Source organism: Ruditapes philippinarum, unplaced genomic scaffold, assembly GCF_026571515.1.
Source record: "Ruditapes philippinarum isolate M1 unplaced genomic scaffold, ASM2657151v2 ctg6260_1_1_1_1, whole genome shotgun sequence".
Classification (NCBI taxonomy): domain Eukaryota; kingdom Metazoa; phylum Mollusca; class Bivalvia; order Venerida; family Veneridae; genus Ruditapes; species Ruditapes philippinarum.
In genome coordinates, this window is record NW_026851531.1 from 1 (window position 1) to 56,163 (window position 56,163).

The following is a 56,163-nucleotide window of genomic DNA, read 5'->3' on the forward strand; positions in this document are numbered from 1 at the left end:
CCCCAAAATAAAAAGCATTCCATAAGAGACGACGCCAATAAGCGCAATTTATATCATACTTTATATCACTTAAGTTTTCCTTCTGTAATTATTTATAAGTAATCGGAAATTACTTATGAATTAAGAATAGAGACACGTTTTGACGTCAGTCTAATTAAAACTAGTACAAAAATCTTCCTGATTGTTCATTTGGGTATTCAGGTCGTTTTTTTTTAATATGTACAGAATCTTTTTGTGCAGATATCTAAGTCGGCACAATACATTTCTTGACATTGCATATGCCTTTGATAGAGCTAACGGGAAAGGTTGCAGGTAGTATCATCCTTGAATTCCTTGACTCAAGTGAAAAAAAAACAGGCTATAATATAGCAATAGCGTAGAAGAGCAGTTTAAAATTTTCTTGATTCCAATTTTGGTACATAAGTTCAGTAGTTATGTAAAATATCTAATACATGTAGCTCCAGTGACTGTAATTCATTTATACATGTAATAGTTAATAAAAAGCCACGAATTTTACCATTTACGCTCTGGGATATCCGGCTTTTACATATTTTAAGATTGTATAAACCTGATGTGCTCAGTTAGCATATCATGGCTTAAAACTTAAATAATACATGGATAAAGAAAGGAAATTGACAGAAAAACCATTAAAAACATATCTTACTTGCAAGACGTCTGCATCTGGTACTAAAGTAAACTTAGTAACACTTCCTTCAGAAAATGGAATTGCCATGATTAATATGTTGGTCCAGCCACCTACCCATGTTTTGAAAACGAGCTCGTTATGCTGTCTCACAACCATCATATGTAACATAACGGTCTCAGAGGCTCCCCCATACACGTTGAAATTAACATCTGTAGTATCCAATAAGTTGATAGCGAACCTGTATAAATAAATACAAAATGAGTGATTTGGTTATTATAAATGCGATTACGGCTTTCCCAAACCAATTAAATATTTTAATACCCAAAATCCCGCGAGATCCAATCCGGGTAAACCCAATATCATGATCCATCAACGTGTTTGCTAGAAACGTGATAATGGTATATCAAAACTATATGTTGGAGAGGACGATTATTTACAGCATAGAAACGGATGTTTTAATACCGTTTAGCACCGTTACGTGTACAGCACGTGCATATTGTAAAAGAAAATTCAATATTACCCAACCCAAGCGCCACCTTCTGGTGTCGTGATGTAAAATTCTAAACCTCCACCAACACCAAATATTCCAGGAATCAGCCAATCAAAGTCATCTGAAAGATCTTTCTACAAAATACGAACATTTTATATCAGTGTTATTGTAACTAAAAATAGACATGTGTATATTATCTTTCTAAGATGAATTCGTATTATTACTTATTTATAATATTCGTTCAAAACTGCGAATCTGTAATAGTATTCAATGCATTATTAATTTACTTGATAATGTTGCCGGCGGTATATATGGTATTGTAGTATATATTCGAATGAGATCTGATTGTCCTAGGCTAATGCATCTGGTTTATCAGAACTAATACATTTACTGAAAATTATCAATATTCTCCCTCTCTTATAATGTAAGGTAAAAAATCCCCCGTGAATCAATTTCGCTTGAATTAACGCCACTGATAAAACTATTATGTAATCTTGCTGTTCATTCGATGAATTATATTCCGACTGTAAACTGAAACAAATTTTCATAACGTTTTGCGATTTCTGTAGGGTAGCTATTAAAATGACACGAGGTAAAATGGCCCCAGCAAGCATAACGATGATGATGCTTTAGTACTAGTAAACAATTCAAATGAGATATAAACTTACCGCCGGTTGGTAAATTTCTATTGTTTTTCACTTCATGAGATAGGAAAATCCAGGGTCATATTGTTGGTTACTCCCCCAGATCCATGATAAACCAGTACAAACGCCAGTTACATCATTGATTTTGGCGGCAAATTGTTTATTGTCGGCATACTTTTCTGCACACGCCCGTCTTCCCGAATGGGCGGAGGTGCCTGTTGTAACTATCGTGTAGTTGACAAACCTTCTATCCGACAAAACCAAACAAAAGTAAAATATAATATACACTGACAAGATATTACGGTAGCGCATTTTGAAATGGATAAATGGATGAGCATGTATATTGTACATTAATGCATAATGCTTAATTGCTTTTTTGTTTGTTTTATTGTTCGGGTTCAGTACGCAGTCGATCTCATTTTTGTACATATTTGACATGAAACAGTTTTAAGTCACTGACATCCGCTTTCATTGTGAACATTAAATACTGATAATTGCAGATACATCACCTACTTACCTTATGACTTACACACTTTTAAATCATCTAAATTACAATGGTTATTGGTAAATACTTTGCCATGCTGGTACATTAATTACAACAGGAAATGTCTGTATAGCAATTTTAGCAAATAATAGACAAAGGAAACTTCATAAAGTGAAGTTCAGTTGGTTTATGTCCACAACGACAAATAAAAGATCATAGACTATTTAGTCATTGATCATTTCACGAAAGTAATAATTTATACGAAGTTTGAATAATTTCTCTGACATTTTGTCTAAATGATGTGGTTTACAGTCCAGATCATCCTTAAATTCATTCTGATTGTTATTTAAATTATTTTGCATATTCTTTCCTTTTTCAGTCTTATCAAGTTTACTTTTCTTTTTTCATGTTACATGCAGAGTAAAATAATTTCAAACAAATGAAATAAAAAGGAAAGATAGAAATACATATAGATAGTTTATTTATCATGGGGACCAGACCGGTATATTGATGGTTTTATAAAAGCATGCACATTTAGATATCAGTGTATGACCTAAAAAAATAACAAATTCAAACTGAAAAATAAACAACAACACCAAAATAATTGCTTTATTCAAATCAAAAGACGATTTTACTGTCAGAAAAGTAAGCGTTTCATAAGAAAAATAAATTGAATGTTCACCGAAAAATATAGATTTAGAAATAAATAAAATAAGATGAATAATGATGTTATGCTGTATTTTTTTTATTTAATTCTTTCAAAATACTTTTCGTAAAATTATTATACTTTCTTGTTTATGTTATAAAAAGTTTTTAAATTATTGAAATTCAGAAATATGTAAATTATCAATTAGCCAGACCCCTGACATGTTTATTACAATTTACGTGTCTGACACATTTATGTTTATTTACGTCACATGTATGACAACGTGATTATTATCATTAATTTTATCTACGACATTTATTTAAAGTTTTCTTATCTGATTATCTGTTTGACTTAAAGAAAGGAATTAACAGGCCGCTGACTTTTGACATCTGGCGTGTTAATCAGTCTTAATCGAACCATTTTTATTGGTCAAATCTATAATTCCATATTTAATAAAATGTATTTTCATTGGTTAATATTTTCCTGTTTAAGGGTCATTTTTTTCATTGGTTAATTATTAAAACCTTTGTTACAATTATTTTTGTATTAATAAATAAAAACTTTTTAATATAGAGGGATTCAGACAGTTATACAGTAAACATGTAATGGTTTAAGTTTAAAGTGTTGGTGCCGCAGTTTTCTGCGGTGGAATTTAATGTACATATATATTTGTTATTTTGACCGGTCAAAACTGTTAACCCACGAAACAAATTAAAAGAAAGTAATAGACAAAATAATCGGCATTCAAGGACATTCAGGAACCAGGAACATTTGACTTTAACAGGTACGTATGTTAATATACGTACCAGACTTTAAGGAATAATGAATGCAAACAAGTAAACGAAACTTTGGTAAAAAAATTATAACAAATTAATAATTAAAAAAAAAAAATAAAATATAGGAACTAAAAATTCAATAAACGAACGCGGAAATAAATACGTTAAAGTTAAAGAATATGCCGGATATTATCAGATGAAATTTATGGAGATATAAAGCGGTGAAAGAAAAACATATAAATTACAAAACATTTTGTTTTATCAATTCACATGTTTTTTATTCTCAGATACTTAATGTCAGTATTGTCTAAAAGGTATGTTAACCTAAAATTGGGCTTTATTTTATTGATCATGTGGACATATAATTTATTTTCTTATGAAAAATATGGTTGTAGTGTCATTTCTGAGTTTGTGACTTTAACTTTGCATCTGATTATTTTAGACATCATCACTATATATAAGATTTTGTATGTAAATTTCTGTTAGTGAATTGAGTGTGTGTGAATTCTTTTTTTAAGTCTTATCTATGGTTACTGAATGGGTGTATGTGTCAACAATACATGTATTTGGTTTGGTTGGTGTCTAAGGTAGTGGCTTGCTTGTGTTTAAGTGTCATTGGTCGAAATAATTTTCTTCATCATAATTTTATATGCCACTTCGGTATCTGGTAAAAAGTTTCACGTGTTAATAATTGCATTATGTTTAATGATGGGTAATGCTACTTATAATTGTTAAGTAGAAAAAAAAAAGATAAAAGTATTATAAAGTATCGTCTATGTAACGCATTCGTTTGCAAATTGATGTTGAACTATTGTATAATTCTACAAAGATGGAATATATATTTTTTTAAAAGCGGGACACATATTTCTAATCTTTAGATGTTGATAAAACTTGTAAACTTTCTATACATTAGCATGTACTTTGTTAATATAATTTGCTTTTTAATATTAATACTTATAGACTATAATGTCTGGTTTTTATACTGGTATTTTAAAATTTCAAAATAGCTTATATATTATGTCTTATTACATGCTGAGGTATAGCTATGTTAAATTGATTCTATAATGTATTAGGGAAATAAAATTTTTGTAAGTTCACAAAAAGAAAATTGCAAAATAAATTTAACAAATGCTGTATTAAATTAAAAGTTAGATTTTGAATTTCCAAGAGATAACATTGTGGCTTTCCACTAAATTTAATTCAGGATAACCTGTGCATATTAAACATCTTGTTTGTGGTATTCCACTTAGAAAGTAACTTTAATTAATAAAAACGGAACAATGTGTTGAAAATTAGCAATCTACGTAAGCGCATAATACAATCACTTTTATTGTTTAAATTTAATATATATAAGGAACGTCTCACTTTATGGAATAAAGTAAAATAGAGGAGGAGGTGATGTTATGCTGTATTTTTTTCATTTAATTCTTTCAAAATACTTTTCGTAAAATTATTATACTTTCTTGTTTATGTTATAAAAAGTTTTTAAATCATTGAAATTCAGAAATATGTAAATTATCAATTAGCCAGACCCCTGACATGTTTATTACAATTTACGTTTCTGACACATTTATGTTTATTTACGTCACATGTATGACAACGTGATTATTATCATTAATTTTATCTACGACATTTATTTAAAGTTTTCTTATCTGATTATCTGTTTGACTTAAAGAAAGGAATTAACAGGCCGCTGACTTTTGACATCTGGCGTGTTAATCAGTCTTAATCGAACCATTTTTATTGGTCAAATCTATAATTCCATATTTAATAAAATGTATTTTCATTGGTTAATATTTTCCTGTTTAAGGGTCATTTTTTTCATTGGTTAATTATTAAAACCTTTGTTACAATTATTTTTGTATTAATAAATAAAAACTTTTTAATATAGAGGGATTCAGACAGTTATACAGTAAACATGTAATGGTTTAAGTTTAAAGTGTTGGTGCCGCAGTTTTCTGCGGTGCAATTTAATGTACATATATATTTGTTATTTTGACCGGTCAAAACTGTTAATGTAAATATGAAGAAAAAAAAGAAAACTATATTAAAAACAAAAAAACGGACTTACTGAGTTTGTACTTAATTACCATCAAAAGAATAAAAATGTGGACATTTATAACTATTACACTTTAACGGAATATTATACCACGGAGAAAATACGACAAACAATTATTTGTTAAAAAATATTATGAATACGGAAACCAAACGTACCTCCAACCTCCTACCTACCCCATCCCGATTAAAACCCCGCACCACAATAGTAATACAGTGAATACAGACACATACCTTCAGATTATTGTCATTGTAATTTATATTTGCTCGAAGTTTTATTTCCGGTTCCAATTTTAGAAAGTTATCAGACATCATTTTCTTTTTTCGTATCCGTTTGAACTAAGTAATCTTACTGCCGCTAAATTAAGATTAACAACAAAATAAAAGTTCTTATAACCACCACCAACGACCACCAACAACAACCACAACAACAACAAAATACTGAGATCTGTATTACTGCTATATGACTTTCTAGCGTAAGCCAATTATCAAAGAAAAAAACAATAACAAAAGAATAAAAGATAAGAAACATGAAATTGAATTTTTAATCTATTTGTTGCAAGTTATGAAAGTAATTTTTAGTAGGAAAAGACTAACTGAAAAGAGAATCTGTAAATTGAAGAGGTCATGTAATGAAAAAAAAACGTTTTAAGTGTTTGTGACGAAACAGTTTCAACATACTTTTTACAATACTTGGTAATGTCCAAAAAGTTCACTAAGCATAGCTTAATATACTATACAAATATCTTGCGTATAATATACATGCTGTAAAATTAATTGGTTATGTAAGTTATATTATAAATGTCAATGATTGTATTTCCATATGACCAGAACACAAGTTGTTTTGCAGTAATTGGGTTAGCAAGATGTTCATACTGAATAGCCAATTCATCATCAAACAGTACCTGAAATATATCAATCATTATTAGAATAAAAACAGAAAAAGATAGACAAACGTTGTTGTTGTTGTTACTTAGCGATGAATATATGTATGCTTTGTCAAAAGAGTGTTTGACTCTGAATTACTTGTTTTCCATAAGTATCTATAATACATGAACACATCATAAATGTTTCTGAGTTACTAGTATGAAGAAAATATTTCCACCTACATGATTGAGTTTATAGACATATTGATAGTTATAATTAAGCGTGTGTAACCTTCTACATGTCAAGGTCTTCTTTTATGGTGTTGTTTTCTCAAAAAAGAAGCTAACGAATATATATAAATGGCTTTAAAGAACATGACGAATTTCGAATTTGAAAACTAACCTATAAAGCAGAAGGTTTCTTTATGAAGGTTTCCTACCATTACGCTTATTATTTGAACTTTAATGATAACGTTTATAGAAACCTTACAGTTTATTAATCTGATGATTTCATAATGTTGATATTAAAATTTTTTTATATGTGTATGTTTATGTGTGTATTTAGAATATTCTATGACTATAAGGAATGATTATTATTCCTCACCTCCATTGCGGTCTCTCTTGGAACAATTGAAATTTGATGAGCTATTCCTCCCACAACCGGATTTGGCATGGAACTTATGTTGTTCCAGGTATAATCTCTATATGTTTTGACTGTCAGTGACTTATAATTTGCTATAATGTGAAGCATGATTGTCTCGGGCTGGTTATCATTAACATCGAACCCGTACTCCGTTGTATTCGCGACGTTAACTTCAAAACTGTGAAGAAATGTTATAGTTATGATTGTATCAAGGTATAACAAACTAATATAGATTTTGTCGGAAAAGAGTTTATTTAAACATGTATATTAATTAGACCTAGTTTAATTTTGTTTTATTTCATTCAAGAAAACCAAGGTTTTGAATAGTGTGTACCATATGCCATGGAAAGGAAATGCTGGACATTTTCATATTTACATATTCAGGCGTTAAAGTGCTAGCATAATGAAATGAAATATGATGTTTAGCGCAGCAATTTCAAAATTGTTATACCGTTTAGTTTTCCATATGCGTTTAAAAGGAATCAATTGGGATAGTATTTGTTTTTAATACATAGGTCGCTTGTTAGATTCTTTGATAAGGCGTAATTTTTCTGACAAATGATCTTGGACACTGCGTCTTGTGGTCATTATGCTAATTCGTAAGGTAAGGAATCGTTCACTTGCGGACAAAATGTTGATTGTTGGTTAGTTATCTAGGAACTCTGGAATAAAGGGTGACCAACCACAGATACATGACAAAAAGATATCGTTTGTTTAACTTCAAACATACAAAACAAATTCATGGGCGTTTCATAGGCTTGGTACTAGTTACACTGGACACACATCTATTTGCACTCTTTCTTTGATTTACCTATCTCTTCTCAGAATGGCTACTGCAAAAAGTAGATTCGTACCCTTGTAATTTCTTTTCAACGTATATAATCTTATTTGTTATATACCTTAATCATCTATTTTCGTGTGTTTTTTTATTCTGAAAGAAACGTTATGTGTGCCTAGAATCATACTGTTGTTACATACCATATTAATATTTTACTAAATATATCCTATGTTATCATGCACCTGTGACAAATTACAATACCAAACAAGAGGTATAAGCATATGTAAGTCCTAAAATTGAATACACAAGTTAGTTTTCATGTCGAATGTCTGATGTGAAGCTGTGCAAAAAGTGCAAGTCCTCGAATTGACTTTAATGTCAATTCGAGGACTTGCACTCATTCTCACTTAAGTAAGGCATTCCATGTCTTCAATGTTCCATGAAATTTGGTGGAAGGGAAGTATATAAGCCCGAACATTCCTGTAAAAGGTTTTAACAATTGCTACTGCATCAATGATTGAATTTGAGCTCAAGTTAATTAGCTTATTTGTTTGATTTTGCTACTGACAATCGTTTATGCAAGGAAGGGGTAGTAAAAACAGCATATCTTCAACAAATTCGAAGTATGTTTCATTTCTTCGTACAAGTAATCGTGGTTAACAGTAAACACAGCTTATTTTCGTCTTTCTATTTCAGATTTTGACACACAAAACTGTTTTTGATATTACGATTTTTTTTTCAAAATCATTTGTATTGCTTGTCTTAAAATTCGGAATCATTTATAAGTCTTATTGCCAAACAATGATAATCATACATGGTAACGTATTAATGGTTAATTCAAAAGCCATATTAAGTCTACAGTAATATAGTTTACATAAAACATGAAAATTAAGAGTATCTGTGCAACCATTTTGTTAAGGATTTCACGTTAATTTAGATTTTTACAAGCGTAATTTTTACAATATCATTTACGAGGCTCTTAAAAACCATGCGTTTTACAATACAAACAAATGTATTTTTTTTATAAATATCAATGTTATAATACTTCAGATATAGAGCTATATCTTGCTTATATTCTGTCATTTATGTAAACAATTCAACAATTTCTCATAATTTTCCCTTGTCAAACAGACATTTTCAACATTTACGAGTCTATCATTTACGGGACTCACTCGCTTTCACATTCTCTTGCGATTTATTCTGCTTGATTTGTCTAATTATTTCAACTTATAAATGGACGTTGGTATTATTGGAATGGTATTCTTCCACGAAAACAAAGATGTATCCATGGTTTTAAAAATACGCATCTGAAATTGTTTTTCGCTTGCAGATAGCTTCTAAAAATCATAATTTTGATATTGTAATTGATATTTAGACGTTTTGACTATTATCATCGTCGGATACCCACGGCCGAACCATTAACATTTGATTGCATGTTATGTAACATGTTTATCAATCGTGGGTATCCGACGATGGACTATTATAGAGTTCGATGGATTCTTCCTTTCACTAACGAATACATTTAAACTTATATTGCAATCACAAAAATGAAGTAAACATGAAAACAGGCGTGTCCCGTATCTGGCTGAACAGTCCCGTAAATGGTAAAATTAATTGTGGAATATTCATTCGAGTAATAGGAAATTTTGATTCCGCGCCTATCGGTGTAAACGCAAATATATTGGAGTATATTGTATTAATTGTAAGATATAAGGTTCTTTGGAGCACATATGGTGAGAACTGCCTAGTATTTGTCCTTAAATTTTCATAGATGTTTTAGTTAAATAGGATATGACAATTCATGCATCATGTTACAAAATATTTTACTTTATCTAGATACTTAATATATTTTTAAACAAACATACTGTACAGTGTTTTGCAGTTCAATAATAAGATAAAAGTAATAAGATTGATGTGTCACGTAAGTACGTAAGAGCCAGGTGTGTGCTTTTTATTAACTCGAAATTTCGAGTTACTCACTCGAAATTTCGAGTTACTTATCTCGAAATTTCGAGTAACTAACTCGAAATTTCGACTTTACAACTCGAAATTTCATTTGAATTCAAGATACTTTCTTCCATATGTAGCTGTTTCACATTGACAGAGCACCTTTGTATTTAACAGAACACATCAATTGGATCAAATTGTCCACACAGACAGAACATATTCTTACGGTGGCACAAAGGTGACATATGTGTGTTTTTATTTATCTTGTGCGCACAAGATACTATGTCGTGGCCACGAGTTACTAAGTCGTGGCCAAGACATAGTTAAGTCGTTGCCACGAGCTACTATGTCGTGTCTCTCCCCCAACTGAAGAATAGGAAGAATATACGGTGGCATAAAGGTGACATGTGTGTGTGTTTTTATTTATCTGCGCACGAGCTACTATGTCGTAGTCACGAGTTACTAATTCCTATTCTTTAGTGGGGGGAGAGATAAAATCACTCTTTCCACATTTCCGTGTTAACCGAATGTTTGTTGTGTCTTTAGCACACATACAACCATCATGTAGAGATACGTACAAGTCCAAAACCCACCCTATTGTCAACTGTGCAATATTCATGGGTAAACTAAGTTTTAAGTGGTGTGTATACGCCAGTTAGTCTGTCACGTTTCTTTATACTAATAATATTTTTGTAACATTATTAGAAGATGTTTGTCAATATTCTATATTCTTTTATTTACTCAGAGTTTGATTCATATTGTGTTTATAAAAGTTAATAAAAATGGAACTTGTTGTTATATACATGTTGGTAATAATATCAAAGCATTCGATTTGACAAGAAATATAGTCAGTCCAACAAAGTTGACATAGGCCTCAGCACGCCCTATTTTGGTCACCCTCAGATGTCCCACACGTGAATTATAGGATCTTTTTATTTTCACGGATGTGAAAAATATGATCAGTGAAAAGATATATTCAAACAGGTAGGATACAATACAACGCCTGAAGAACGCCCGAATGTACAAATTAAAGGAATACTTGTGTTATTGAGGTCGGGCGTGTACATGTCATTGTCAAAGTTGAGCACACTAATAAGTTTAAGGTTAACTTTAATAGTTTGTCCAGGCACACATTTCTCCATCTCCATCCCTACTATATCTGATCTTATTTAAACTCTTGGTAACTCATAACTTTCTGGCCATTCTAGTAACGTTCGAGTTAATATGTCGAAATTTCCTGTTTCTAAGTCGAAATTTTGAGTTACTAAGTCAAAATTTCGAATTAATAAGTCGAAATTTCCAGATAAGTAATTAAAAATTTCGAGTTAGCTTGTCGCAATTACGAGTTACTAAGTCGAAATTTCGAGTTGATAAGTCAAAATTTCGAGATAAGTAACTCGAAATTACGAATTAATAAAAAGCTCAAACCTGGCACTAATGATCTTTCGTATGCTTATGGCCAGAGCAAAAGAAAATTATAAAACAGTGATTTTCTCAATAAAAGTGATATTTCTATGTTTTGATTCGTACTATTGTTATCGTTTACACTAACTTTGATTAGTTTATATGCAAATCAAGCAATTTTGTTGAAGTTCTAAAACCATTTTTACGATAGTTTACTAATTGTTTGAATATTTTTCAGTTCAATTGTTTAAATATTGTTAGAAGCCAAAAGAATTTCTGCTCCATTTCATAAATAAATATAAGTTAATCTTAAATCTTTATAAATATATAATTCAAAGTATTAACATTTCTTTCTGTCAATCCATAGCATCTTGAGACTGGGTCACCTACGGGACACTTGAAAAATCATTTACGAGTCTTTAATAAATTGTCAAATATATGAGATGACGTAAATTATTTCACATTTGACAATTGAATAACAAATAAGTAGACACTATGAAGAATTCTTCAGTAATTTTCATATTTTCTTACTCGTCCAATGTATAGATCTGTGAATTCTGTAAGGTTATTCATTTTAAAAATAAGATTTAAGCATATTCGGTATAAAATGCATTTCCATGAGTTGTTTTAAAAAGATGTATTTTTTGTCAGTTAAATTATTGATCCCCATTCCCAGATGTTCATATAAATAGATGATAGAAAGTTTAGAGACAAAATAAAATCGCCATACCATACACAAAACTTTAAGTTTAAGTGTAAGTCCTCGAACTGACTTTCAGTAACAGTCCTAATAACGATATTTGATTTGGAATTGTGTAAAATATGCAAATAAAGGTCCTCATATGGTGGTTCTCAGAAGTGTATCAAAACATGACAGGTCCTCATTTAGTTTTTCTACTAACCTATGAAGTGTATGTAGAATTTCTATAGCATAGCCTGTTCATATCTGAAATAAATTCCACTCTATGCCAATTCAATCTTCTCAGACCACATTTAGATAGGGCCCTCGAAAAGCGGGTATAAATCATAGTCCTCTAATAGATACATGTACAAGTATCTGTGTAATACTATTTGTGTGTGTGCACAACTGCTTACATGGAACATGCTGACTTCTTTAAAAAATGTTTAACCAGTCAACCAAAAGGACTTTTAAAACCATTTGGATGGTCAAACACTGACAAGTGGTAAATTCTATAGAGTCAATACAAATGTAAAAAAGAAATGTTAAAATATTGTATCACCTATGATATAGTTATTTACGTCTGTACCAATTAACAGTGTAATTGATGCTTTTCTATAGAAAATCCAAGACTGTCCAGAATCTATATCAATTACCTGTATAAACGATTGGTTTAGAGTAACCTGTATTTCTTGATTTAATGTCCTTTAAATGTATACATCCATCTTGAAGGCACTACACCTATCTCGTCACAATATTATGATCTTTCAATTAAATGAATGAGTGGCTGCGTGGCCGTGTAATTAACACGTCGAGCAAGTAATTTAAGGATTGCTGACCGCGTGGGTTCAAACCCTGTTACGGACAAGTCGTTGTATCCTTGAGCAAGAAACTTTACATCCATTGATTAGTACTGAACGGATATGAGAGTGTTACAATAAGCTTGTAGTTTCCAATACAATCGAACTAAAATAAATTTGTGTAAACTGAACGCATGTATGTCTTATATCCTTGTCTATTTACAGTATAAACTATTTGAATAATCTGAAAATCTTATAGCCTGAGTTTTGAAAACTAAAATGAATACGTAGCAGTGGGCAGATGGGCGAAAGGTATAATCCCCTACTTTTGATTTCTGGGGGTAAATCTCCAAATAACAAACAGGTGTCTTATTTTTTATTGTCTAAAGTTGATCTGAGTAGTACATTATTCATGTGTAATTGTTTGCAATAAATTGATTGGCTAGATCAATTCCACTTGATCAGTAAATGTTCATACTGTTTTATTATATTATTTGCACAATGTCTTGTTAGTATAGTTTTATTATATTGATCTGCCAATTATGAATACATTTGAGCACTCATATAAATATCCGACGCCACTTCGGTTCTGCATGTTAACGAGAATTAATATTGAATATATAGCTAATAATATGATGTTACAAAAAAGTCACACAAAATTAAAGGGATTCCATTGAGGTATTGTGACACGATGGGGGATAAATTTTCCCGAGATTTGTGGACCGTTTAATGTAGGTCTGGAGCAAATTTTCATATTATTCCCTCACCCAGATATCATTCCCTAAACCCGATTTTCGAGAATAATCATATTTATTGTCAAAAATGCCTAGTTTTCACTCAAAATAGTCTTGGAATCGCACAGAAACGGATATTCAATTTAGTTCTGAGCATTGTAAAATGTTTCAGGTAATAAAATTTGAAATTGGAATTGAAATTTCTTAATTTTCCTTTGGAGATTTTTCTATTTTAAGTGCTTGACTTGGTCTTTGTTAGAATTTAGCATTTTATGTTTTTAGAGTTTTTCACCTCATTGGATCTCCTTTAATGTAAACCCTCATCATATCCTCCATGACACACTTTGTTCAGTGATTGTCTAAAATGAATGAGGGCATGTTGTAGAAAGTACAAAATCGCAGTTTTTATTGTTATTTCATACTGCATACATCTTGCGAACCACACGAAAAATTTATCGAAGAGTAACATATCGTTTGCACTGACCGTATATGTATATCAGTATGTCAATTAAATAATATAAAACATAGTTATCTTTATTCTATTTTTACTTTTCATTTCTTGAAAAGCTCAAACAGTTTAGTTTAGTTTAATTAAGTTTATGCCCAGCAATTTTCACAGTTGTTACACTATATTTTCTATTTTGATATCATGATATAAGTTTTTTGTTTTAAATTGTTGTACGACCTTTTTTAATTCTCTTTACAATAACACATTTTATTATATTCTTTACAAACATATAAAAAATAACAAAAGTTAAGGTTATTTTAAACAAATTGACAACGATTTGATATAAACGTCTGTATCTTATTTTAAGGATAGTTATTAAGGTATTAGGACCCTAATGGGCACTATAAGGAACTGAAAAATTGACATCATAGGTCAGATGTATACCTTAAAGTACACCTGTATGCAAAATTTAAACAAAGTTTACCGTACGGAAATCAAGTTATGGCCACTTTTCTGAACTCAAGCTAGGATGTTATGAGGGCCCTTTTTTAGAAATGAGGAACCTTTAAATAATCTAAAATAACTTTCTAATGAAAAATGTTTTCCCATTAATTTTTGGTAAGAAACAAATAGTACCATTCAGCTAACAATCCACATAAGCAAAATTATGGTTTCTACATAAAATTTATGAAATCTGTATAAAAATGTTACCCTACCCCACCATTTTTACCACGTGTCTGACCATTTTTCTACTTAGGGAGCCTAATTTAAATTTTTTTTAAAATTTACCCAAATGAGTGCCTGTTTTCAAAGTTTCCCTAATTTTTTAAAAAAATTTATTGGTTGATCTTGTAAAATATGAAATACTTTTACCGTCTAGTTTTGAGTTTATTACACTTTGAAAATATCAGGTATCATATTTATTACTAGATTTAGCATAATTTAGCCAATAATTACCTATATAAATTAAAAAATCAAAATTAAACACTTTTTTCTTTCCAAATGGGACATGAGAGATACAAAAATGATATCAAAAGAAAAAAAGAAAGAAAAAAAAAGTTGACCCTTCTGGGGATTGAACCCATGGCCCTCATTTTCAATGTAGTTAACAGTAGTTCTAGCCTATTTGAATACTCTTCAACGCGGAGGTAATGCATTAGGGTGCTAATACCTTAAATGTAAGAATTTGAAATAGAGATAGCTTTGCCTCAGAGTTGTTGTGTTCTATATACCGATAAACGTAATGTTGTGAAGCTTCATTACGGTGTTTGAAAAAGGATCGATGTTGATCAATTTTGCAGTGGTAGGGTCGACAGTATGTGGATACTGAATTAAGTTTTTATCGTCCATCAATACCTGAAAGAAAAAACAACAACACAGACGTTAACCATTGCATTCTTGTGACACTTTTATAAATGGATAACTTAATTTATTGCTGCGTTTAAAGTCACTGTGACTCTGTCTAGGTCATAAGCCTACTTTCCAGACGTTAGTCTTTGCAGTCTTATTAGAGACAACCATCATCTTTTTATGAAAGAAAATTACGAATACAAGTGATTGTCAAAGAAATGCAGTCCCTTTAACAAAGTAAACATTTAAATTCATTTTTGTACTCACGGCTTTGGTAACAAGAAAAGATTGAAATGTTGAGAAAAAATAAGTATACCCTATATATGTAAACTATATTTTTGTTTATTTCCGAAATTAATGATTTGTCAAGTAACAAGTAATAAATCAGTAGTAATTTATCGCTTCGGACTCATTAATCTAATTAGTGTAATATAGGTCCGAGTAGGTTGAAACGAAAACATATGTTTAAAAACGACGATGTAGACAAACCAGAATTTGTATTGTTGCACACTACATGAGATTCAATTGCCAAAAAAATTACGCAATTTAAGAACGGAAATGTTAGGCATTTATATACGCCATCATACTACGTCATTATCAAAAGTATATCATAAACGCGACAATATACTAAATCTTACCTTTTGTAACTATCTAGAAGTAACCATAAATTACGTTATAATTTAGTATGGAGACAAGTTTTCACGTCAATCTATTTATCACTATTACAATAATATTCTTGGCTGTTCATTTGGGCATTCGATTCGTTTATTCGATACGTTCAGAATCTATCATCTGCTTTCTGCAGCAGAAAGCTAGGGATCAGCACCATATATCTAGACAATGCGTATCGCTATGACGAAGCTAACAATAAGGGTAACAGGCCGGTATCATACTATATAATATTCAACACTTCTAGGTAATTTAGCAATAAAGAAGAGCAGATCAATTTCTTGTAGAAGTTAAAACATTCATTCCAATTTTGGTATATAGACTTATATAGTAGTTTTGTAAAACAGCTGTAATACTAGTACTTAGTGATGGCAATTCTTTTATATTTGTTAACTAGTAGCCACGAATTTCATCAATTATGCTTTTGGATATATGCTTACACCTATTTTGAAACTGAATAAATTTAATAAGCTTAGTTAGAATATCATGGCTTCAAACTAAAAAAAATGCATGGATAAAGTAAAGAAATTGACATAAATTACATCATTAAAACATATCTTACTTGCAAGACGTCTGCATGCGGTACTATATTGACCTTTGTAACACTTCCTTCAGGAAATGGAATTGCCATGCTTAATATGTTCGTCCAGCCAAATACCCATGTTTTGAAGATAAGCTCGTTATTTTGTCTTAAAACAAATATATGTAACATAATGGTCTCAGAGGCTCCCCCGTACACGTTGTAATTAACATCTGTAGTATCCAGTAAGTTGATAGCGAACCTGTATTAATATATACAAAATGACTGACTTGGTTTTTGAAACGGCGATAATGGCTTTCCCAAACCAACAAAATATTTTAATACCCAAATTCCCGCCAGACTGAATCCGGGTACACCCCATATCATGATCCATCCACGTGTTTTCTATGAATATGGAATAGAATATCAAAACTGTGTAATAACCAAAATTTACTGTGTAGAAACGGATGTATAAGTACCATTCCGTGTACAGCACGTGCATTAAAGAAAATTCAATATTACCCAACCCAAGCGCCACCTTCTGGCGTCGTGATGTAAAATTCTAAACTTCCACCAACACCAAATGTCCCAGGAATCAACCAATCAAAGACATCTGAAACATCTTTCTACAAAATATAACATTATATATCAGTGTTATTGTAACTAACATTATGCATGTAGATCTTACTATTAAAAGATTAATTTATATAGTAAATTAGTAACTTATTATATTCGTTTACAGCTGCTAATTTGTAATGGTATTCATTGCATTATCAATTTCCTTGTAATGTTGCCGTCCGTTTATATGGGATGGAAGTATATATTCGAAATGATAAATACTTTTCGAGACGAATTGAAAATAAAGCTGAAAATTATCAATATTCTCCCTTTTAAAACGTAAGATGAAAAAAAATCCCCCGTGAATAATTTTTTCGCGAGTTTACCCCACTGATAAAAATATTATACACTTGCTGTTCATCCAATGAAATTTATTCCGTGCACTGAAATAAATTTTCTTTTGTGATTTCTATGGGATAGCAGCTAAAATATCCAATGTTTGTAATAATCTAAACTGGTATCTGGTATGAGATAAAAGAACCAGTAAACATTACGATAAAGATGATTTTGTTAAGGTAAACATTTCAAATGAGCTAAAAAGAACTTACCGCCGGTTGGTAGATTTCTATTGTTTTTCTCTTCATGAGATAGGAAAATCCGGGATCATATTGTTGGTTACTACCCCAGATCCATGTTAAACCAGTACAAACGCCAGTTACATCATTGATTTTGGCGGCAAAATGTTCATTGTCAGCAAACTTTTCTGCACACGCCCGTCTCCCCGAATAAGCGGAGGTGCCTGTTGTAACTATCGTGTAGTTAACAAACCTTCTATCCGACAAAACCACACGAAAGTAAAATATAACATATACTGACACGGTATAGGGAAGCGCATTTTGAAATGGGTAAATGAAACGAAGGGAATAAATTTTGTACATATAATACACAATGTTGAGCTGCTTTTTTATTTGTTTTATATTGTTTTATCGGATGTCGTTGAAATATTTAGTACATTTGCAGTCGATACTCTTTTTTGAACCTATTTAATTTGAAACATTTAAAGTCACTGGCATCCGCTTTTATTGTGAACATATAATACTGATGATTAAATATGCATTATCTACTTAACTGTTTTATAATCATCTAAATGACAATGATTATTGGTAAATAGTTTGACATGCTGTATCAGTACAACCGGAAATTTCAGTAAAGCTTTTAGACAAAGGAAAATTCATGAAGAAAATCTAAGCTGATTTATATTCTCAATGCAGTGGTCATTTCACGAAAGTAATAATACGAGGGTTGTTCGAGAAATTCTGAGAATTGTTTTATAGCGGTTAGCGTAAATATAAATATATACGCATTTATTTCAAGATATACTTGACAGTCAGTATCTGAAAATATCATCATCATACACACAGAAACTAAATCATAATAAAAATAGGAAATAACCATATAACAAACACCCGGAGCACGCAGACGTCATTTACAACGTTATGCGACGTTAAAGTCCATCGATCGTCGCACCTTTTCAACGTAGTCACCTGCAATTTCGATGCATTTCCTGTGTCGGCTGATCCACTTATTGTATGTTTCCACGTACCAGCTATCGGTAAAGGACGAGACTATAGCTTGCGTATGCTTAACAAGATCGTCAGCTGAGCCAAGCGTTTTCCACGCAGCTGTGATTTGAGCTCCGGGAACACACGGAAGTCCATCGGAGCGAGGTCCGGGCTGTATGGAGGGTGCTCTAAGATCTCAAACCCCAAGAGGCTGATCTCTAACTGGGTAGATTCCGCTCTGTGGGCCGGCGCATTGTCTTGATGAAGTATGATGCGGTCATGGTCCATGTGGGGGCGCTTCTTCCGTATCGCGTTAACGAGATCCCGACTCAGAACCTGTAAAAAACGCATGCAGTTAAAAATTTGATTTGCACTTATCTTACTCAAAACTTTTATATTTTAAATGTTTAATTTTTATAAATATTATGTTTATGATATTATATGTTTATCAAAAAAATATGTTTTAAAATATATTATAATTAGAAATGTATACTTTTAGTTACCAACCGAGCCTGCAACATTTTCAATTTTGCCGTGTTGGGCTTTCTTTAGGGATTCTGTATTTATCTATTTTATGATCACATCCGTGTTATTTGTGCCGTGTGGCGGCTGTAAAAAGTCTCCCCGTACATTTAATCAATGATGTTATATTTTCGATCCTTGAGGATCGTTCAGCACGACATTATTGTTGTGCTTGTGGTATTTTTAGTTTCAACTTTTGGCACTTTCTAGTTGGGTGGTTCCAATATTCCTACTTGAATAATGTTGAATCACCCTTAGGATATGTTGCCTGCTTTTTAAATTTGTCTTTTGACGTCCTATCTGTGATACGCAGGCTTCATAACCTCAGATCCCCTTTCAAAATTCCATTTTATTTAGTTCCGCCCATTGTTTTCTCGTTTAGGGCACACGCATTTTTTTACTTGGGGACCATATGCCGCTTTTCATGGAATGGCACTACCGTGTCACATTGAAGGTTCCATGATAACCGCCATATGAACACATCTGCGGATGTTTCAATATTCTAAATTTTACCAGTACATGTTAAATGTTGAATTCTGCTTAAGCCGGTGCTAGGGGGCGTGGACGGTAACTTGCACTTTCCAGTACCGTCCATGAACAGACTCAATCAAACCGAGCCTGCAACATTTTCAATTTTGCCGTGTTGGGCTTTCTTTAGGGATTCTGTATTTATCTATTTTATGATCACATCCGTGTTATTTGTGCCGTGTGGCGGCTGTAAAAAGTCTCCCCGTACATTTAATCAATGATGTTATATTTTCGATCCTTGAAGATCGTTCAGCACGACATTATTGTTGTGCTTGTGGTATTTTTTAGTTTCAACTTTTTGGCACTTTCTAGTTGGGTGGTTCCAATATTCCTACTTGAATAATGTTGAATCACCCTTAGGATATGTTGCCTGCTTTTTAAATTTGTCTTTTGACGTCCTATCTGTGATACGCAGGCTTCATAACCTCAGATCCCCTTTCAAAATTCCATTTTACTTAGTTCCGCCCATTGTTTTCTCGTTTAGGGCACACGCATTTTTTACTTGGGGACCATATGCCGCTTTTCATGGAATGGCACTACCGTGTCACATTGAAGGTTCCATGATAACCGCCATATGAACACATCTGCGGATGTTTCAATATTCTAAATTTTACCAGTACATGTTAAATGTTGAATTCTGCTTAAGCCGGTGCTAGGGGGCGTGGACGGTAACTTGCACTTTCCAGTACCGTCCATGAACAGACTCAATCAAACCGAGCCTGCAACATTTTCAATTTTGCCGTGTTGGGCTTTCTTAAGGGATTCTGTTTTTATCTATTTTTTGAATAGTAAGCCGCCGTGACAGTTTGACCATCCGGAACTCTGTGTTGCAGAATCATCCCGTGGCGTTCCATGAAGAAAATAGACATGTGTTTTCCCGCACTTTTCTGCACCCGGGCTTTCTTTGGGGGAGGTGAACGCGGGGTTTTCAATACCGATGACATAGCCTTAGTCTCTGGATCAAAGTGGTGGAGCCAAGTTTTGTCATTTGTTATTATTCTGTCTAAGAACTCATCACCTTCGGCGTCATGTAGCGTGATAGAAATGCCTGAGAGCATCGCACCCGACAATCCTTTTCATTGTCCTTAAGCAACCGTGGTACCCAACGTGCACTCACTTTAGACATACCGAGCTCTTTTGTAAGTATTCCGTGTACAGTAGAAACTGATACGCAAAGTTCATCTGCAATAGCTCTAACTGTCGTTCTTCTGTCGCAATTTATCATGTCTTTTACCGAGTCCTTAATTGAACATGCAACAACAGACTGCCGATCGCATCTAGGATGGTCTTTGATCGAGTTTCTTCCTTCTTTTAAACGAGCATACCATCTATACATTGTAGCCGGACTGCATTTCTTGTATTTTCTTGTAGAATTGATCATTTTCATTGTTTCTTGGAAGACTTTTCCAGCGCAACACAAAATTTCACGATGCTTCGCAATTCAACGTCACCTATCGACGTCATGTTGTTTACTCAGTTGCTCTGGGCAACAACTTTAAAACAATGTTGATCCGTTGAGAATTTAAATAACGTTATGATATTTTCAGGAAATGACGTCATGACGTTCCGCTGCTGACCAGCGTTTTCGCGCATTTTTTACGGTATCAAAATTACGAAATATTATTAGTGTAGCGCGTTATACCTTTCTTTAGAGTCGGACTGATCCGGTGCGGCGTTATAGTGTTGCTATGGTTACTGCTAATTTTGGCTATTGTTGTCTGATTATATTCAATTTTTAGGAATAGTTCCATGATATGCTATTCTTAGTATGTGCAAAATATTACGTCTTAGAAACAAAAAAAATAGGAGATATGACAAAATTCCCAGAACTTCCCGAACAACCCTCGTATATACCATGTTTAAAAGATATAGTTTACAGTTCAATCATCCTCAAAAAAATTCTGTCAATTAATATTATTTTTAATTATATGTCCTTTTCTGTCAATCGATTGGCTTGACTTACTGAATACTGAACTTTTTACGGTACATTACCAGGTATTCTGAAAAGCAGATTTTCTTCACAAACACGTTAACAGCTACGTCATTACATGACGACTTTTTCAGTTAGTCTTTTTTCCACTCAAAAATCACTTTTATCAACTTGTAACATATATATTTAAAGTTTAATGTCATGTCTCTTACCTTTTATTATTTTATTTTTACTTTGATAATGGACTAACGCTAGAAAGCCATATAGAAGTAGTACAGATCGTTCAGTACAGTCCGCAGGATATAGTTTCTATTGTAAAGTTTAACACAATAACTATTCAATAACGGTCTTTTCATAATTGATGCAATTTTAACTGTGTTTCAGTTCGAGTTTTGATACTTTAAGTACACACGCATAGAGACTTTGTGCTCTATTGTGTGCATATTATACATGTAATACATCCCTGATGAAGGCATAATACGCCGAAGGTACATGGGTATTTATACTTTAGATCTTTTCTCTCAATTTATTGGTTTTATGCAGGGTAAGCATACTTAAACTTCACACAGTGGTAGAGGACATTAAGACAGAGTGCAGTGTCAAATAACCATCACTCTGTTTTGCCCCGTGTTTTCATTATCTCCCCTTTTAGAAAAATCATGTCTGGGACATAACTCTAAAATTATAAAAGATATCAACATGAAAGTTTGTAGGTAGATAGATCTCAATAAGAAGATGTGCAATTCAAAAGAACCGTAACTCTGCCCTGCCTAATTTTGGAGTTATTGCCAATTATTCTTTTTTACACTTTGAACTTTGTCCGGAACATAAGTCTAAAATTTTATATCAAAATGAAACTTTGTAGGTAGATAGATCTCATAGGGTAGAAGTGCTGGGCAAAAGAATCATAACTCTATTTTGCCCCGTTTATGAATTATTTTCCCTTTTATAAAATTTTTATCCGGGACATAACTATAAAACTATGAGAGATATAAACTTTAAACTTTGTAGATTGATAGATCTTAATAGGTAGATGTGCAGTGCATAAGAATTGTCACTCTGCCTAGTCTAATTTTGCAGTTATTGCCCTTTGTTCATTTTTACACTTCGAACTTTGTCCGGAAGATAACTCTAAAATAATATGAGATATCAACACGGAACTTTGTAGGTAAATAGATCTTAAGGGGTAGAGCTGCAGTGCACAAGAACCGTTAATCTGTCTTCCCTAATGTCGGAGTTATTGCCCTTTGTTCATTTTTAGAGAAAACATGTCCGTGACATAACTCTAAAATTAAAAGAGATATCAACATGAAACTTTGTAGGTAAATAGATCCCAATAAGTAGATATGCAGTGCAAAGAACAGTAACTCTGCCTTGCCTAATTTTAGAGTTATTGCCAATTATTCATTTTTACACTTTGAACTTTGTCCGAAACATAAAATTATAAGAGATATCAACATGAAACTTTGTAGGTAGATAGATCTCATTGGGTAGAAGTGCAGTGCAAAAGAACCATAACTCTGTTTTCCCCATTTTTGAATTTCTCCCCTCTTAGAAAAATCTTGTCTGGAACATAAATCTAAAATTATAAGAGATATAAACATGAAACTTTGTTGGTAGATAGATCTCAATAGGTAGATATGCTGTGCACAAGAACTGTTACTCTGCCTTGCCTTGCAAAGTTAAAAGCAAGCAACATATCCTAAGGGTGATTCAACATTATTCAAGTAGGAATATTGGAACCATCCACATTGAAAAAGCCAAATAGTAGAACAATAATGGCGTGTCGAACGATCTTTAAGGATCGGAAATATAACATCTCTGATTGAATGTACGGGGCGACATTTAACAGCCTCCACACGGCACAAACAATGCTGATGTGGCGATAAAATAGAGAAAATAAGAATCCCTAAACACGGGGGAGGAAGTGTTACACGAAGGATGGAGTTCTTATGATAACTTGTTCAGGAATTCTTGTGATAACTGTCACGGAGTTCGTCGGAAAACATCTGTATATATTACAAAAACACTCGTCAAAAATGGTTATTATCATCGTTCAAAAATGAGTTTAGGTGCTAAATCAAACTTTAATGATTAAGCTTGTCTTACATCTTGTATTATGTGTCAAAAACTAATTCAAAGCCTATTTTTCGTCGCCTCTTGCTTCAAATCTGGTAGTTTTGGGTAGCTCCTGAACAAGTTATCATAAGAACTCCATCCTTCGTGTAACACTTCCTCCCCCGTGCTAAAGAAAGTCCAAAACGGCAAAATTGAAAATGTTGCAGGCTCGGTTTGTTTGTGCCTGTTCATGGACGGTACCTTTAACTAAAAAAATCTAATTGTTTAAAAAAAGATTGTTTAATTCTCCAACCATCACTGACTTGTTGTCCTTAAATAAACAATGTCAACTTATGGAAGGGTATTTAAGCAAAAATTCCATTCATGTAAATAACTTTTTCTTGCATGTAAAATACATTGATATTTTTGTCCCTATTTCTAATTTCTGTGTCCTATTTTCTAATTTGTCTGTATGTAAATGTAAATCATGCTGTGAATTCCCGGCATAAATTATTCTATGTGCCAATTTTTTTACTAATTGTTCACGTTTGTAAATTGTTCAAATAAAATCACTCTTGTTGATTAAAACGTAAATATTGTCAAAATGTTTTTTAAACTTGAAAAAGTAATTGTTTAAAATTCCAAAAGTCCGTGAAAAAACTTCTTATTCCTTTTATGGAAAATGTAAGACTTTGTAATATGAGTTATTTTCACCTTTTTATTTATATTACTGTTGCAAGTCGTAGATACATTTTCATGAAATTCATTGATTAAAATTCAATATTTTTGTCAATTTTTCAAAACTTCACAGTAAAGATTTCGAACTTAAAAGTATAAATTACAGTTTAAAATTTGAAAATTAGAATTATGCATGCTTTGGGACCTTCCGTCAATGTGATATAAATAGATCACGAGGCTCCCCTTACAGTACGCATCGTCCGGAATTTGCAACAAGGTTAGCGTAGCACACCACATAGGGTCAGTCTAAATCTTAACGGTTTAGATGTGCGTAACTTTCTTATAGTTGAGAGAGGACCGCCTCTCTGATAGTGGGCGCGGTTTAGACTTTTTAATTTAACGATCCGTCCTAATATTGTATTGTAAGTCTGCTGAGGAGTAGGCTGTTATCTTAGGGCTCGAATTTGAAGATAAGTGATGTTTGAATAACAGAGGAGATTGTGTGAGTGTAAGTTCAGTACTGAATATATTGAATGAGTTGACTAGAATTATAATGTGCGAACCACTGGCAAGCAAAGTATTTATTCATTCAAAAAATTCAAGAAATTCAATAGTGAACCCACACGGATATGATATTCGTTTTATCATATACCCAAGATAAAGACTGTTTGAAGTAAAAAAGTAACATTAGTCATTGACGCGCCTATAGTGTTTCGTCTTTACGCTATGGTTGACGTCACGTCAAAATAAATGCATGGTTGTGCAGCTCTTGTTATTATGTAATTGGTTGAGGGAGATTCCATTAATGGTCCTAATGGGTTGGTCTGCTAGCACTACTACTATAACAGTCATAATAGGTGAGAGAACTACTATATATATTATTCTAAAGGTTAAGAGAGAAATTTTGCATATTTTGCATAATGGGTGAGAGCAAAGCACTATAAAACACACAATGAGCGAGAGATTTGTTATATAGTATCCTAATAATTGAGAGAGAGATGTCATTATTTAACGTAATGGGTGAGAGGAATGAATCATACAACACTCAATGAACGAGGAAAGGTTGAAAGAGGTCATTATTTGTCCTAATGGGTGAGAGCAAAGCACTGTAAAACACATTGTGGGTGAGAGAACTATAATACATTATCCAAAGGGTTAAGAGAGATGTCATAATTTACCCTAATGGGTGAGAGCAATGAATCATATTACACTTAATGAGTGCGAACATTTTCAGATAATTATACTAAGGGTTGAGAGAAGTCATTATTTTTCCTAATGGGTCATTTACATGAATGAATTTCACTTAACAATGTAAGAATAAGTGATTTACATGAACAAGAAAGGATAAGCAATTAACATGAATGGAATTTTTACTGAATACCCTTCTATATTGACTTTTCTTTCAGAAGAACTATCTGCGTATGTTATTTGAATCTGTGATAAACACTCATCATTTATATATCAAGACGCTTCAATTCGCAGCCAAATATAGATATCATTGTCTGTGAATCATATGCATATTGTTTAAAACAAAAAGAGGAAAACATTTGGAAACCAAATATACAAGTTAAGTTTTGCATATAGAGATTATGTTATACTAAAATAAGCACAGGCATTGTTTTTACATAAATTTAATTATTCTGATGTCTACATGTGTATATCGGTTAAATCAGTATCAGAAGCAAGAAATTGTCTGTAAAATGATAAATAAATATTTAAGGATACAGGCGCAATCGACTGTTTCAGCGGTTTCCGGGCTTGTAATGTGTCTGGTGTTTGTTAAAGCATTGACGTTCCCTAAAATACACCGTGTAATAAAGGAAATAATGTAAGTAAATGATAACTATGTTTTTACTATAGAAAATGGCTTTATTTAAATAAATTCTATGTTCATATTGGAGTAAGATACTTTAATTGTATAAATTTATTGAAATCTAGTAAATCTTTCCTGGATTTTATTTAGTGAATATATAAAATATATTTGGGAAGCTGCATTTCCTATTACTGGTCTATTCTTATAAAAACTGCAAGTTTCTTTTTAATGACACTAGGTTTTCATACTGAGATTACCTGTCGTGTGTACAATTTAAAACTTAACATATTTTCTCTATATGTATTCAAAAAATATTTATTTTACAGATAACGAATCATCAGTTCTTCCAAATGTCAAATTTGAGCATTATATATCTTTAATTCTAACCCACAAACTAGGTCTAAATATAGAAAATGATATGCATTAAACAAAGTTCTAATGAGTTAAATCTATTGAAGCGAATTAAGTTATTGATATTTGACCTAGGCTTTATGAAATTTTTAACTGAGATCATGTCAAAATTTGCATTCATAAGTAACAGGGTAGACTTATTGGGATAAAACTGGTAAACTCGACATATTGTTGCAAAACGCATAAAAGTAGCTTATCAATTCTTAAGTTACGGATCTCTATTTATTTTGATTCATTTCATATGTAAAGTACTAGTAAATTATAAGCTGATATCTTCGAGATGTTCTGGGATACTGACTGAAAACAATTCTGTAGAAGATAAGCAAGCCTATGTCAATAACTTTCATTCTTGTTGTTGTAACATTTAGCTAAGATAAGATTTGTGGTAATTTTTTTGTTTCAGTATGTATGTGAGTATGGATTTTGTGTGAGCAACTCGAGCCAAAGCTTTAGCTCCAGCACATCAACAAGTTTGCAGACGACAACAGTTACACCTTCTACAACAACTGGATCCACCAAGAAGCCAGACGATTGTGTTGTACAGACTGGTTATGTTGAGTTTAATCTTCCAGGTTAAAAGATAATTTTGTCTTTAAGTAAGCACTGATCTGCGTAAATTTTAAAGAAGGCAGTGAAAATTTGAATGACGCAAGTAGCAAAGCTTTAAGGTTTCGTGTGATTTTTAAGCAGTTTTAAGTATCCTAGGTGGGGTAAAATACCGTACCATGCATTGGCAAAATGATATTTGTTGGATTTGAAAGTCGTGGATTGACCTTCCCACGAAAACGACGAAAACAAATGCCCCGCGTATAATAATGATTTTAAGTATCAATGAATAGAATAGAATAATACAATCACTTAATCACTTGTCCTTCATTGACCTTAATTAAAATCCCGTGAGTTACGTTGCATTTTTCCATGACAGGAAGCTGACCAGTCAACGTACTGAATTTTGTGTTCATTGTAAAATCTGAGGTCTCCTTTTACCAAAGCTGTAAAGTTACTTTACCGTGTCAGTGTGCTTTAAATAAAATCTAACAAAACAAACAAACTGTATCAGTAGGAATTTTTTATTGCTGCTACTTAGCATTGAGAGTTTACATGAAACTTGTTCCTACTGACTTCATAATGGCTGAATGTTTACTATTGAATGGTGTGGTTGTTGTGGAGGGTGTGGCTGTGAAAATGTGAACCTGGACTTCCGGCATATAACCAAAGTGAAAGCTGCACCAAAGAAGCTAACTGCTGTGGATCTCAATGTTAGAATGACAACATTGTAACGTATCTTCTTCAAAATTGTCGAATTGCAAGTTTTCAGGTTATCAGATAAACATTTCTACTGGTCCCTTTTTTGATGAAAAATTTTAACATCTTTATCAAAATTATAAACCTCGTTTTATTTTTTGTTAAGCAAATCTGTACTCAAAATTAATTTTTCTTTTTTATGCAACCAAGTAAACATTATAAGTATTGCATTAAATGCAGAATATTTAAATACTTATATAACGTTTATCATTTTAAAATACTTGCATATGATTTTCATAATTTTAAAAAAAAACATTTTATGAAAAAAAAAAAAAAACCCAAAAGCTTCAGTTAGATTTTTGTTCTTTTAATTGCCATGGTCGGCTGCTTTGATTCGTTTTCCAAAGAATGTCCAGTATACAAAGGTACAAAATAACTTGACAAGAACTATTTTTTTCTACTAAGAATGGTTCGAAAAGTAAGAGTGTGTTCCGTAAAGAGACTGGTCATACTACACGCATGTATGTGTTTGTCTTGGCGTATGCACTATGAAGTCAGCAAGTCGCACGTGCGTATTTGTCTTGGTCTATGCCCTATGACGTCAGCAAGTCATATCAGGATAGTCATTATATCACTGAACTTGTTGTATTAAACATATACCTGTATGTCCAAAAAGGTCCATTAGATACCAACAATATTCATGATTCATATTTGGACATTGCTTTAAAACTTATAAAATGCTATTTTGAGGTTCGAACCTGACGATTGTGAACTGACATATGTTGAAGGACCGCGGACATAAGTAATGGAAAAGAGAGGATGGGAAAACGCAGACACAGAGGTAACATCGGAAGTCTATCAAGACGCTTACAAACGCTGGCAGTTGAACCTGTTGCCAAAATCGTAACTTCTGGAGAAAAAACAAACGGCTTTATTTATGTTATTTCTGTCATCTAAAGCAATCAATATGTTTATATAATGAGACATTTTATAAACTATTATTTAAAAATGTTTCTTCTAGTGTCATCCTGTATTCAAAGCAGACAATTGTTTAATAAACAACAACAAAAGCCTTTTGTGTTTGTATTTCTGTGAAATAAAAAAGTATCTATCAAAACATAATTACTTTTTATTGATAATCAACACTGCAAACTATTACAATAAACTGAAAAAATTATACCCTGAGTTTTAAAAATTAAAATAAATATATAGCAAGAAATAGTCTGTATTTTTTTCCATATCTTGAAAAACTCAAACGTGTATAAAATTAAACTGTATTTAGCATTTTATAATCAGTTTTAACATTAATACTATTTGAATTCATCGTTTTAAATTGCTGTAATATCTAAAATCATCAAAAACTTTATAGATATATATTTTGTCATGTTTGAGACAACAAAAAGGAAGAAAGGCTTATTTAAAAGATATAGAAGACGATTTTATCTAAGTTTTTGTAACTGTTTTTATAGAAATTTATAATATGTAAGAATTTGAAAAAGATAGCTTTGATGAATTTTAATAAGTCGATCTTGGTCTATATACCTATTAAGGTTATATTGTGAAGCTTAATTAAGGTGTTAGAAAAAGGATTGATGTTGATCAATTTTGCAGTGGTAGGATCGACAGTATGTGGGTACTGGACTAAGTGTTCATCGTCCATCAATACCTGAAAAAGAAACAATATAAACGTTAACTATTGCACATTTTTATACTTCCATCAATTATTTTGATTATGATTTACTGCTGCGTTTCAAGCCACTGTCGTCCTGTTTTGTCAAGCCTATTCTATTTTGGTCATAAGCCTTTTCTGTTTTGGTCATGAGCCTACTCTGTTTTGGTCATAAGCCTATTCTACTTTGGTCATAAACCTATTTTGGTTTGGTCATAAACCTATTTTCCGGCCGTTCGAAATTGCGGTATCAGCTTTTACCATCTTACTAGTGAAATGAAAAAAAGTACGAATACAAATGATGTCAAAGAAATGCATCGTCTTTAGTAAAGTAAACCTGCACAATGATCTTTTTTCTTTGGACCCATGACTTTGCGAGCAAGAAAAGATTGAAATGTTTTAAAAAAATGGGTACTTCTTACATATGTAAACTCTATTTGTGGTTATGTTAAACCGAATAAATGATTTTTTCAGTAGCAAGTATTAATTAGTGTAATATAGGTCCAAGTAGATTGAAATGAAAACATGTGTTCAACTAGGCAACCCAAACTTTGCACTGTTGCACGCTGGAAGATATTCAATTGCCAAACACATTATGCGACACATCAAAGTAATTGTTAAGCCTTTTATACCGTCAGACGAATATGTCATCAACGCGGATATATCATACTTGATATAACTTAATTTTACCTTCTGTAATTATCTATAAGTAATTTGAAACTATATAACCACCTCAGTGGTTAGAGTCGATGACTTCTAATCCAGTTACCTCTCTGGCGTGGGTTCGATCCCCGGGAGATGCGTTGGTAGTTTAGCGCGGAGGGAGGTAGTCTAGTACTGGTGTAACTCTCCAGGAACGATGGTTAGGAAATTAGCCGCCTATATGACTAAAATACTGTTAGGAAAAGGCGTAAAAAGAAACAAACAAACAAACAAACAAAAATTTGAAATTACGTCAGAATTAAGTATAGAGACAAGTTTTCACTTCAATCTATATTTTTAAACTTTTTTTATAACTACATGTATTACAATAATCTTCTTAAATGCTCATTTGAGTATTAAGTACGTTTATTTAATATGCACAGAATCTTCTTTCTGCAGAAATCTAAGGGTCAGCACAATAAATTTCTGGACAATGCTTATGACAATGAAAGGACTAAAAGTAAAGGTTGCTGGTAGTATCATCCTCGAATTCCTTGACTCAAGTGAAAACACATGCTATAATATAGCAATAAAGAGCAACAGTTAGAACTTCTTGATTGAAATTTTGGTATAAAGACTAATTTAGTGGTTATGTAAAATAGCTGTAGATCCAGTACTTAGCGATTGTAATTTATACATGTTTTAGTTTATTAAAAGCCACAAATTTCACCATCTACGCTCTTGGATATCCGGCTTATACATATTTTAAGATTGGATAAATCTGATAAGCTCCGTTAGCTTATCATGGCTTACAACTTAAACAATACATGGATAAAGTAAAGAAATTGACATAAATACCGATAAAACCATATCTTACTTGCAAGACGTCTGCATGTGGTACTATAGTAAACTTAGTAACACTTCCTTCAGGAAATGGAATTGACATGCTTAATATGTTTGTCCAGCCACCTACCCATGTTTTGAAGATGAGCTCGTTATGCTGTCTCACAACCATCATATGTAGCATAACTGTCTCAGAGGCTCCCCCATACACGTTGTAATTAACATCTGTAGTATCCAGTAAGTTGACATCGAACCTGTATTAATAAATACAAAATGAGTGATTTAGAACGGCGACAATGGCTTTCCAAAACCAACTGAATAATTTAATACCAAAAATCCCACCAGACTGAACCTGGGTAAATCCCATATCATGATCAATCCACTTGTATGCTAGGAACGTGATACTAGTATATCAAAACCATATGTTAGAGAAGACTAAAATTCACAGTGTTGAAACGGATGTATAAGTACCGTTACGTGTGCACAGCACGTGCATTATGTAAAAGAAAATTCCTCATTACCTATCCCAAGCGCCACCATCTGGCGTTGTGATGTAAAATTCTAAGCTTCCACCTGCACCAAATGATCCAGGAATCAACCAATCAAAGACATCTGAAACATCTTTCTACAAAATATAACATTATATATTGATCAGTGTTATTGCAACTAAAATTATACATTTACATTTGTATATATTATTATTCTTAGATGACTTCGTATTATTACTTATTTATAATATTCGCTTAAAACTGCTTATTTGTAATGGTATTCGATGCATTATTAATTTACTTGATAATGTTGCCGATGGTATATATGGGACGGGAGTGTGTATTCAAAATGAGATGTGTTTGTCCGAGGCTAATACATCTGGTATATTCCGAACAAATTAACATAATGAAAATTATCAATATTCTCCTTCTCTTATAATGTAAGGTAGAAATCCCACGTGAAACAATTTCACCTTAGTTTACGCCACTGATTAAAATATTATGTAAACTTGCTGTTCATCCGTTGAAATATATTCGATTGTGAACTGAAACAAATTTTCTCAACTTTTGCGATTTCTGTAGGGTAGCTATTAAAATGTACCGTGTTTGTAATAATCTAAACTTGTAATTGACACGAGGTAAAAGGGCCCAGCAAACATTACGATGAAGATGCTGTAGACAAAAATTGTAAACATTTCAAATGAGATATAGACTTACCGCCGGTTGGTAGATTTCTATTGTTTTTATCTTCATGAGATAGGAAAATCCAGGGTCATATTGTTGGTTACTACCCCAGCTCCATGTTAAACCACTACAAACGCCAGTTACGTCATTGATTTTGGCGGCAAAGTATTCATTGTCGGCATACTTTTCTGCACACGCCCGTCTTCCTGAATGGGCGGTTGTGTCTGTTGTACGTATCGTGTAGTTAACAAACCTTCTATCCGACAAAACTACACGAAAATAAAATATAATATACACTGACAAGATATTACGGTAGCGCATTTTGAAATAGATATGTGGAACGAAGGGAATGGATAGTGTATATTAAGGCATAATGCTCAATTGCTTTTTGTTTGTTTCATTGTTCGGGTTCAGTACGCAGGTACATTTTGCAGTCAATCTCATTTTTTACATATTTGACATGAAACATTTTAAGTAACTGGCATCCGCTTTCATTGTGAACATAAAATACTGATAATTGCAGATACATCACCTACTTTACCTTATGACTTACACACTTTTAAATCATCTAAATTACAATGGTTATTGGTAAATAGTTTGTCATGCTGGTCCATTACAACAGGAAATGTCTGTATAGCAAATAATAGAGAAAGGAAATTCATAAAGTGAAGTTCAGTTGGTTAAAGTACAAATTGCAGTGACAAATAAAAGATCCTAGACTATTTAGTCAGTGGTCATTTCACGAGAGTTATAATTTATACCAAGTTTTAATAATTAGAAATTGTGTCTAAATGATGTGGTTTACAGTCCAGATCATCCTAAAATTCATTATGATTACTTTTAAATTATTTTGCATATTCTTTCCTTTTTCAGTCTTATCAAGTTTACTTTATCTCTTACATGTGCAGAGTAAAATAATTTCAAACAAATGAAATAAAAAAGGGAAGATGGAAATACATGTAGATATTTATGTTATCATGGGGACCAGACCGGTTTATCGATGGTTTTATAAAAACATGCACATTTAGATATCAGTGTATGACCTAAAAAATGACAAATTTTAACTAAAAAATAGCAACAACACCAAAATCATTGCTTTATTCAAATCCAAAGACGATTTTATTTTTAGAAAAGTAAGAGTTTTATAAGAATAAAAAATTGAATGTTCACCGAAAAATATAGATTTAGAAATAAATAAAATAAAATAAATAATAGTAATACAGTGAATACAGACAAATACCTTCAGATTATTGTCATTGTAATTTATATTTGATCGAAGTTCCATTTCCGGTTCCAATTTTAGAAAATTAACAGACATCATTTTCTCTTTTCGTATCCGTTTGAACAAAGTAATCTCACTGCCGCTTAATTAAGATTAACAACAGAATAAAAGTCACTATAACCACCACCACCACTACCAACAACAACCACAACAACAACAAAATACTGAGATCCATATTACTGCTATATGACTTTCTAGCGTAAGCCAATTATCAAAGAAAAAAAAACAGCAAAAGGATAAAAGATAAGATACATGAAATTAAATTTTTAATCTATTTGTTGCCAGTTATGAAAGTGGGAAAAGACTTACTTAAAAAAGAATCTTTAAATTGAAGAGGTCATGTAATGAAAAAACGTTTAACGTGTTTGTGACGAAACAGTTTCAACATACTTTTTACAATACTTGGTAATGTCCAAAAAGTTCACTCAGAATAGGTTCATATAATAAACAAATATATTGCGTATAATATACACGCTGTAAAATTAATTGGTTATGTAAGTTATATTATAAACGTCAATGATTGTATTTCCATATGACCAGAACACAAGTTGTTTTGCAGTATTTGGGTTAGCAAGATGTTCATACTGAACAGCCAATTCATCATCAAACAGTACCTGAAATATATCAATCAATATTAGAATAAACAGAAAAAGATAGACAAACGTTGTTGTTGTTGTTGTTACTTAGCGATGAATATATGTATACTTTGTTAAAAGAGTGTTTGACTCTGAATTATTTGTTTTCCATAAATATCTATGATACATGAACACATCATAAATGTTTCTGAGTTACTAGTATGAAGAAAATATTTCCACCTACATGATTGAGTTTATAGACATATTGATAGTTATAATAAAGCATGTGTAACCTTCTACATGTCAAGGTCTTCTTTTATGGTGTTGTGTTCTCAAAAAAGAAGCTAACGAATATATATAAATGGCTTTAAAGAATGTGACGAATTTCGAATTTGAAAACTAACCTATAAAACAGAAGGTTTCTTTATGAAGATTTCCTACCATTACGCTTATTATTTGAACTTTAATGATAACGTTTATAGAAACCTTACAGTTTAGTTATCTTACGATTTCATAATGTTGATATTTATATGTGTACGTTTATGTGTGTATTTAGAATATTCTATGACTATAAGGAATGATTATAATTCCTCACCTCCATTGCGGTCTCTCTTGGAACAATTGAAATCTTATGAGCTATTCCTCCCACAAACGGATTTGGCATGGAATGTTTGTTGTTCCAGGTATATTCTCTATATGTTTTGACTGTCAGTGAATTATAATTTGCTATAATGTGAACCATGATGGTCTCGGGCTGGTTATCATTAACATCGAACCCGTACTCTGTTGTATTCGCGACGTTAATTTCAAAACTGTGAAGAAATGTAATAGTGATAATTGTATCAAGGTATAACAAAAGTAATATAGATTTTGTCGGAAAAGAGTTTATTGAAACATATATATTTATATTGCTGACAAATATAAAGTATTGACTATTATTCAAGAATGACGTTTGCATAAAAAACCTCTATAACATAAAGATAAAGAAGTGGCAAATCTGACACTACTCCATTACTTTAATTCTTATACATGTATGTATCCGTTTGCTTGAAATTGACCCACACCAGATATTTTTATAGTACTTCATTTGAATAGAAATGCATGTTTATACACGGATTGTAATATCACCTAACTAAAAGAAACGGCTATGTTTCAGTGACATATCATTAATATGACCATGTGGACATAAGGTGCTTTAAAACATAAATACTACGTAACTTATATGAACTTGCTATATTTATAAAGTAAAAAAACTCATTACCCTTGCCAGTCGATGCCTATCGGCACAGATATATAAATATCTAACCGTCCTCCAACACTAAACGTCCCAGGTATCAACCATTGAAAACCAGTTGAAACCTTTAACTAATAAAAACTAACTGTAAAAATGATTGTTTTATTCAGCAATAGCGGCTATTTAATTAGATATAATAAATTCAAATGTTTGTATAGTACAAATTGATGTCGACACATCACCTAGGATAAATTGTCAGTATTATTGCTTTTATATCAGAAACTGTTATTTATATTTTACTATTGGTTAAAAGTTAATTTAAATAGAATGAAAATAGGCCATGTTAAAAAGATTTGTTATGTTCACTAGGTTTTGTTGATGCATGGTTCTATCAAGGTGTTGGTGATGATAAAATATTTTTGTCCTTAGTTAAATAACGATTAAATGACCAATTTATACAGAACTGGAACTCAAGATTATCAATTTTTAGTAGAGCTTTGTTTTATAGAAATACTTTTTCCTTTAGGTACCAAGCAGATCTTGATTGTTTTACTGCAAATAAATTTGTTCAGTACGTTTGAGACTACAATTAGAAGCTGGTAGGTATGCAAAACCAACCAGAATACCCTAAAACGATAAAAAAATGTTCAATATGCAATACTCTTGAAGACGAATATCATTTTGTTATTGAATGCTCATTATATACAGAATTAAGGAACACTTATATTCACAAGAAGTTTTGGAACAGACCAGATATGTATAAATTATAGAATTATCAAATTCAGAAAATAAAAAGTGATAAGAAACCTAGAAATATTTGTTGAAAAGGCTTTTAAAACTTAGAAATTCTATCATTTAATTATTTGTTAAAATTATAATTATTTTTGTTAATACCATTAGTAGAAACAATCTCATGTAGTCATTAAATATTAACATAGTGTCTAAGTATACTGATAAGTTAAATGTCTTTTTTCTTTAAACTATGCATACTATTTAAGTGATATATTTTTTTTCAAAAGATGATTGGTATATTCTAGGGTAACTTTAATACTTCATATATTATCTTTTGTCTATATGGCGAAAGAGCTATGACACATGAATAATGTTAAAAATACATTGTGTGGTATGCATATTTATTTCATTGTATGCGATGTGCTCATTTTGTTGAAATATCTCATTTTTATATAAACGTTTATGTAAAACGAACATATTAATGATAATAAGTCATTTTGAAATGTTTGTTAATTTATAACATATTTACCTGTCTTGTAGTTTCTTTTCAATAGGCCGATATGTTTATGTTATTACCATTACAAATGAATTAAATATGCATCAATTAAATTATATGTTTCTTGTCTTAAAATGTGGCAAGAATCGTGGATATATCCAGTACATGTGTATATTTAACCTATTATTTGATGAATATATATAATTTCACATAAGTTTAAAACTTTAAACATTTATCAAATGTATGTTTTGGATAACATGTATATCAAATGATACTATACATACAAGTAAGTTAAACACAACATTAATGTATTTATACTTGAAGAGTTCGCTTTATGACCTTCTCCGATATTATCATAATGCTATGTTAAGTAATCACTATTTATGTATGTTCACTGTTCGTTGTCTTGTATTATGCTATTATCATGTTATCATGGGCTTATAAGCCTTATATAATTAAAATAAGGCCATGTCTATATGAATGAATGAATTATTTATAAAAAGAAAGGACGCGAGTATAGAAACTGTTTATGTCTGAAACCAGGGGAGTTATTAAATATTTATCAGACTAATTTAAAACATCTAAGCATCTATTCGTACAATAATAATCTACAAAAATACTCAAAATCAAGATATTTACACATTTTAATTCGTAAAAAGAAAAATAACATACTTGCAATGTAAGAAATTCCAATTAAATCTGCTGGGAAGAAAACTGTCTATGAATTTAAGGTTAGCAAAAAAAGGTATTAAACCGTTAAGTTACATCCATGAAGATATTGTTTGTTGTGTGAATTAGATATGGAAATCTCGGTATCTGAGAATTTAGTCGGAGTCGTAATGATAATATATATTATACAGAGACTATTGTACAAACACTACAGTTATTTTCCTTTGGTTGCCCACACTACGGAAGTAGTTACACGAGAAATTGTGCCTATGTTTGTTGCTGAATATTTATGAAATTTTGAAAAGCATAATTGTACAGAGGAGATATGAAATGATTGATAAATGTGAATTTTGAATCAATTGAAAGTAAGCAAATGCACAATGTTCATTTTGACAGAGGTGGTTTGCCTGTTTATGGCCGTCATGACAGAAATCTTCAAACACAGTTCATAAAAGTGAAAATTTAAAAAAGGAGCCGGTCAACCCCTCATTTAAAGCACACAAATTTTTTCCATCGGTTAATTTTACAAAATTCAGGTAAATGCTTTTTGTTTAAATATCTAGAAAAGTGCAATTTCAATTGGAATCTATATAGAACATAAAGTAAAACTAACTGTAGTCTTGGGCCTGATATTTATCGAATATAATGAAATTATATATGAAAACTTTAAGGTTCTTTAACTGCCAGGATAAGGTAAAGATCTTAATATCGGACGCGTTGTGATGTAATAGTGCACAGTGTTGAGATTAGATGCGCAGTTATATAACTATGACGGTCATTCTTGTGATTAAACATTCCACGATCTTTGTTAATAAAGGAAGATCTACGAATGAAGATCAAAGTTGAATGCGTTATTGTAATGCTCAGATTCAGATGCGCATTAACGTGAGTTGTACTAAAACGTTAAAATAACTGATACCCTTGCCTATAAAAAGAGAATGGCTAAAGTATAAAAGATTACTTTTGATATCAATCACATTATTTGCTCATTATCATGTGACATACTTATAATATTTTACGGTGACTTAAAACACGGCTTTATTTACATTGGTATAGGTGTGTCTTGTTAAATTTATATTATTACTTATAAATATTTTTGAAAGGTTATATGTCCCTGTATAAAAAGTATTTTGCATATATAATATTGCAACCAACAATTTATATATAGAGGATATTTGTTTGTTTGTGTGTAAGATGAAATTTTATTTCATCGAGTGAGCTTTAAAAAAAGTATTCACGCGAGTGGCGTAGCACAAGTGAGAATACTGTTTTTAAAGTTCACGAGATTAAATAAAATTACATCTTACACAACAAACAAACAAATTTTCTTTTTATTTTATGCTTAAAAACAAGTTAAAACGAAATTACCTTGATATTAACTTTAATATTGAAATCTGTTTTTCCCAATGGTAGCCTCTGTATTTGTCGAATTTCTCATAAAATACAAGAAGTCTTGGGCTGAAAAATAAGTTCGCTTATCAACGTTAAATGGCAATGATATCATTCATTTTATTCAAATAATATAAAAGATCGTTTGTTTTAATAATAAAAACAAACAATTCTCGTAAGAAAAAATGTCCAACCATCCATCCATATTACTGTTACTTACGGCGAATTTATATAAGAATTGGATCTGTGAAATGTAAGCGGCAGCCATTTTAAAAAGTTATTTATTTCATAGGAGGAAAAATAATTGCGTTTAATTCAGAGGGATATCATATGGATTTGTTAGTCATACATCTTTTAAAAGAAAGAAAACTTTTTTGAGGATTGTAACAGACAATTAATAATTGTTAACAGATGTGTAAACATTAAAAAAACGACGAGGAAATTGGCACATATGGACTTTTTCAAAGGCTGCCTTACAAACCTACGAACGCTGGGTTATTTACTTATTTTCGGGCTGATGTCTGTCATTGCTTTTCAAGTTATTAGGCAGTTATTGCTCGTAGGATACTTAAATACCAAGACCAGTTCTTCATATGGAAGGAATTGTATTTTTCAGACTGTAAAAATGAAACAAAAATTTATAGACATTATTTGGTGATTGGTAATTTGAATGAATTTTTCTTCTTTTTATTACTTTTGAAATTTCAGTTATTTATCAATTTCAGCTTTGCTTTTCTCTTTACAGCCCTGACAATGTCAGAATTGTCAACAATTATTAAAACTGAGGTACGGCATGGGGAAAATCTTAAAAAAAGTATCATCTTTGAAAAGTGTGCAATTATATTTTGATAATTTTCACTGTGAAAATCACCCGAGGCAGTTATAGAGGAAATAATATTTACTAGCAAAACGACGAAATATATCCAGATATCATCCTAACATGTAATTGCAGGCCAAATTATTATAACTCCATAAATATTGAGCCAAAAAAATTTCTGCGTGGCTCGAAAGTTACAATTTGGAATAACAATTTGTCTTAAACTAAGGTTAAACAACACTAATTTATCATGACTAAGAGACTCTTATCAAGTTGTCTTTAAAATTGTTTGTTTGTTGTTTTTATATCGCCGACATATGGGTCTATTTTCTTTAAAGAACAGCACCATGTTTCGCTGTGTGCTTTGGCTACCAGGCTCTTTTACCGGTACATGCGATTGGCCAATTTGACGACTGGGAGCGTTTTCATTGATCGAGGATAACGTTCTGGGAATATACACAGGTAATGACGTACATCTCCCGCGGAAAAAGCTTTATCTGAAATCGTAGTGGCTTGAAATCACGAGACACCCTAGTTGCGGCTCAGGTGCTTGAAAAAGCATAACAAAAGTACATGCAAAGGAGACCCAACAGCCTTTCTCTTTTGGACAATTTTTGTAAAATTAACATCAGAAATTCCTTTTACATGTTTTAGACATTTCGGCATTGATAACTTAGAAAATTTATCAATTTATCTTAAACACATACATAGATATATACTTCATAAGACGATGGACAGCAACAAAGAATTGTAATTATATACGTACTTTATTTAACAATAGAAGAACATAAGTTTTGAACTCATAAACATTTTCAAGAAGTTAACGAACTTTTACTTTACGTAATTTCAAGTGATTCATCAATGTTAATATTATTTGTTCTGTAATAATTTCAGTGTATATTTGAATTATTTATTATAAATAAGTTCTTAGTTAAGTTTAGCCAGAAGTTCAGTTTTTCTGTCTTAGCCAACCCAGGGTTTGATTTCGAGTCTTACGCACGGTCAAGCGTACAATATAACATGTCAGGAATATTTATAACGATACTATGATACTATTTATAACTGCTGTCATTTTTGAAGAAATCTAATGTATTTTTCTAAACACAAAGTCAGTTTGTCGTATTATATTTTTGTTAAAAATATTCCGGACATGCTATATGACAGTTTATAAACGAGTGTTTGCAATACATGTATAACCATTTAAATAGGGCCATATAACCTGTCATAAATCATATAATGTCATAAAACTTATAATATAGATGTCATGATAATCTAATGTCAAGCGACGTAACAAACATGCATGCATAAAATTAACAATTTTCTTGGAATAATGAGTTTATTCTCTTTGACTATATGTGCGCATGCGCAGTTTGCAATTATCATAAGTGGCGTACTTATGATAAAGCTTGAACGAAGATAACAATATACAACAATATGAATTATTAAAAAAACGCCAAAAAATAAATATAAATAAATATAAATAAATTAATAATAAAATAAATAAATAAATAAATGTGTCCACATTAAGTAAAAAGTAAAAAAACTTACCGACGGCTGATAGATTTCAACTGTTTCTTTCTTCATTAGGTATGAATAGCCCGGTTCGAATTGTTGGTCACTACCCCAGGCCCACGTCAATCCCTCACAAGACCCATTGATGTCATCAATTTTCACAGCGAAGTAATCGTTATCATCGTATGCTTGTGCGCATGCTTTTCTTCTTGGTCCCCCATTTGCAAAGGAAATAATAGAATAATTTACAAATCTCATATCTGAAAAAGTAAACCTTAAAATGTATACAACAGACATGAAAACGACGAATGCGTACTTCATTTTTTTATCAAACAGATCTACTGTTTACAACATCACAAAATAATCTACAAAACAATTAATCACGCAGTTTTATGCAGAAATAATTAAAGTTTGAATTGGCAAATATTGACATACAATTAATATAAAAGACCCAGCACGACCAATATCAATGATTGAGTTTATTCTGCTAAAACATTTTATATTATAACTTTATAAGCTCCAATTTTATATAGCTTATACGTACATCTAAGACAGTTTAAAATCGAGAAGTTCACAAGCAAGAGTAGAATGCAATTAAGGATAATTCAGGGACAAGTTGTAATATGATAAGCAAATATCCATGTTCCATCGAACACGAGTACTCAGATGTTAAACATATATAGCACCGTTTCCAATATATGTTTTACAGCAATGTACAAGTCCAATACGATCAGTATGTTACGCTTACTCAACAATGTATTATAAACTGTTAATTTCAAAAAATCAATCAATGCTAAACCTTTGGACTAAAAACATGAAAATAAAAAGTGGAAAGATAACAAACAATATGTGTTAGATATACTAGTATTATATTTGGACTCGGAAAATGCAATCGAGGCTAAATTTACAAATTGGGTCAAAAATGATTCATATTGAATCATCCTGTGGTTCAAATGCTTTAGGCTCATTGGCTACTTTTTATAAGATAAGAAGTAAATTCCGATATCCTGATTCAAGCAAATTGTTTTGATAACTGTACAACATACAATAAATGCATAAAATGGTTTATCTGTTGCGAGAATGTCATAATGTAATATTTCCGCTAAAAAAACTGGCATCTTGTACAAATTCACTGCACGACAGACATTACGTCAAACTGAAATCACGTGATAAATTTCTACTGTTCAAATGAAATCACGTGATATATCAACATGTACTCGTACTGTAACACGGACAACACGAGATATATCTACTGAAAATACGTGGTATACATGTGTCTACTGTAAGACAGACAGCACTTGATAGTTTTTCTGTACTACAGACATCACGTGATTTATCTACTGTCAATCTGACATGACGTCATTTTATCTACTTTTACGACTTATGTATCTGCTCTACCACTCATTTATGGTAAAACGTGTTGACCGTCAAAAAACATATTTTAAGAAAAAATAAAGAAAAAACAATTGTAACGAAATATAAGTACATGCATTGTATATAAATAATCAACTTAATATGTGATATGTATACGATTTCATTTTAATGACACCACTCGCAAACAAATAAGTTAGTTATGTCGACCTTTGAAAATACGTCATTTAACATGAATTTAATCCACGTTATCGATTTTCTGAATTTTTAATTATTTGTATTCAATTTAATTAAAAGAGGGTTATAATTAAATCATTACTTTATAAAAACGTAATAAAACATGTGTAAACCATCTATAAAATAATTGATAAATCATCATTAAGTAATGCCTTTTTATAAATATTTGGAATTGTGTGTAAACACTTCAATTGTCAAACTTTCTTTTGTATAATGCAGGTAAAATCTAATTACAATTACAAATGTAAGTATTTGAGAAATATTTTAATTATTGGGCGTGTAAACTTTATCATTTAAAACAGTTGTTACTTCTACTTCAGACAAAATAAGCAAATAAGATTTTACCAAAAATCGTTATGCTTGACAAATACAACAAAATGTTTCAACATCTGTTTTATAAATTATTTTTCTCGTATTTAATGTTTAACACCTTTGTTGATATATTTTTTCAATATTGACTATATATAGAAAAAGATAAATGCTTTATCAAAGCCGACCGGTTATCTCAATATGTGGAATTTGAAATAAGGTGACCCAAGTTCGATTCCTGAACCCTGCAGGTCACTCCGTTGTTATTGATCATGAAATCTTTCTACGGTCATTTGCACTGTACCTCTGTCCTAGCATGTACAGAACTAATCAGATCCTTGCGAAAGTGAAAGCAACTTTTAATGGTAAACTGCTTAACGACCGGCTCAGGAACGATGCGGTGGCTGAACTGTGCTCTGTTAAATTCATTGTGGCTTACTGCCGTGATCCTGAGTGAAAACTTCCAACAGTAGCACCAATCAACTCTTTCGTGGGAAATGCTAACACTGCCAATCACTCCTGTAAAGCCAGTACAGTGTGTACATCGGTGCTGTATTTCAACACGATATTTTGATGTTTGACCGATTTTTATGTTTATACCATAAATAATTCTTTTTGTAGTATTAAATATCATATTTGAAAACAAACAAAGTATCCATGGTTATCGCATGACCGCCACAACTTTTCTTTGAAGATGGGCGTTTTTTAAGTAATAGTTGCTGGTATCAGCGCATGGGGCGACAACAAGGGTCAATCGTAAGAAATTATTCGAGACGGAACGTCTTGATGAATTTTCATGATTGACCCTTTTGTCGCCCCATGCGCGGATAGTCCGTAACTGTTTTATCGTATGACCATCACGACTTTTTTCTTGGAGATTTACGCTCTTCGTAATATTTGCTTTATTTTAACATATAAATATTTTAAGAAATGCTCATAGAAATATACCCATTAGATGCCGTTGAAGGAACTGGACATAAATAACCATTTGACGAGGTAAGTTGATGCATTTTTTCTGAATGTGAAACATTAATCATCTTTCCAGCTCATTTTCAAAATATAATCTAGGAAATATTGTTGATAAGAGTCCCGTTCTATATTTCAGAGGTATATCTTGTACGCGTGTTTTTTAAAACTAACGACAACTAATAGTTATAGTACATGAAACGAGTTAGTTACGAGGAAAAGGGGTGTTTCTGCTAAAAAAATGGCGAGGCCGCAAGTCAGAGAATTTTTTTTTTGCAAAAACATCCCGAAATGTCGCCCCAGTCAATGTTATACCCCCGTAACTAACGAGTTTTATATACTATAACTGTTTTCTCGCAATGACGTGACATAATGTTTTCTTTTTTGTAATAGAAACAAACAAATAAATAAATAAATAAATAAATCGTTAGCTACATTACAGTTACTTATGATAAGGCAGTTTTTTCAAGTTTTTTCGCTACCGCAAAAAATATACAAAAGACATCCAATACAATGTTAGAGGCGGATTGTAAAAGATTGATTCAAGATTAAAGGGCTTTTTTCAGTGGAAATAATTCATTCAGCGGATGTACCTATTGATTAAATGAGAGTAAATTTCATTTCATTAATTATCTTTGTTTATATTTTTCACTGTATTTATATATTTATTTTATTTTATTGATTCAATTTTTTTTATTTTATTTTATTTTTACCACTGGGAATGGTCGTTACCACTGTCCCATTGGAGCCTCTATGAAACAAACTGCATTGATATATACAAGGTGCGAAAAAAAAATCAACCGATATATAACAGTCGAGTTTTTTTCCTATATGAATCAATGAAAAACTGTACTGCTATAATTATATCAATACAGTTTTCAAATGATCATTGAAGTATACTGAGTATAATGGGTTAGTAAGAACAAAGGAACAGTTCCAAACCATGTGATAATGTAATGATTATTTCTTAACACTACTTCCATGCTAGAATATTATGTTCATACGTGTAGTGATTTTCTGAGTGGCTTACTGGTCAGAATCTCCTGTAAAACGAAGGCATTGTTTAAAACAAAAAAATGAATAATTTGATCATTGTTTCAGATTTGTCCTGGAGGTCAGGATGCAGAAAACGGCGATTACTTTCCACTGGAGTCAACATTATTTATTATAACTGCATTTTCAAGTTTTGAGAAAAAAAAGAGATCGAGATGATATGTAAATATTAAAAAAAAAAGTTCTGTCAACTGTGTTATGTTTTGTTTTGCTCTTTTTCAGGTAAACTCACTTTACAATTTGAAATAAAATAATAAACTGGGCATGCGCGAGAAAGTGTACTGATACCTCATTTAGAGCACCCAAAGCGTACTGATACCTCATTTAGAGCACCCCAAAGTTTTCCAATACTGAAATTTAGAGAACGCCGATCTTCAAAAGAAAGTCGTGGCGGTCATGCGATAAATTTCAATATTGGAAAAAATTGGGGTGCTCTAAATGAAGTATCAGTACGCTTTGCGGTGCTCTTAATAAAGTAACGGTACACTTTCTCACGCATGTCCAGTTTATTATTTTATTTCAAATAAAAAAATGAGTATACCTGAAAAAGAATAAAACAAAAGATAAAACAGTTAAAAGAACTCCTTTTTATTAACAAATTTACAAATCTTGTCTATCAGTGTTTTTTCTTTTTCTCTTCAAAACTTGAAAATGCACATATTATAAACGTGTTGACCTCCTCCGGGCAAAGGTCCGGGCTTAAAAGCGGTCTATTGGTTGTCTTTGGGTTCATTATCACTTGCGTCATGTGGAAGCGATTCTGTTGATTGTTTATTCAACGTTTCGCTTTTTACCACGACTTGCTCTGTTGATTTCCATTCCGGCGGATTTAGTTTATTGAACATTTCTGGCAGCGAAGGAGCGGATGCACTGAATGGGTGTTTTTCTATGTGTATTTCTAAAAAATATTATTTGTTTAAATCATGCGATATTACGAGAGAGCGACAGTCGTAAATCTCATGCGATAAAACAGTTACCGGCTGGTATCAGCGTAAGGGCGTTTTTATCAATATCTGAAACACTTACAGAAAGTGTGCCCATTCCTCTTAATGACGGACAATTTCATACTAACAATGCAGTTGTTTATGTGGTTTCCTAGCAAGAAGTTCTAGTAAAGTTGTTCTAATGGTTCTGCTCAATTAAACATCTGGGCCATGAGGGCTAAAGTAGATTTTTGAAATGAAATCTTTAAAAATCTTCTCTTAAAGAGATATTTTGTGTGTAGCATCATCTAATGAAACTCTACAAAAATTGTTCAAATTATAGCCATGGGGTCAAAATTGGCCCCGCCCCGCGTGTCTTTGATTTTCATAATAAACATATAGTTAAAACTTCCAAAAAAAACCCTTCTGTATGTACAAGGCCTAGAGCTTAGATATTTTGTGTGTCCCATCATCTAATGAAACACTACAAAAATTGTTCAAATAATAAACTGTGAAAACAATAAATTCTCTAAATCTACATAAGCTAAAGCTTACTTTTCATAGCATCCAGTGACTTCATAGCAGTCATTTACTTTATAGATCTGAAAAATTTCAAAGCAACCAGTGACTTTCATTGCAAACATATCTTATCTACCATTGAATTTCATAGAAGAAACTGACTTCCAAGGAAACCATTTATTTTGTACAGTAATTAACCAGTGAATTCTTATGTAACTGTTGCTTTCCCTTAGCAAAAAGCAAGCAACTTGTAATGCTTTTACATGTGCAATATTTCAGATACAAATATGAACTTTGTGATATCCGTTCAAGATTTAGATTTTATATCTGCTTTGGTTATAGTTTTCAGTATCACTTGTTCATTGTATCTAACTAAATGTGGCGGACTGTTAATGGTTTTAGGTCACGGTGATTTTTTTTTAGGATTTAATATATTTTTTGAGTGTTTTATTAATATTGGATAATATATATTGGATAATATACCATCAATTATCAAATAATGGATATATGAAATCAATCATTGAGTCAATTATTGAATGATTCTCGAGAAATGGAAAACGAATGCATATTTTGGTCGGCGGGAAATACACAATGGCTCACGACGGAGGGCGGTAGTTTTGAAAATACAACAAAGAGAAAAAGACAGGGGTCAACTGTTGAGTTTGATTCATAAAAAGGAATAGGCACGGATGATAAACTAAATGTGCTTTTTGAAAAGTTGGAAAGTTTTGATATTACGCGAACACAGGTAAACGTTCTTCAGACTCAGATGAATAAAGTTTATAATGTAGTTTCAGATGTGAACCAATATGACAAGTAAATTCTAACGCTGACATATAAAATACTTGATCTAGAAACTAAAAATAAAAACAGGAATTTACTTATATAAGGATATGAAGAACACAAAATGGATGTTTATGACAGTGTCAACGATTTAATTTACGATCAACTTAATCTGAGTGATTATTATATCGACAATGCAGAACGTTTAGGTCAGTTGAAAAGCAATTTCCGAGGTCAGAAGTCATCTAAGAAGACAATATTGGTATCTTTTCGTTACGCTCATGAAGTTAGTTCAATAATGGCAAATGCACGAAACCTTGCTGGAACCAGTTATTGCACTGATATATTTATCCATATGAGATTCAGACTGCCTGTGATAGGCTTTGCATATTCTGATATAAATTAGAAGATGAATTTCATTTCATTTTTGAGTGTTACCTGTATGTCCAAACTAGAGATAAATATATAAAAAGATACTCCAGAGTTCGGCCAAGCATGCTTGAAACGATAGAATTGTTTTCGTCAGAAAATATCAACGTAATAAGAAATTTATCTGTACGAGTACTTGTATATATATTTGAGATAAGAAGGTGTAGATATAATATTTAGATAGGATATTGTGTTACATTCTTTGATAATTTTATTTACTGTGCATGGTTGTACTGCAGCGTATAAAAAGAAAAATATACATATTCATATTTTCAATCCAACACGCTGGCAGAAACACAACTAATAAGTATGTTTTAAACTTTATCAATAGTATATCATTTAATTGTTGATTTTATCATGGCTTTAATTAAAGTCATCGTTGTATATATGACGTCAAATGGCGTATAAATATTGCTCTTCAAGTAAAATAAAAAAGCACGCAGCACGACCATGTATTTGTAAATAGAAAAACTGCCATGTATTTGTAAATAGAAAATAGTAATAAGTGTATTAGAAGTAATATATAATTTTGTATTGTGATATTTATGAAAGAATAAAGCTTCTTCTTCTTCTTCTTCTTCTTCTCCTCCTCCATCTTCTTGTGATGGAGTGTATTAATATTTAGGTGAGCGATATTAGGGCCCTCATGGCCATCTTGTAATGTTTACTTTTTGTGTATACTTTTGTGTGGTTTCGGTTGTTACAATGTTCATAATTTTGATTTTATGTCACATTTTCTTATTACCCATGCCAGTATTAAATAAATCTAAATCTTGTTGTTGTTGTTCTTGTTCTTGTTGTTGTTACTTTTTGGGATAGAACTGGTAAATTCGACATGTATGTTCAGTCGTAATTTATTAATAAGTAAACAATTTGAAATTGTGTAGCCAAGATTTTATCAATACATTTTTAATTCTTTCAACTGATACAAGGTACTAGTAATTGTAATTGTTTTTTTTATCTTTAATAATTGTCATTATTAATAACAGCCAATACCTTGAAGGCAAATGTGTCCACACCTCCATTTTAACGGGGAAAATAACACATAGAGTTACTTGAAAACAAGGTGTTCAGTTAGGATTGAAGCATTTGTATGGCATTATAATGGGAAAAATATTAACAATTTTTGTGCTGTGTACGCTACTGTACTTGCAAAGTTTCGTTGATTCTTCAAATTTGGACGGCTGTAAGTTTTCATTTTTGCTGTATTGATATTTTATTATTTCATTCCATTATTTGGTATTAAATTTAAGTCATTATGTACCTAGTATCTAATTAAAGAAATAAAATAATCTAATTTAAGGTTTTCTTTGGGGAATTTCCTTTGCAAAATTAGTGTTTTTTTTTAATATTGTCCACATTTTTTAGAAATTTAATTTTTAAAATTATTTTTTTACTTTCTCATCATTTTAAAATTTTAAAACCTTTTAATAACTTAAAATTGTTTTTCTTTTTTTCCCTTTCCCTTTTTTCCAAGTTTTTTAGTAAAATAGAGCATTTTAGAATTTAAGGGTTTACGGACGTTTTCCTGAAAATTTAAAATGTGGGCCCTTGGAAATAGGGAAAAAATTTGTTTCCCTTTGAAATTGGCCCCGCGATGACAAACGCAAAGCATTCTTAGGAAGAAATTTTTAAAAACTTTAAAAATTCTTCCTATTTGGAGTTTCAGGAACTTTGATAAAGCTGTAAGTAAATATATTTACCTTTGTTATCTTGATAATCAACAAGATCATTTTATGTTACGGTCTTAATATAATCAAATAAAATAACTATCTGAAAGCATTTGGAAATCCAAGTTTTTGAGAAATAATACTTTCTTTCCTATGACTAGATATAAAATGCTTATGTGTTTGTATTATGTATATGTGTGTTTTAACCTGAATAAATATCTACATCTATCCTACAAATTTTTCTTAAGTTAGGTTTTTTTAATAAAATTCCATTAAATTAATAACTCGTTTATTTTATATAATTTTTATTTTTTAATAATTTTTTTACTATTAATATTTTTAATTATTTTTAAATCATAAATCTCACATCTCATCTCATTTTTTTTAAATTTTATTATTATTTTTTTATATTATTTTAAAATTGGGGCCCCCGGGGGGCGGGAAACCCGAATAAAAAAACTTCAAATTTGTCTTGAATAAAAAGAATTCCCAATTAAAAATATAATTCGGTCTTTAAAAATTTAATTTATGAAAAGTTATGCCCCTGTTAAATCGTTTTAAAAAGAAATTTCCCAAAAAATGATTTCTAAACGAGAATACATAAAATTATTTACAACCTATTTAATTGTATTTATTTTAAAAAATTTTCCCTCAAGCTCGCCCACGGAAAAGAGTCTTTAAATACATTTTTTGCCTGCTTTTTTATATTTTGGAAAATTTTCACGGGGAATCTGTCCCAGAAAGGGGCTGCAAAAAGCCCCTATGTTTGTTCTTTTTACACCGGAATTTTTTTGAAAGTTTAAGGGAAAATTTCGTGAAAAGGGTTATTTGTTTATTTGAAATTGGTAAAAACCAAACAATTTTTTTAAAACCGATACAAAAATGAAATTTTTATGCTTTAAATTTTAGAACTTTGCCGTTTTAAAATACAGGACCTTCTGATCTAAATGAATTCAAAAACATCCTCGATACAAACCCAAAAATTTTAAATTTTTTTTTTCCCCAAAACATAAACAAAAAACGTTAACCGACATATATCTTTGTTCAATTGCCAAATGAAAATTTTTAATTTAAAATCTAAAATTAAAAAGGAAAAACATTTAATTTTAAAAAATTTTTATAATTTCATTTAAAATTGGGGATCATTGTCTAAATTTTTTTCCTTTTTTTAAATTATTAAATAAAACATATTTTTTTACCTAATGTTTTTTCTTAACACCTTTTCCCCAAACAAAAAGAAATTTAAAATCCATAAATTTTAAAAAAAATAAATCCCCGGCCGTGTGTTCAGACCCCGCAGGGGCAAGCCTTTTTTCCTTTAGGAAGAAACTTTTAAAACTCATTGTTTTAGTACTGGTTTTGGGTTTCCCGAAACGGATCCCGGAGTTATAAAATGCTTTTAGTTCTAAACCCAAAGAAACTAAAAATTTAATTTTCTATAAACTCAAACAAGCATTTTCCCCAAAAAAAATATCCCCAAAAAAAAAATCACAGAACTAAATGCATCAATTTTTGTTTTGTTTCATTGTTTATAGCATTCTTTATCAGTTGTAATGTATAATTTTTTAACATTTATATTTCCCCTACCTAAAACAGTTTTTAAAAAAAGTTTTTTGCTAAGGTATAAGGTTATCTTTTACGGGGTTTTTAATAACAAATAAACAGGGTGAAAACTTTAAAAATCAGAAAGTTTTAATTCTATTTAATTTTACTTTTTAAATTTAACCCCTCCAATTTTCAAAAACGTTTCGTTTTTTTAGGGTTTTAAAATTTATTTTAAATGTCTTCGGCATTGTACTGCATTTTTAATACACCAATAATTTTAATTTAAAAAAAATGTCTTAATTTTTGGAAATTTAAAAAAACAAAAAATAGCATCAAATATTTAATTTTTTTAAATATGTAAAAATATGACAGCTAAAAATTTTATAATGTTTAAAAAATTCTTAGATGCAATTTAGAAATTTTTTGATTTTTTTTTTATAAATTTTTATTTTTAAAAGATTTTTTTTAAGCTGTCATTTAAATAATTCAAACAAAAACACTCAAAAGGGAGAAAAAATCGGGGTGATTAAAAAATTAAATTTTTAAGAAATATTCTTTTACACGGGAAATTCAACCATTTTTAGCAAACTTCACCTTGGGAAAAATGCATTTTTTTAAATTAAACCCTTTTTCAAATAATAACTACACATTTTAATTTTGTTTTGAAAAACCCCTGTCAAAAAAAAGAGGATTTAAAAAAGTTTTTTAAATTTCAGTTTTGGGAGGGTTTACTAACAGGAAAGGGGAAAAGGTGATTTCAAACCTATGGCGGAAAATTTTTCCGGAGGGTCCGGTTAAAAAAGGCCCAAGGTAAAAAATGGTTTTGAACAAAATTTCTTAAAACTTTAAAACCTTTTTAAAATTTTTTTAACCGAAATGGAAAACAGGAAAGTTTAGTTTTAATCATGCTTGGGGTAAAATTTAAAGTAAATTACAATAAATTAAAAATCCTTGTAAATTGACCAGTAAAGCCGTTTTTTTTTTTAACCCAAAAACATTCCCCGAATTTCTTTCAAACTTCATGTTTTAAACCCCCCCAGTTTTTTTTTGGTATTTTAACCCAAACATAATAAAATCAGTTGAAAAAATTTTAAAAACTTCCTGCGGATTTTTGTCTTTTTTTGAAGCACACACCCTTTTTCCCGGGCCACCGTGAATTTAAAGTGCCGAAATTATTTTCGTTTTGCCCATCTCTCAAATTTTTACAAAAGTAAGTTGTTTTTTTATAAAAGGCCCCCAAACAAAAAAACAAATAGTTTTATAAGGATTTTATTTGATTAAACTTTTTTTACAATTTCGTTTTAAAAAATTTAGAAAAAAAATGATGTTAAAAAAAATTTCCCCATTAAAATTTCGAAGTTCTATTGAAAGGATTTTTGGTGGATTTCAAAATCTTTTTTACTTACTTATAAAATTTTGGAATAAATTTTGTTTTAACGGGTTTTTATTTTTTTTTACATTTTTAAGTTGAATGTTAAAAATTTAATTTGGAAAAAAAAAAAATTGGAAAAAGTTTCAAAATTGAAAAATTTTATGCTTGGGTCTTAAAAGTTTTTTAGCGTAAGAGGAAATGAATTTAGGCCAAATGCAATGTTAAAGGAAACCCCAAGGAAAATTTCCTTTTAAAACCTAAATTTAACGGTATTGAAAAGAGGGGGGGCATATTTTATTTTACGTTTGGGTTTAAAAACATTATTAAAATTTTTCGGGGAATTTTAAATTCTTTTCTTTTGTACTCGGGTTTTTAATTAATCTAAAGGGGGAAAATTTGTCTGTCTTTCTTCCCTTTTGGACCCCGTTTCTCATTAAATAAAAATAAACAATATTTTTTTTTTTATCTTTACGGTATAAGGCCCAAAAACCAACAAAACATTCCAGTAAGGCTTTTTTAAATTTTCTGTTTCAAAGTTTTGCTTAAAACGGGCCACGAATTTTTTTTCTTTTATTAAATTTTTTACCCTTTTGCAAAAAATTCCGTGGGTTAAATCACAAAAATTAAAAATAAAAATTTTTGAAATCATAAGGAAAAATACATGTCCCAAAAAAACAAATTGACGAACCGGGTTTTTCCCCAAAAGAAATAAATATTGTCATCATAAATTTTAACCTTTTCCAAAAAAAAAAATGGGCCTTTTCGGTCTTTTTTGTTCTTTTTTCATTCTGAATGAAATATTTTTTTAAAAAATTTTAAAAAGGTATCTTTTTTTAAGGGGGGAACTTTATTTTTAAACAAAAATTTGGGGAAGGGCCCTGGGGATAAAAACACGGGTCAGAGTTTTTTTAAACAATAAAATTTTTACCCGTAACTTTTACATCCCTTTTTCCGAATATAATGAATTTTCCTTTTTAATTTTTTAATTATAAACCCCATAAACCCAAAACCAAAAAAAACCTTTTGAAAATTTTCTTAAAATAAAATTTACCCTTGGGTTTTTTGGCCCCGGGGTTTCACTGGGGGGAAACCCGGGTTATTTGTATGGTGAAAGTTTGGGGGGGGGCGGGGGGGGAAAAAATTTCGCAAAAATTTTCTCAGCAAATATTACACAGCCTTTGTAAATTTTTATACAGATAACAATGGTTTCCCATACTGTGGGATTCCCCATTTCAGGTCTGGGGCCCCCTCATCTACTTCCCCCGTTTGCTGACCTTAGTTAAAATTTTTCCCCGGGATTTTAAAGGTCAGTTTGAAGGGGAAAATTTTTTTTTTAAATTTTTTTTCAGGGAAAATACTTAAACACAAACCCTTTTTATATTTTTATACAGCATCAACCATTGGCCATTAAAAATTTTGGGATTCGATTTAGGTCTTTTTCGATTATCTATTTCCTTTGGTTTTCTGCTAGTTAAAATTTTTTAGGCCCTTAATGGCCAAAAAGGAAAATTTTTCCCTAACAGGGGTTTTTTCAGCAACTACTTTTTCACAGCCTTTTAATTGGGAATTTCAGCATCAACAATGGGGCCCATTTTCCCAAAGGGATTTTTTTTTACGGTTATCTAATTTCCCGTTGTGACCGTTAAATTTTTACATTAATGGGCCCCAAAAGGAAAATTTTTGAACAGTTTTTAGCAACTATATTTACAGCCTTTTTTTTTATATTTGGGATTTGGGATCAACACATGGTCCCATACTGTGGGATTTTTGATTTCAGGGCTGTGGGCCCTCTAAATTCCTGTTTTGCCGGAAATAGTTTAAATTTTCACATTAATGGTCAATAGAAAGGGAAAAATTTGTAACAGTTTTTTTCAAAACAACTCTTATCAAGCCTTTTTATTTTTTGGTATTTCAGCATCAAAACCCTGGTCCCCTAAAGGGGGGTTCGATTTTTAGGGCTGTTTGCTTTTCTACTTTTATGTTTTTCCGGAAAATAGTTTAAATTTTTAACTTAATGGTCAATGGTAGAATTTTTTGTAAAAGTTTTTCAGGGAGCTACTTATCACGGGCCCCTTGATATTTTGGGCCAAAAAAACAGGGTACAACTAATTTGGGCCCTACTGGGGGGGATTCGATTTCAGGTTTTGTGCTTATCCACTAAACCCGTTTGCTTTTACCTAGGGTTTAAATTTTTTAAAATTTAAAAGTCATGGAAAAAATTTTTCGTAACCCGTTTTCCCCAGCAACTATTATCACAGCCTTTTGATATTTGGGATACACAATTTTTAAAATTGGGCCCATACCATGGGATTTAAATTTTAGGGCTGTCGTTTATTCCCCCTCCGGGGTGATTTTGCCGATGCGTTAAAATTTTTAATTTTTTTGGTCCCAAAGATAGGAAATTTTTCCAAAAAGGTTTCTTTTTGGCCCAAAATATTTTTTCACAGCCTTTTGATATTTGATATACAGCATTATTTTGTTCCCATTTTTCAGTTATTTGAATTTCCCGGTCTGTTTGCTTTCCCCCGCTGTTTTTCCGACTTTGTTAAATTTTTTTACATAAATTAAAAGATCAATAGGTTTGTGGAAATTTTCATAAAGTTTTGTGCAAATCTTTCCCCAGCTTCTTTATATGTGGGGTTCAACAGCTTGACTGTGGGCCCCTAAATTGGGGTTATTCATTTTTTGGGCTGAAAGCTCAATTTCTTTTTGGGTTTTCCAAAATTTAAATTAAAAATTTTTTAACATCCCCAATGGGGCAAAAACAGTGGTAGAAAATTTAAGTAACATCATAGCCTCATGATATTTTGTATACATATGCAACCCGGCCTTTTCTGTCTTTGACCCATTTTTTTAACATGTATAAAGACATCTGTGACATAAGTTTTAAATTAAAGAAAATTAAAGGCCACGTTACATCAATTTCTTATTTCTTTTTGATTGTTTGTTTTTCATAATTCATGTTAAGTAGAATCATGTTATATGTATAAGTCAAACACTGGTCATCTTTGTCACTGAATGAAAACAAAACAATTTTTACAGGATGCTTCACATCAGGAATGGGTAACGGATAACACTAAGGCCGGAGTACTAGATCCATTCGCTGTCCCTGAAGAGCTACGTGCATATTATGAGACATTAATAACAAAGTTTGCATTTCCGACACCTGATAACTTATTACATTTGACAAGGTAAAACTATTCAATCACTTGTTTATATATTGATAATTATAGTTCAGTAGGAACATTATTGTTGTGATGTCTGATTGCTACCCGCTTCATCACTTCCACTGATTTAAAATGACATTATGCCTATTCTCTAATTGTGAAGTTGAGCATAATTCACTAACCATGATATAATGCTGATTGACCAACAGGTGACATTGCAAACCGTTTGCAATTTAATATTAAGCTGCCTAAATTATAAAAAAACTGCCCGCCCTTTTTATAAATTGAACGTTACAGGTAAATTCTGATGGATATTTACAGAAATTTCGTTGAGCTACGAGTACGTAGGTTTTTGTTGTTACCGCGAAGTAAATTATAAAGCAAAAGGAATTATGATAAAATTTAAACTTATTTTGATTTGCAATAATAATTTTCACTCACTATATTCCCTCAAATGTGCATAATGTCACTTTAACTCGCCAGAGATAAAATATCGTCAATTTCTTAATGAATAGAGCACGATATTCTGTAATCTTTGCAACTTCGATTTTCCGTAACTCATCATATAATATCACTGGTAATATAAAAATCCACTTAACTATTGGACATGCTTTAAAACAGTATTACGTTATATAAGGATTCATTTCTTTACATTAAAACACAAGTAAAAATAATACTAAAAACAAAACTACAAACATCTAAGTATCGAACGATAAAAGTTGATCCGCTTATTTTTCGTTAGAATGTATATTTAAATGACAAAGCTATATGCCAAACAGTTAAATAACTATTTTTTTTTGTTGTTTTATTTCAGAATGCCAATGTCCCTGGGTTTAGATCGTAAGACTTTATAAACATGACCACGCTTAATATCTTTAAAAAAACTTGGTTACTTTTCTATTT

The 56,163-nt window shown here is 31.3% G+C and overlaps 2 protein-coding genes and 1 long non-coding RNA gene across 3 annotated transcripts; all 3 read right to left on the reverse strand.

Moving 5' to 3' along the window:
- Positions 1–667: 667 nt before the first annotated feature.
- LOC132736982 (uncharacterized) lies at positions 668–1,982 on the reverse strand. The gene is made up of 3 exons (XR_009626664.1): positions 1,805–1,982; positions 1,167–1,270; positions 668–884 (listed from the first exon to the last, which is right to left on the reverse strand). It is a non-coding gene; the product is annotated as an uncharacterized LOC132736982 (long non-coding RNA).
- Positions 1,983–29,279: 27,297 nt separating this feature from the next.
- Positions 29,280–32,531, reverse strand: LOC132737126 (uncharacterized). The gene is made up of 4 exons (XM_060724412.1): positions 32,244–32,531; positions 31,560–31,663; positions 31,073–31,292; positions 29,280–29,550 (listed from the first exon to the last, which is right to left on the reverse strand). Exons 1-4 carry the CDS (start codon positions 32,529–32,531, stop codon positions 29,419–29,421), a joined length of 744 nt encoding a protein of 247 aa, XP_060580395.1. The 3' UTR covers positions 29,280–29,418.
- Positions 32,532–33,784: 1,253 nt separating this feature from the next.
- Positions 33,785–41,237, reverse strand: LOC132737039 (uncharacterized). Its single transcript, XM_060724307.1, has 4 exons — positions 40,953–41,237; positions 35,329–35,432; positions 34,663–34,879; positions 33,785–34,106 (listed from the first exon to the last, which is right to left on the reverse strand). The coding sequence occupies exons 1-4, from the start codon at positions 41,235–41,237 to the stop codon at positions 33,975–33,977; spliced, it is 738 nt and encodes a 245-aa protein (XP_060580290.1). The 3' UTR covers positions 33,785–33,974.
- Between the last annotated feature and the right edge of the window lie 14,926 nt (positions 41,238–56,163).

Excerpts from the sequence above, each read along its gene's own strand:
- LOC132737126 (XM_060724412.1), bottom strand. The coding sequence starts at position 32,531 with ATGCGCTACCGTAATATCTTGTCAGTGTATATTATATTTTATTTTCGT. Across the intron at positions 31,664-32,243 it reads TAGAAATCTACCAACCGGCG|AAAGATGTTTCAGATGTCTT; the intron begins GTAAGTCTATAT and ends TATATTTTGTAG. Across the intron at positions 31,293-31,559 it reads GATGGTGGCGCTTGGGATAG|GTTCGATGTCAACTTACTGG; the intron begins GTAATGAGGAAT and ends TTATTAATACAG.
- LOC132737039 (XM_060724307.1), bottom strand. The coding sequence starts at position 41,237 with ATGAAGTACGCATTCGTCGTTTTCATGTCTGTTGTATACATTTTAAGG. Across the intron at positions 35,433-40,952 it reads TTGAAATCTATCAGCCGTCG|TTAAAGGTTTCAACTGGTTT; the intron begins GTAAGTTTTTTT and ends AGTTTTTATTAG. Across the intron at positions 34,880-35,328 it reads ATAGGCATCGACTGGCAAGG|TTTTGAAATTAACGTCGCGA; the intron begins GTAATGAGTTTT and ends ATTTCTTCACAG.